At 36.4% G+C, this 72089-nt stretch overlaps 1 protein-coding gene and 1 long non-coding RNA gene across 3 annotated transcripts; both read left to right on the top strand.

Moving 5' to 3' along the window:
• The first annotated feature begins 13516 nt into the window (after window positions 1-13516).
• Window positions 13517-15653, top strand: LOC145801978 (uncharacterized). The gene is made up of 3 exons (XR_014343953.1): window positions 13517-13631; window positions 14560-14613; window positions 15379-15653. It is a non-coding gene; the product is annotated as an uncharacterized LOC145801978 (long non-coding RNA).
• Window positions 15654-37376: 21723 nt separating this feature from the next.
• LOC114271756 (ENTH/ANTH/VHS superfamily protein) lies at window positions 37377-50336 on the top strand. 2 transcript variants are annotated; one of them, XM_028213393.2, is made up of 15 exons: window positions 37377-37783; window positions 37856-37925; window positions 38021-38118; window positions 41251-41389; window positions 41523-41650; window positions 46378-46470; window positions 46596-46646; window positions 47237-47302; window positions 47396-47461; window positions 47645-47725; window positions 47835-47915; window positions 48130-48306; window positions 48379-48454; window positions 48531-48655; window positions 49793-50336. In XM_028213393.2, exons 1-15 carry the CDS (start codon window positions 37694-37696, stop codon window positions 50141-50143), a joined length of 1692 nt encoding a protein of 563 aa, XP_028069194.1. In that variant the 5' UTR covers window positions 37377-37693; the 3' UTR covers window positions 50144-50336. The 2 variants fall into 2 exon arrangements, with proteins under 2 accessions (XP_028069194.1, XP_028069195.1); XM_028213394.2 differs by having other exon boundaries at window positions 37415-37783; window positions 49759-50336.
• The last annotated feature ends 21753 nt before the right edge of the window (window positions 50337-72089 follow it).

The following is a 72089-nucleotide window of genomic DNA, read 5'->3' as shown; positions in this document are numbered from 1 at the left end:
TGTTCTAACACTCTAGTCAAGTTCCTAAGGCATTCCTCAAAAGACGGTCCAAACACCGAAAAGTCATCCATAAAAACCTCTAAAAATTTCTCCACCATGTCGGAGAAAATGGCCATCATACACCATTGAAAGGTCGCCGGTGCATTACATAGCCCGAAGGGCATGTGCCTGTAAGCAAAAGTGCCAAAAGGGCATGTGAATGTGGTCTTTTCCTGGTCAGCGGGGTACACCGAGACTTGATTATACCCCGAGTAGCCATCAAGAAAACAATAGAACCCCTGCCCCGCTAACCGCTCTAGGATTTGGTCAATGAAAGGTAAGGGAAAATGGTCCTTCCTAGTCGAGGAATTTAGTCTCCTATAATCAATGCACACTCGCCACCCAGTAGTGGTTCGTGTGGGGACTAACTCTCCTCCCTCATTCTCAACAACGGTGACGCCTGTCTTCTTGGGCACCACATGTGTGGGACTCACCCACTTGCTATCTGAGATGGGGTATATGATACCCGCATCCAATAATTTCAATTCCTCCTTCTTCACCACCTCTTTCATAATAGGATTCAGTCTCCGTTGCATTTCGCGAGAAGGTTTGGTGTCCTCCTCTAGGTGTATATAATGCACGCACACGAAGGGATCTATCCCTTTCAAATCAGCCACTGACCACCCTATAGCACTCCGATGTGCCACGAGAACACTCATTAACTGACTCTCCTGCTCTACAGTCAAGTCAGATGCAATGATGACCGGTAAAGTCTGCTGGGGCCCTAAAAATGCATACTTGAGTGTGGCCGGAAGTGGCTTCAACTCAAGTGTAGGTGGTGTAACCAAAGATGGTGCGGCAGGCTCTCTCGACAGAGGAGGAAGTGACTCAAACCGGGCTTTCCATGAAGGAAAATCCGGTGTAGAAGAAGAATTAAGCAAGACATTCACCTCCTCAACTGACCCATCTATATCAAAATTTTCAAACCCAAAATGAGCTAGACAAGCCTCTAAAGGGTCCTTTACAAGAATGGAGGGCAAAGCCTTATCGACAATCTCATCCACAACATCCACTAATAAGTACTCCTCTCTCTCGTGAGGTTGTTGTGATGCTTGGAAAACATTAAGTTTCACTTGCATGTTACCAAATGAAACTTCCATAACCCCGGTCCGACAATTAATGCATGCATTGGCCGTAGCCAAAAAAGGTCGACCCAAAATCTCACCTGGATGACCTATGCGAGTTGGTTAAAATCAGAGTTGCACTGTGGTTGAACCAGAGTTTCAAGGCCTTCAATTTCACTGTCCAGGACTTCCTGTCCAATTTAAGACAAATCAGGTACTGTTTGGGGAGTAAATCTGTCCTATGTGGCTAATTTAGATATCAGTTTCCTGGAGGGGTTGGTCTGTTTTTAAGTTTGTTGTGCTCTGCTCAATTCCCTTCGGGACTGTTTGACTGCTGTTTTGGCCTGTTGTTTTTCAGCTTCAGATTCTTCTCAGCTTTGGGTTAGGTTGAGGTTGGACTGCTGGTCTTGTTTTGCATTTTCATTTTTCTGCTTTGTTCTTTTTTTTCTGTTTCGGTTTGGTTCCTCTCCAAACCCCTTTCCTCTCCTTTTTTGATGTACTCTCATCCTGTATGGTTTGGTCATCAATAAAGGTTTCTTTGGCTGCTTCAAAAAAAAAAAAAAAGGTCGACCCAAAATCACCGGGATTTGTTTCCTCGAACTGGCTGTCGGTTCCATATCTAAAACCAAAAAGTCAACAGGGAAGTAGAACCTATCAACCTTAACTAGCACATCCTCAATCATGCCTCGTGGCACTTTGAGGGACCGGTCGGCCAACTGAAGAGTAACAGTAGTGGGCTTCAACTCGCCAAGCCCAAATTCCTCGTACACAAAGTACGGCAACAAATTTACACTAGCTCCTAAATCTAATAAGGCCCTATCAATGAAATGGTCCCCAATAATGCATGCAATGGTTGGGGCACCTGGGTCCTTAAGCTTAGGAGGTGTGTCATTCAACAAGATGGAGCTTACTTGCTCCCTGAGTAGGACCTTTTGGGACACATGTGTCCTAGATTTACGCTTTTGCGTACAAAGGTCCTTCAGAAATTTGGCATATGATGGTACTTGCTTAATAGCCTCCAACAGGGGGAGGTTGATTTTTACCTGTTTAAAGACCTCCATCATTGCCTCCAAAGATGTCGCCTTCTTATTAAAAGGGGACGGTGTATCAAGGCACTGGGGAAAAGGTGCCTTAGGCACATATGGTGCCTTAAGCTCAAATGAAGTGCTAGGGACTAAGTCATCCCTCTTAAGTGTTTCCCCCTCACCCTTACTCTCACTAGATGAACCACCGTGGTCACCCTTCCTAACTCTAGTTGCATCAGACGCAACTGACTGAGGCTCTAGCTCCCTACCACTTCTCAAAGCAACCACCGCCTGCACTTGCTCATGTTGCTTACCATTCCCACCCGAACTCTCTGCCCCGTATTGTCCCTTAGGGTTGGCCACAGTTTGACTTGGTAATTTTCCTTCCTCTCTCCGATTCATGTTGATAGCCATTTGACCCATTTGGGTCTCTATCTTGGCAATAGAGTGAGTGTGGGAGTGAACTATCGGTGCTAACCCCTTAAGTTCTGAGAGAACATCCAACACCTGAGTCTCAAAGGCAGAGTTGCCTTGAGGAATAGTTGCCGGTACAGTTGTGGGGGTCGATAAGGTTGTGGTGGTCGGTAGGATGATTGGTTGGCAAAATTATTGAAATTCTGCCTTGGTGGTGGAGGATTGTAAGAAGTGCCTTGTGAAGGGGGTCTCCATGAGAAATTAGGGTGATTCCTCCATCCCGGATTGTATGTGTTGGAGTATGGATCATTACCCGGGTTGGAGAATCCTTGAGCTGCATTTACATGCTCTTGGACTAACTTCGGAAATTGTGATGCCGAAGGGCACTCACTCAAGTCATGAGCAGGGCTCGCACAAATAACACATGCCTCGTGAAAGTGAGGCTGATCTTGTTGGGTAGGGGCATGTCCCGTAGCTAATAATTGGTCCATCTTGCGGGACAGTGCCTCTACTTGTTGGGCTAACTCTAGGTTTTGCCCGACCTCATAAATGCCTCCTCTTTTCGGGGCTCCAACTATGGGTTTCCGGACTTGCCGGGCTGCGGAGGCATAGTGAAGGGAATTATCACTTAAGTTCTCAAACAATTGCCATGCCTCAACATCATTTTTAGACATAAATGTCCCACCACAGGACGAATCCACCATTTGGCGGTGTGGCTCAGTTAAGCCATAATAAAATGTTTGAACAAGTTGCCAATCAGGTACTTGGTGGTGGGGACACTGTTGGAGAAGGTCTCTAAGTCTTTCCCACGTCTCATGGAATTGCTCGCCAACCATTTGAGCAAAGTTTGTGATGGCTCGCCTAAGTTGGTTGGTTTTACCTATGGGGAAGCACTTCTCCAAAAACCGTTGCTGTAATTGGTCCCAAGTTGTGATTGAGTTAGCAGGTAAAGAATTTAGCCAGTGTTTGGCTTTATCCTTTAATGAGAATGGAAACAATCGCAACATTAAGGCTTCATTTGTGAAATTCTGGATCCTCACTGTCGAGCAAATTTCCAGCAATTCATTCAAATGCTTATAAGGATCATCATGAGTTAGTCCATGGAATGATGGGAGCATTTGTATGGTGCTGGACTTAATCTCATAATGAGCAGCAATGGTATTGGGTAATTGGATGCATAATGGTGATGTATATGCAGTGGGTGTAAAATAATCCTTAAGTGTCCGGTTGGGCACATTCGGGACATTAGGATCTGCCATCTCTAATGGCTCAATGTATGAATATTCAAGCCTAGGAATACGGGCAGAGGTCCTAAGTCTCCTAAGGGTCCTTTCTAGTTCAAGGTCCAAATTCCACAATTCAGGGCGACAAGAACGACGCCCGTGCATACACTACCCAAACACACACAACAAGTACTGACTCTGTGCACTAAGTATGAAAGCAAAATACCAAAGGAAGAAATACTCACAGCGGTTTAACGAAAACTCTTTACTCGTCTTGTAGATGCTTGACATGTAGATGTTGTTTCCAACCTCTGTTTGAGCTTTGGCTTTCGTTTTAGCACTTTGGTGCTTTGCTTGTGAGTGTTTGCTTCTATTTACTCACTTTAGTTCTGCGGTTTTTATTTAAGCTCGGCAGCGCTCCGCTTGCACTTCAATGATAACTCCAATTTCAACCACTCTGCACACTTAGCAACACCAAAAGCATAAAATCCTAAACTAAAAATTAAAGTAAGAATGTAACTTTAAATTAACTAATTTCGCCAGAAGTCCCCGGCAACAGCGCCAAAATTTGATGGGTCGTTGAACACACCAAAATTAAATACTAAACTATACCAAATTCAATCAGAATAATGGCAAGTCCAGGTATCGATCCATAGGGACTATTGTGAAATTAAATTAATTCAATCGCAAAATTCCTAAATTAATTTTGATTAAAAAGATAAGATTGATTCTATACCTAAACAGCAATTAAATAAAATTGAAGAATATTAAAATCTAGGGTTTGAGATATTAATTTTCGGGAAAAAATTCCTAGGGTAGAGAATTCACCACTAACCATATGAGTGAGACTTAACATCAACCATCAATCGCAATTCGGTTTGAATTATCCAATATTTCATAACTACAAGTTTAAAATATTGATCAAGAGGGTTGTTGCATTCAATGTATAGACACGAATCATCCCAAGTAGTACGAGTCGTTTGCTCTAAACTATGTTAGCAAAACGACCCGTCTCTCATAGCATGACTCGTCTCGTACTTTGAATACAAACACAAAGAATACTAATGTATGGAAAACATTAAACAATCACAGAGAGTAAAATGCTTGAAGAGAAGATCGAAACAATTATTTATAAACTTCTAAAACATCCATACATTCATTCAAACCAAGTTACAATGAAAGCTCATGAAAAATTCCATTACATGACTAGGGTTTCATCAAAACCCTAGAAAAGACGACTAGCCACTCATGGAGGAGTGGAAAGAGGAAGAAGATGAAGAAGAAGCCCCCATGGAAGTGTTTTCCAAGCTTTGGTAGTGTCTCCCCCTTTGGAACCCTAGCCTCCCTCCTTTCTGTATTCAATTTTCGAACCCTAACTGTGACTGATTTTCTGTCTTTTATTCGGAGCAAAATAGACCAAAAAATCCGTGCACGCGTCCCTAGGTTGGCCGCTCGTGCGGTGGTGTTGGCCACTCGTGCGGTGGTGGACCGCACGTGCGGTGGAACTTGGCCGCACGTGCGGTGGTCTGGTGGACTCGAATTTTTCACGTCTCGCTCGGAGAATCTGATTTCGCGCCCCCCTTTTGATTGAATTTTCATATTTCCTGTCAAATCTGTACAAGTGCACGAAACACATAATCTCCACCAAATAAATAAAATTAAAAGACAAAAAAATGTAACCTAAGTGGCCTAAATGTGGTACCTTTCGGCCTACATCACAAACCTTGATTTTTTTTTTAATTTTTTAGTTTGCCTTTTTTTTTAAGTTTGCCTCTGAAAAATTATTCAATGGTGCTCCATTCTATTTACACCTAGGTTGGTTGGAAAGTGAATTTTTAAAATAATTTCTTAGTTAAAACATGAGATGACAAAAAAGAATAAAAATTAATTTGGTGAAATAAATACAAAAATAAAAAATACTTATCATTTTTACATTATTTTATTTTTTAGGAGGTCAGAAATAATTTTAAAATTTAAATTTTTTTTTAATATCTATTTTTATAGAATTAGTTTCTATTTTTTAAAATTATGAAAAAAAATTCTAAAAAAGAAACAAAACAAGGCCAAAAGTATTTGAGAATGACTTTTTGACTTTTTGTATATAAAAAACAAAAAAGTGCAAAACCAAAAAAAAAAAAAAAAAAAAGAATGAAAGAAATTTTTGACTTTTTTTTATAGAACTTCTTAACTTTTTTAATAGCTTTTCAATCTTTTGACTATTTTATTATCTTCTCAAACACCCCCTCATAGCTAGATTGCAAGTTCGAGTGAAAAGACAATTTGGTCTATACTTTTTAGCCATGTTTGTTTGTGCGGACATGCCCGTAAGATTGACTAATCACCTTATAAAATGTATTTATATAGTCCGATATTTAGAGAAGAAAATTGAGGTTAGGATTAATAATCTATCTGGACATAATATTCCCCCATATGAGAGAATATTAAATCCTAAGAGGGAGGTACAATACAAAATGAAGGATTAAAAAAAGTTTGGACTAATTAGTTAAGATGTAAAGTTGATATAATTTTATCAATCATTTCTTATAAGTCAATCCAAACATGGAATATGTTGTCCCCCTCTAAATATATATATATATATATATATAAACATGGGATATGTCATACAATTGAAATGAATTCAAAATTCTAAGACTAACAGTCCTAGGTATGTTAATCCCATTTAATTGAGTTCGTTCTATCAAACATGGCTTTTGTGGAATGATAGCCTCTTATACTCAAAGTCTATCATATATGTAATTTGACAACATTACTGTTTGTATCGAAAATGACTCATTAATGAGAGCGTGCCATGTGTGCCTTTGGTGACTCAAAGCTTGTAGTTTTATCGTCCCAAAATGGTGATAGATTTGGTGGTGGATTTGATACAATCATGATTTGATTTGGTGATCAAATCCCTAAGAAAGGGGATCACGTGCATCGATGGATATATATATATATATATATATTAATTATTATATATATTGAGATAATGCATCAGGTAGACACGTGGAAATCATCCGAAAGATCGAGTAGCCACTTCCTATTAAATCCAATGGTCAAAATTCAAATTGTCCAAAATCTACTAAAGGGATTTCTTTGACCAAGGACGCATGTCATCCATCAAAGATTCCCACCCACCATCCAATGGTCCATATTTGAAGGAGGTTATAACAGTCCCTAATCTTAGGGAACAATCAACCATTTGTTGAGAAGAATGAGGAAAATGGGACCGGTGCAACTCAAGAGGCTTTCCAACAATCCACCTTCAAAAGTTCATGGAGATTCTTCAGGAGGTTGCTACTAATTTTCTTGAGGCAACTTGTCATTCTCATAAGATCTTAGCATCTATAAATACCCCATTTGAAGATAGAACAAACTCCAATCAATCAATCATTCAACTCAATATAATACAAAGCACTATTGCTTTTTAGCCGTAGTTTTGCCCTAGTTCAACTTAGGAGTAGTCTTGAAAGGCATATTTGCCATAGATTTAGACTTACTTCTTGGCATCCGTGTCAAATTATTTGTTTTTGGTTTTCATTGGCATTGTTTTGGAACTTAGATTGTGCTTAGTAAGTACTTTTGAGTTCATTTCCTCCTATTTACCTCTCTTCTTGATTTTGCAAACTCTTTGGAGATTTTAAGTCATCTTTATTGAGGTAAAACAAGAACTAGGAGGCCTTTTATCCATTTGATCCTCACATAACCTCATGTTTTCAAAAGTCAGAAATTTTCATCCCTATTTTCATACAACTTAGGTACACGCCCACAATTCACCAATCCTTCTATGTTTTAATCAAAAGTATATTTTTGTATTTTTTACACAAACATCTTTTAGTACGCCTAGTGGGACCCATGGAGTTACCAAGGGAAAATGTGAGAAGAGGTAAAGGAGAGAATCCTGTAGGAGGTCAGTAACTTAGTAAGACATCAACATACAATCCTGCCTCGAATGCACATCACACTTCTGTAGCATAACATGTCCTATCCCAGGAGTTACAACATACCGTAGAAAAACTTAGAAATTATCTCATTAAAGGGAATCGTGAAGTTTCCTAAGAGATTTCATGATCTTTTAATGAGATGGAGTCTCAACAAGAGCTTACAAGGACTATTAACAAGATGGTGGCCATGTTTGGAGATAGAATGCATCCATTTGCTCAGTCCGCTGCCCCACAATTTGGAATCATTAGATAGTAATCAAAAGGCACCGTGCCTAAAGGTCCAGTGATCGACATTCTAACTCCTCCTGTGAATGGTCATGGTTCATCATCCACCACTCTTATTTCAAGAGGATGAGTTACAAACATCAGAGGGCATCATGTTCAGAGGACCCTAGAGAGAAGGACTGATCTTTCTATCCAACAATCAGGAGTTTAGAGGACTCTCAAAGAAGATTTTCTCACACCAATATGGAATCCTTTTAACCTATTGTATAATTCTCCTATAGTTGGTCTCGGTCGGCCCAAGGGGGGCAGGAAACATCTGTTTTTCTAACTCTCTACTAATGGATTAGATATTTATGGTTCAAAGTTACAGCAACCTTTTTCTGTGCAGCAGGAGTTCTCTCAGGAGTTACACCACGCAATAGAAGACATCAAGGATTGTTTTAAAAGAGCAGATTAAGAGATTTCTTGTTATGTCACTACACTCTTGAAGGCGCTCACAAGGGCCATCAATGAGATTGTGGCAATGTTTGAAGAAAAGAGGTAACCGTTTTCACAGTCGGCTATCTTAGAAGCAACATCCCGAAGGAATTTTCTCATTACACCAGTCACTACTCATTTACAACCTTATGGAGTCTATCTAAGAGGTCTTTGTTTAGACTCCAGGGGCCCTCTTCCTAGAAAAGCATCAGAAAGAAGATTTGGCTTTTCCAATTGGCAAGCAAGTGAGAAAAGACCCATCAACAATGCCTAAGGTCAACCCATTTTGAGGCACAATCCGTTGTTCAATCCTTCTATGGTTGACAGGGCAAAATTAGTTTGCTCAACACCACTTTCATCAACATTCACTAGTTCCTCCTTCTTCAACTCCCTTGGGATTTTATCAAGATTCATCATTCCATGGCCCAATCCTAGGGAGACAAGAAATAGAGCGCGGAGGGTGTCATCCTCACAGGTCGTTAGAACGTGGAAATGATCTTGCCAAAAATCCTTATCCTACAATCAAGTAAGAGATTGAGTTTCAACTCAACTCTAAAATCAAGTTAAAATTCAAGTAGCCGAAATATGGATTAGAAGATCCAACAAAATTTTCCTTTAAAAAGTGCACAATTGGGGCAAAATAATGTTAGAGAAATTGATGAAATTTTGGCTGGGGGGCATAAATTTTTTTCTTATGTCATAGAAGGTGATGAACAACCTCATGCTTCTTTATTTGATAAAGAACTTTTTGGCATCTCTCAAAAAACCAAAAAGCATTATATGTTATGCCAACTCTTGGCTTAGTACATGAAAACTTACATCCACATTGGGTTTTTGGGGCACATTAGAAAAGAATAGTATTCACATGGCTTACACAAAAACGAGAAGATGATTGCAAGAAGTCTTAAGTGATATAGAAAGTTTCATAGACCGAACTTGCATCTCTATTCTTCAAAATGATTCATCAAAAAGCTTAAAGGAGGTTTTGAAGGAAACAAACAGTATAAATCAAGTAAAAAGCTTAACCTATAATAAATTCGGCTTTTTAAAGAAAAATTGCAAGTTATTTCTCGTTTGAAACGCCGAATCAGAAGTTCTGGCCTTTCAAAAGATCTGAAAAGGCCTAACATCACTCAAGCCTAACATGTACTTTAGGCCTTTTAGGCCAAAGAATAGGCCTTAAGGTGTAGCAAGCCTCTCATGTAGAAGTTTTTAGGCCTTGCAGAATGTCTGAGAAGGCGTAATGGTAGTTTCAAGTCTGACCAACATTTTAGGCCTTCTAGCACACTAAACAAGCTTCCTTTATAGAATCCCAGAAGTTTCATGCAGTGGAACTAGTTATCCACTTCAATATTCTCTTATAAGAAACTTACTCAAGTCTGGTAGAGAGAAAGGGGGTCAAAACAAAAGTGTTCAGTTGCTAGTTCATAACTACCCGATCTTTGTTCATGAGATCTAAGATATTGGTGTATACTTGAGAGGTGTTCAAGATCTAGAAGGTCTTCATGAAGCCTTGTTAGATCTGTAGAATGTAGTTCAGAAGATCTTGATAAAGTCTTATCAAGTCTGCAACAACTAACTTAGAAGATCTAATAAGGATCTAGAAGATCTCAGAAGGTTTGTTAAGTCTCCAGAAAGTATCTAAGAGGCTTGATACATCTACAACAGTTAATCCATAAGGACACATAAGAATGCAAGGGTACTTGTTAAGTTTCACCTCTTAAAGGTCTGCTTATCAAGAGGATTCTAAAAGTGGCAATCAAATCAAGCCTCATTCTTTGCTCAAGAATAAGGCTTGAGGGAGGTAGTGTTTGTACCAAAAAAGACCCACCAATGAGAGGTGCCATGTGTGCCTTTGGTGACTCAAAGCTTGTAGTTTTATCATCCCAAAATGGTGATAGATTTGGTGGTGGATTTGATACAATCATGATTTGATTTGGTGATCAAATCCCTAGAAAAGGGGATCACGTGCATCCATGGATATATATATTCATTATTATATATATATATATATATATATTGAGATAATGCATCAAGTGGACAACTGGCAATCATCGAGAAGGTCCAGCAGCCACTTCTTATTAAATCCAATGGTCAGAATTCAAATTGTCCAACAACTACTATTTTAAAGGGATTTCTTGGTCCAAGTAAGGGCACATGTCATCCATCCAAGACCCCCACCCGACCTCCAAGGGTCCATATTTGAAGGAGGTTATAACAGCCCCTAATCTTGGGGAACAATCAACCATTTGCTGAGAAGGAGGAGGAAGATGAAAGAGGTTGCTTAGGAGGCTTTCCAACAATCCATTTTCAAAAGATCATAGAGATTCTTCAAGAGGTTACTGCTGATTTTTTGGAGGTAGTTTGTGATTCTCAGGAGGTCTTAGCATCTATAAATACCCATTTGAAGATAGAACAAACTCTAATCAATCAACCATTTAACTTAGTATAGTACAAAGCACCACTACTTTTTAGCCCTAGTTTAGTCCTAGTTCAACTTAAGAGTAGTCTTGAAAGGCATATTTGCCATAGATTTAGCCCTAATTCTTGGCATCCATGTTAAATTATTTGTTTTTGGCCTTCATTGGCATTGTTTTGGAACTTAGATTGTCCTTACATCTCATTTGTAACTTAATTTCATGTTTTTCAAACTTGTTAATGTTCAATCCGCTGAATTTATTAAAGTCAATGTTTTTGAGTTCATTTCCTCCTATTTATCTCTCTTCTTAATTTTTCAAACTCCTTGGAGATTATAAGTCATGTTTATTAAGGCAAAACAAAAACTAGGTGGTCTTTTTATCCATTTGAGTTTCACACAACCTCCTATTTTCAGAAGTCAGATATTTTCTACCCCTATTTTTATACAACTTAGGCATTGTTTTAGTCAAAAGTATATTTTTATATTTTTTGCACAAACAATTACTTATGTTTAGGGGAAATTATACTAACAGTCCCTATAGTTTGGAACTTGTGTCACTTTAGTCTCTGACTTTTTAATTGTGACACATTTGACCATGAATTTTGAATCTTGTTTCAAATAAGGACAATTAAACATACCATTGCTTAATTTCAAGGGAAAAATCATCAATTTGATAAAATATAAACTAATTTGACAAAAATAAATGTCAAAAAAATATTTTAAAATTTTTAAAAATTATTTCTACCCACCAAAGATAAAATTATGTAAAATTGATAAAAATTACATGATTAGTTTTTAGAAATTAATTTTACATGATCATCATTCAAATACATAATAAAAATTAATTTAGTAAAAAAAATAAATGTCTAACAGATTTATCAATTTTATATAATTTTATCTTTAGTAGGTAGAAATAATTTTTAAATATTCAAAAATAATTTTTTGACATTTATTTTTGTCAAATTAATTTATACTTTATCAAATTGATGAATTTACCCTTAAAAAATCCAATAGTATCTTCAATTGTCCTTATTTGGAACAAGATTTAAAATTTAGGGTCAAATGTGTCACAATTGAAAAGCCAGGGATCAAAGTAACACAAACCCCAAACTATAAGGACTGTCGGTGTAATTCACCCTTATGTTTATATAACTCACACTAGTTTTATTATATTGGGAAATAATTATGCTACAATTACATCTACTTACACACTCAACATATAGAAGAAGTGATTTCTAGAGTCTACACATCCACTCTCTAGTGTGAGTTTGGGTTGTTGTTGATAAATTAACCATGTCAGCACATTTTATTGCAGTACGGATGACCTATTCTCTAGCTCGATTTGCACAGTTGTATGTGAAGGAGATTGTTAGATTGCATGGTGCACCTGTGTCAATAGTGTCAGATCGGGACCCTCGTTTTGTGTCTAAGTTTTGGGGTGCGTTACAGTCAGTTATGGGTACTTGGTTAAATTTTAGTTCAGCTTATCACCCTTAGACAGATGGGGTATCGGAGAGGACTATTCAAATCCTTGAGGATATATTGAGGGCTTATGCTTTGGAGTGGAGAGGTAATTGGGATGATTATTTGCCGCTCATGGAGTTTGCGTATAATAATAGTTATCATTCTAGTTTGGGAGTAGCTCCTTATGAGGCTTTGTATGGGAGGAAGTGTAGGTCTCCTTTGTGTTGGTATGAGGTTGGTGAAAGACAAATGTTGGGACATGATTTGGTGGAGGATGCTACACAAAAAATTATCACCATTAGAGAGAGATTATTGACTGCTCAGAGTAAACAAAAAAGTTATGCTAATCATCGTAGGAGAGATTTAGAGTTTCATGTGGGGGATATGGTATTCTTGAAAGTATCACTATGGAAAGGAGTCATCAGGTTTGGAAGGAAAGGAAAGTTGAGTCCTAGATACATTGGTCCATTTGAGGTATTGGAGAAGGTTGGTGAGATTGCGTACCATGTTGCTCTACCCTGTAGGTTGGCAGGAGTGCATAATATGTTTCACGTGTCTATGCTGAGGAAATATGTGCACAGTCCGTCGCATGTGATAGATTATGAGCCGCTTCAGATTAGAGAGGATTTTTCGTATGAGGAGATACCAGTTCAAATTTTGGATTCGAAAGAGAAAATGTGCGTAGAAAGGTCATTAAATTGGTTAAGGTATTGTGGCGTAATCATTTAGTTGAAGAGGCGACTTGGGAACGCGAGGACGAGATGCGCGAGAAGTACCCATATCTATTCTCATGATTTACTCGGGTTAGTTTCAAGGACGAAACTTTTTTTTAGGAGGGGAGAATGTGAGAACCCGAATATAAAAATTAAGTAAATAATTAAATAATAATATTACAATCTCAAATATTTTGGTGGTGAATTTTAAGGTGCAAATTAAATATTATTGGAGGATTTTTTTAATTAATTTTGAAACCTAAAATAAATTCATGGTGAAAGTCTTCAATTTAAAGGCAAGATTTATTATTTAAAAAATAAATAAATAAATAAATAAAATAAAATTAAGTGTCAAATTAGTAAGCATATTTTGATCTAATAGTAGTTGTATTTTATTTAAATTTATGGAGAGATAAAATAAAATAAAATAAAACAAAGGACATTTTTGTCTAAAGTCATTTATGTTATGTATAACAAAGAAAAGAAAGGAAAAACCCTAGGTTCCTAATACATTCTATAGCAGCAGCCACAGCAGCCATGGGGAGAAAGAAGTTGAGAGAAAAGAAGAAAAAAAAAAGGTGGGGGGGGGGGGTTTGCAAACAAGGAATAACTTTTGGGTGTGTGGTATGTCTCTATCTTTCTTCTTCTCTTTGTTTTTGTTCTTTATCCTTATTCTATAATTATTTTATTCATTCATGGAGAGGTTGTAGGTTTATGTATTTTGTATATATATGTGTACACTGTTAAGATATCTGAGGAGCTAAATTTATGTGTAAAGAATGGGTGTAATTCTTAGTTCAAAAATTCTGCACAGAATCGCAAACTTTAAAAATCAAGAAACCATATCAAACGGATGAATTTTAATCTGAAATTTTTTACAGTAGATCAATTACATATTGAATTGCGTATCTGATTTTTTTCATAATTTTTGGGAGTCGAAATCCATATAAATTGAGGTATTCAAATCTGTCCAGGAAACCAGTCCAAAACAGTAAATTCGGGAGTGTTGTTCTCTTTGGGTATAAATCCAAAAATTATCAAATTAGTGTCATTAGAACCGGTTACGAGTCTAGTTTTGTACGTTTTTGGCCTTGCATTGATTGCTCGTGTATATTAAGAGAACCGTCAATTTCTTTAAAGTGCTGCAGAAAACAACCTGTTTGGATATAATAAATTGTAGATAATTATTTTGATAAGCAAATCAAGTGAAACCAATTGGGTTTGAAACTTAGGATATATTAGATCATATCTGGAGGTAATTGGAATTTTTCGAATAGCGTGGAGTGGGTTTTGTAATTTTCAAAGTTAGCGAATAAGTTGGGAAGGCTTGTATGAAATTCTGTTTTATCTTAAAGTCACATTTAATTAAGTTTTGACCGGAACCCATGTCTTGGGTGATTTTAAACCTTGAAGAACATGAACTTAGATAATATTTAAGAGTAACGGTGAGTTGGGTTGAGCTGTGTTAGTGCGCTTTAGATTGGGGTTACTTAGTTCGTATTCTTTAGTATTTTTAAATTAGTAGTGACGTGTAGTTTTCATATTGGTTCAGGGCACTAATTGGAATTTCATACTCTATTCGAGGATTATATTATTTCGTTTCCAGGTGAGTAGTTTCATGCTACATATTTTTATAAATGTTCCCCTACCCTAAACTGTTGGAAAATTAAATTGTTGTTTCATGATTAAACTGTTTTGATAAATTATTATATTATCAATTGAATCAAATTATTTCTGAAACATGTATGAACTTGGCATACTGTAAACTATTTGTTTTGGTCTCATGTTTATAATGATGAACTACCATGTTTTGCGAAACTGATGTGTATTGATTATTGGGACCATGTGTGTATTTAGTCCAGGGAAATTATTCCACTGTGTGTGGTGACTCTGGCCACTAGGGAACAGATCCGGGTTGGGCCGTGATGACTCTAGTGCTCAACGATTGTAAGGAAAAGACCTTTAAAAATAACTAGGTGACCTTCAATCGGATCGTCTTTGAGAAAAGGCCCAGGTGCCACCCTGAGGATGACTCTTAGTTCGGTATTGGATCCAACGAGGCTTATAGCCTGAGAAATGTGTGGCAGATTATTTGTTTTTATTGGTACCCAGAAAATTATTGGTGTTCATGTTATAATCTGTTTTAAGTGGAAAATGTCGTTTGTCATGTTCTTGCGAGACATGAGTATTTTAAGTGTTGAACTGTGGAACCTTCTTTTTGAAAAAGATTGTATTTACCAAACTGTATGCCAATCTAGTTTCTGTGATATATATTTTATTTTGGAATTGAACCCTGTTTTCAAAACTGTATTTACTATCCATGTTGCTACTCACTGAGCTATCAGCTGACTTAGTTGTTTACCATTTCCAGGTGTTAGAAGGACTTAGAGTGGACTCATGGCGTAGCGGGGACTCAATTGCATGGACCTCTAGGGCATTCCTTTAGTTTAGAGTGTTATGTCAAGTTTGTGCATATTTATATTTATTCTTATCGAAGTTCATTTAGGATTATTTTTGATATGTGGGTTGTTTATATCCCATAAGTTTGGCTGGTTTTTAATTACGGTTGATTTTGCCGTTTATAATTGTGACATGTCTGGATTGAGTTTTGGTTATTTATTATTGGACTATTGTTCAGTTGTTCAATGTGATTGAATGCGTGTTTAGGCTTACGTGTGCCTTGGGCTAAGGCCCTGTGGGCCACGACCGGTCATACCCAGGTTTGGGGTGTGACAATTGTGGTATCAGAGCTATAGTTATCGAGTTACATATCTTGCATTTCATCATTTAGACGAGGTCCAAGTCCCTATAGTCCTTAGTAGTGTTTGGCTTAGTTCGTTTTGTTTAAACTTGTGTTGAATCTTTCTTGATTTAATTTTGGAGATTAAGAGTTAGTACCTAGATATCTATTTGGATTGTCTATTCCTGGTGAGCCTTTGATGTTTGTATTACCTTGTCTACTCCATTAGGTGGAACAGTAGTATTAGGAGAAATAGTAGTATTGGGAGATGTTTGTAGATCTTGTGAGATAAAGATGGATGGTAGGATTTTTCCAGTGGATTTGATTTCTTTAGAGATGAAGGATTTTGACGTGATTTTGGGGATGGATTGGTTAACGAAGCATCATGCCTCTATTGATTGTTTTAGAAAGAGGGTAGTTTTTGCTATGCTAGGGCAACATGAGTTTTTCTTTCAGGGAGATGGAAAAGGGTCTTCTATTTGTTTTGTTTCTTCCCTTCAGGCTAACCGAATGTTGAGAAAAGGGTGTCGTGGTTATTTAGCTTGTGTGGTGAGTACTGAACAACCAGAGCAGAGGTTAGAGGACTTGCCTGTAGTGAGGGAATTTGTTGATGTTTTTCCAGAGGATCTACCTGGTCTTCCTCCAGACCGTGAGGTTGAATTTTCCATTGACTTGATCCCTAAAACAACACCTATCTCTAAAGCACCCTATAGAATGGCACCGTTGGAGTTGAGGGAGTTACAAACTCAGTTACAGGAGTTGCTAGACAAAGGTTTTATTAGGCCTAGTGTTTCACCTTGGGAAGCACCTGTGTTGTTTGTGAAGAAGAAGGATGGGTCTATGAGATTATGTATTGATTATAGAGAACTGAACAAAGTCAAAGTGAAGAATATGTATCCTTTGCCACGTATTGATGACCTATTTGACCAATTGTAGGGAGTTCAAGTATTCTCTAAGATTGACTTGAGGTAGGCTATCACCAGTTGAAAGTAAGGGATGAGGATTTTCCTAAGACTGCTTTTAGAACCCGTTATGGGCATTATGAGTTTTTGGCGATGCCTTTTGGTCTCACAAATGCAACAGCCGCATTCATGGATTTAATGAACATAGTATTTAAACCCCAACTACATAAATTTGTGGTAGTGTTTATTGATGACATCCTAATTTAATCGAGTAAGGAGGAGCATGAGCAGCATTTGAGGGTAGTACTGCAGATCCTTAGGGAGAAGAGATTGTGTGCAAAATTTAAGAAGTGTTAATTCTAGTTGAGCAGTGTATCCTTTTTGGGTCATGTAGTGAGTGAAGATGGGGTATTTGTGGATAGCATGAAAGTGGAAGCAATTATTGATTGGCCACGACCTACTTCTGTGACAGAGGTACGTAGCTTTCTAGGGCTTGCTGGATATTATAGACAGTTTGTGGAAGGATTCTCCCGTATGGCTTTGCCATTTATAAATCTCACTAGGAAAGAGGTAAGTTTGAGTTGAATGATGATTGTGAGTGTAGCTTCCAAGAGTTTAAACAAAGGTTGATATCAGCTCCAATCCTTGTCTTACTTACAGGTGGTGGTAGTTTTGTGATTTATAGTGATTCACGATAGGGTTTAGGATGTGTGCTCATGCAACATGGGAAGGTGATTGCTTATGCGTCATGATAGTGGAAAGTACATGAGAGAAATTATCCTATGCACGACTTGGAGTTAGTAGCAGTGATTTTCGCTCTTAAGATTTGGCGACATTATTTACGGAGAGTCATGTGAGATTTACATTGATCATAAGAGTTTAAAGTATATTTTCACACAGAAGGAACTAAATTTGAGGCAAAGAAGATGGCTTGAGTTACTAAAAGATTTCGATGTGAATGTTTTATATTATCCGAGGAAGGCAAATGTGGTAGCAGATGCCTTGAGTAGGAAGGTCGCAGTTGGAGATGTAGCAGCTTTTTCTATTGAGAGTTGTTTGGTGGAAGACATGAGACGTTTGAGGCTTGAGGTTGTTACGCCTGGTGATAGGGCTTATTGTAGTCAATTGATAGTTCAGCCAACCTTGAGAGAACGGATTCGTTTAGCACAGGAGATTGACCCCCAGTGTGAGCGTATTAAAAGAGAGATGGTAGAGGGTAAGAATGTAGACTTTGTGGTTAGTGATGGCGAGTTGCTTAGATTCCGTAGCTGAATTTGTGTTTTTGTTGGTGGTGATTTGAGGAAGGAGATTATGGTAGAGGTACATAGTTCTAGTTATAGTTATAGCATTCATCTTGGAAGTACTAAGATGTATCGGGATCTTTATGAACATTTTTGGTGGAATGGTATAAAGGGAGATATTGCAGAATTTGTGGCACAGTGTTTGGTGTGTGAACAGGTTAAAGTAGAACATCAGAAACCTGCGGGAAAACTACAACCCTTACTTATACTAGAGTGGAAGTGAGATCGTATTACCATGGATTTCGTGTGCGGATTACCTCGTACTAGTAGTAATCACAATGCAGTTTGGGTTGTTGTTGATAAATTAACCAAGTCAGCACATTTTATTGCAGTACGGATGACCTATTCTCCAACTCGATTTGCACAGTTGTATGTGAAGGAGATTGTTAGATTGCATGGTGCACCTGTGTCAATAGTGTCAGATCGGGACCCTCGTTTTGTGTCTAAGTTTTGGGGTGCGTTACAGTCAGTTATGGGTACTTGGTTAAATTTTAGTTCAGCTTATCACCCTTAGACAGATGGGGTATCGGAGATGACTATTCAAATCCTTGAGGATATATTGAGGGCTTATGCTTTGGAGTGGAGAGGTAATTGGGATGATTATTTGCCGCTCATGGAGTTTGCGTATAATAATAGTTATCATTCTAGTTTGGGAGTAGCTCCTTATGAGGCTTTGTATGGGAGGAAGTGTAGGTCTCCTTTGTGTTGGTATGAGGTTGGTGAAAGACAAATGTTGGGACTTGATTTGGTGGAGGATGCTACACAAAAAATTATCACCATTAGAGAGAGATTATTGACTGCTCAGAGTAAACAAAAAAGTTATGCTAATCATCGTAGGAGAGATTTAGAGTTTCATGTGGGGGATATGGTATTCTTGAAAGTATCACTATGGAAAGGAGTCATCAGGTTTGGAAGGAAAGGAAAGTTGAGTCCTAGATACATTGGTCCATTTGAGGTATTGGAGAAGGTTGGTGAGATTGCGTACCGTGTTGCTCTACCCCGTAGGTTGGCAGGAGTGCATAATATGTTTCACGTGTCTATGCTGAGGAAATATGTGCACAGTCCGTCGTATGTGATAGATTATGAGCTGCTTCAGATTAGAGAGGATTTTTCGTATGAGGAGATACCAGTTTAAATTTTGGATTCGAAAGAGAAAATGTGCGTAGAAAGGTCATTAAATTGGTTAAGGTATTGTGGCGTAATCATTTAGTTGAAAAGGCGACTTGGGAACGCGAGGACGAGATGCGCGAGAAGTACCCATATCTATTCTCATGATTTACTCGGGTTAGTTTCGAGGACGAAACTTTTTTTTAGGAGGGGAGAATGTGAGAACCCGAATATAAAAATTAAGTAAATAATTAAATAATAATATTACAATTTCAAATATTTTGGTGGTGAATTTTAAGGTGCAAATTAAATATTCTAAGGTGCAAATTAAATATTATTGGAGGATTTTTTAAATTAATTTTGAAACCTAAAATAAATTCATGGTGAAAGTCTTCAATTTAAAGGCAAGATTTATTATTTAAAAAATAAATAAATAAATAAATAAAATAAAATTAAGTGTCAAATTAGTAAGCATATTTTGATCTAATAGTAGTTGTATTTTATTTAAATTTATGGAGAGATAAAATAAAATAAAATAAAACAAAGGACATTTTTGTCTAAAGTCATTTATGTTATGTATAACAAAGAAAAGAAAGGAAAAACCCTAGGTTCCTAATACATTCTATAGCAGCAGCCACAGCAGCCATGGGGAGAAAGAAGTTGAGAGAAAAGAAGAAAAAAAAAAAGGGGAGGGGGGGGGGGTTTGCAAACAAGGAATAACTTTTGGGTGTGTGGTAGGTCTCTATCTTTCTTCTTCTCTTTGTTTTTGTTCTTTATCCTTATTCTATAATTATTTTATTCATTCATGGAGAGGTTGTAGGTTTATGTATTTTGTATATATATGTGTACACTGTTAAGATATCTGAGGAGCTAAATTTATGTGTAAAGAATGGGTGTAATTCTTAGTTCAAAAATTCTGCACAGAATCGCAAACTTTAAAAATCAAGAAACCATATCAAACGGATGAATTTTAATCTGAAATTTTTTACAGTAGATCAATTACATATTGAATTGCGTATCTGATTTTTTTCATAATTTTTGGGAGTCGAAATCCATATAAATTGAGGTATTCAAATCTGTCCAGGAAACCAGTCCGAAACAGTAAATTCGGGAGTGTTGTTCTCTTTGGGTATAAATCCAAAAATTATCAAATTAGTGTCATTAGAACCGGTTACGAGTCTAGTTTCGAACGTTTTTGGCCTTGCATTGATTGCTTGTGTATATTAAGAGAACCGTCAATTTCTTTAAAGTGCTGCTGAAAATAACCTGTTTGGATATAATAAATTGTAGATAATTATTTTGATAAGAAAATCAAGTGAAACCAATTGGGTTTGAAACTTAGGATATATTAGATCATATCTGGAGGTAATTGGAATTTTTCGAATAGCGTGGAGTGGGTTTTGTAATTTTCAAAGTTAGCGAATAAGTTGGGAAGGCTTGTATGAAATTCTGTTTTATCTTAAAGTCACATTTAATTAAGTTTTGACCGGAACCCATGTCTTGGGTGATTTTAAACCTTGAAGAACATGAACTTAGATAATATTTAAGAGTAACGGTGAGTTGGGTTGAGCTGTGTTAGTGCGCTTTAGATTGGGGTTACTTAGTTCGTATTCTTTAGTATTTTTAAATTAGTAGTGACGTGTAGTTTTCATATTGGTTCAGGGCACTAGTTGGAATTTCATACTCTATTCGAGGATTATATTATTTCGTTTCCAGGTGAGTAGTTTCATGCTACATATTTTTATAAATGTTCCCCTACCCTGAACTGTTGGAAAATTAAATTGTTGTTTCATGATTAAACTGTTTTGATAAATTATTATATTATCAATTGAATCAAATTATTTCTGAAACATGTGTGAACTTGGCATACTGTAAACTATTTGTTTTGGTCTCATGTTTATAATGATGAACTACCATGTTTTGCGAAACTGATGTGTATTGATTATTGGGACCATGTGTGTATTTAGTCCAGGGAAATTATTCCACTGTGTGTGGTGACTCTGGCCACTAGGGAACAGATCCGGGTTGGGCCGTGATGACTCTAGTGCTCAACGATTGTAAGGAAAAGACCTTTAAAAATAACTAGGTGACCTTCAATCGGATCGTCTTTGAGAAAAGGCCCAGGTGCCACCCTGAGGATAACTCTTAGTTCGGTATTGGATCCAACGGGGCTTATAGCCTGAGAAATGTGTGGCAGATTATTTGTTTTTATTGGTACCCAGAAAATTATTGGTGTTCATGTTATAATCTGTTTTAAGTGGAAAATGTCGTTTGTCATGTTCTTGCGAGACATGAGTATTTTAAGTGTTGAACTGTGGAACATTCTTTTTGAAAAAGATTGTATTTACCAAACTGTATGCCAATCTAGTTTCTGTGATATATATTTTATTTTGGAATTGAACCCTGTTTTCAAAACTGTATTTACTATCCATGTTGCTACTCACTGAGCTATCAGCTGACTTAGTTGTTTACCATTTCCAGGTGTTAGAAAAGGACTTAGAGTGGACTCATGGCGTAGCGGGGACTCAATTGCATGGACCTCTAGGGCATTCCTTTAGTTTAGAGTGTTATGTCAAGTTTGTGCATATTTATATTTATTCTTATCAAAGTTCATTTAGGATTATTTTTGATATGTGGGTTGTTTATATCCCATAAGTTTGGCTGGTTTTTAATTACTGTTGATTTTGCCATTTATAATTGTGACATGTCTGGATTGAGTTTTGGTTATTTATTATTGGACTATTGTTCAGTTGTTCAATGTGATTGAATGCGTGTTTAGACTTACGTGTGCCTTGGGCTAAGGCCCTGTGGGCCACGGCCGGTCATACCCAGGTTTGGGGTGTGACAGAAAAGAAGAGATTCCGGCGGTGGTTCATCCACCTGGGGGCACTCTGACGATCAAGTCAGTTATCTCTCAAAGATAACAAAAGTGCTTAACTCACTATTCAAAATACAAAAAGCATACCTTAGACCCATGGGGGTGCCTCTCTTTTACAGCCAACTCAATCCTAGTCCCAATAGAAACCTAGCTCTAATAGACTTTGGATTACTGCTAATCTTGGACTCCCAGTAGGATTAGGATAAACTCCCTAAGAGTCTTATTTTTATCCAAACTGAAGTCTTCTCTCATTCTAGGACTCTTGTCCCTTATCCGCTTATCCCAGATTCCGGTATCTTCGGAGATAACCTCGGCCTAACCGAGATCACCTCGGCGTTTTGATCAGGACACGTGGCACCTCGGCTGACACTTTGGCGCCACCTTGGCCACGTGTCGTCATTCAGAATTCATGTCCCCACAACTGCCCCCTAGGTTCTATTACCTCGGCATACTGAGGTGATGGAACCTATATCATTTTTTCCATCTAGCACGTCGGTTAAGCTCGTTGCAAGATTTATTGCCGAAGTCAGTAATTGTCGGCTCAATATGTCCAAGACCTATAGCCTACTTTCACAAATGCCTCAGAACCATTAACCAGGTTTGTTCAAGTTTCTCAGCCGAGATCATCCTCCAAGCCGAGGTACTGCCCCATTAAATCAAGAACTCCAAGGGCTCTTTCACGCGTATGAGCTGTCACGCATAATCAACTCAACCATTTTTGCCATGTGCCTTTCTCCTTCTGGGTTGTACCTGATACACGCTTGTAAGTCGCCTTGTGTCTGGGTGCACCATCTGACAAGCACGTCGCCCTAGACGCATTGATGGTATTTTGCCGCCATTCTCCGCGTTTGATCAAAATCAATTCTCTCTCTCTCTGTCTCTTCACTTTGGCATCCTCGTTCTCAAGATCCCAACTCTTTCTCTCTCTAACTTCTCTCTCTCAAATCCGCCATTGTCCCAGATCTTCAAGCTCTGTAACTACTTTTATTCCTCTCCTCCGGTGAAGCTTTCGCTGTCCTCTTCCGATTGTTACCGTGATCTGACTTCAACGTACTCAATCACCGGCTTCATTCCTCTGGTAAGCGGCTATTCCTCTTGTTTTAAATTTCTTGTTTTTGCTTCAAAGAACTCCACTGCTGTACTTGCTCATGTCTTTGATCATTTAATTTTGTGTCTTGATTTCCACCACGTATTGAGTATGTTCGTTTTATAACTATTTTGACCAATCCATTCTTGAACATCCACACATTGTTCACATATTCGTTGGATTTTGCCACTGTTCTTGGCCTTACACACCTGCACGGACTTTGTCACTGTGTTCTTGATGTTTCATCATTGTTCTCAATTCTGAATCACATTCCTGTTTATGTTTGCCGTGTTTTTTTCCAGATTCTTGCCTTTAATCTTCACTTGCCTAGACTTAGGTTTGAGATTTGTCTATAGAACTTACGAACTTTAGGAAGAATTGACACGAATTCCCTTTAGATCCATACAAACTCTTACCATAGTTCATTTTTAAGTTTTAGCTGAGGTCCCTCAAACCCTTACAAAACACTTCCTTTTGAAATCTAACTCCTCCAATTAAGCCGACATCATGGGTATGTAGAAGCATAGGGTAGACACCCCAACTATGTTAGAGTACTTTAGGTAGGCGTTTTCTATCCCTGCCGACGTCCACCTCAGGTTGGCAGGGGAGGAGGACTCCATTATGCCCGACGTGGACCTCATGCCTTTCCCAGTAGTGGCCTTTATCGAGTGTGGACTTAGGTTTCCACTTGACAACCTTTTCCGAGAAGTCCTCCACTACTACAAATTGAACCCAATGCAACTTACCATCAACTCTTATCGAGTTATCAATAGTATAATCGCCCTAGCCAAAAAAGAAAATACTAGGGTTACCCTTGCCGACATCCAGTACTGCTACACCATGTGTCACCTGAAATCGAAAAAAGGCCACGTTTATTACCTCAAGCCGAAGTCCACTGAGTACAAGCTCATTGCCGACCTCCCAGACTCAAACAACAGTGCTGGAGATGATTACTTTATCGTCTCGGGTAATTGGGAGTTTCAACCAAACGATGACCTCCACCTTTATCCCCTAAGCCAAACGGTTTTCAGGGAAGGAGATGGTAAGAGCCAAATGTCACATTTCCTTGCTTTTTTTTCTTCCAAGTTTTCAATACTTTGTTCTAACGTTTGTGCTCTTCTTTTTGTAGTTCTTCCACAGCCACCAAAGGGCTTTCGCAAGTCCTTTTTTCGGAGCAAAGGCTTGAGAAAGCTGTTAGACCTGCCAGTTCACAAGCGGAGAGCCCCCCTACTGCTCAACTTTATCCCGACTTACAAGTCGATTCTTCCCGACATTCCGAAGAAGAAGAAGAGCAAGTCTCTTCCGTCCGCCACATCACCTCCAACAACTCCATCATCTCGGCCAGATCAGGGATCTACCTCTGATTCAGCTGAGCTACCATCAACTTTGGCTCCATATCTGATCCCTCCATCTCAACGCCGACGAAGACACCGAACTGCAATCGCCGCTGAGATGGGCTGCAAAAAAGCAATCGCAGAGGATCTTTTGGCCAACATCCCTACCATCGTTGACGCTCAACCAGCACCATAAAGCCGAAGAAAAGACTGAAGAAAGCCCAACCCAAGGCAACGTTGACTCAGATTGATACTAAGGACACCTTGCTAATTTCAAAATTGGCTGAGAGTGAGAAGACCCCCTCTGCCGCCGAGAATCAGCCCGCTGAGGCCGAACCATCCCAATCAACTCGGTCAAAAAGGCCGAGGTCTGAGTCGGCCACAACCTCGAGGCCAATGAAACCAGATGCCTCCTGGGCCCCCTCGATCACCATCAAGGACAAGCCGGTCAGAGCTGGCGACAGTGCGACTGACCTCGAAGTTGGCGTCGCCCTCTCTACGACTTTGCTCCTTCCAAACGATCTCAACCGAAACACCGAGATTAGCAAGTATGAAAACTTCGCTCTGATGCTCCAGCATTCCGTTCAAGTAAGTCTTTCACACTTCGGTATTTTTCTTTCTCCATTCTTTCATACTCAGAGAATTTTACTAACTTTTGAAATGAGGAAGGAGTTGGCCGACAAGATCAGGGAAGTCGCCGCTTTACAGAAGTCCCTTAACAGGGCCAAGGACAAGATGAAGACCTTGGCATATCAAGCTGAGGCAGCTATAAAAGGTCAGGATGCGGCCGAGGAAAAAGCAGACGCTGCAGAGGTTGTTAAGAAGGTTCTTGAGGCCCAAAAGAAAGAGGCCGAGAAAAGATGGCCGAGGCCCAAAAAGAACTTCAGGATGCCTTGGCCACAAAAGAGGCCGAGATCAAGGCTGCTGATGAGAAGGCGTACGTTGAGGGGGTGGCCGATGTCACGGCGGACTACAAGAGTCAGGTGAAGTAGGCATGCAACAAGGGTTTCACCCTTGGTTGGATGGTTGCCCTCAAAAAGCTTGATGTCCTCGAGGACTCCCCCCTCAAGAATGCCGACGTCCTCTCTTTGTCATTCCCTCCTACTCCAAACCAATCTGAGGACGATTCTGAGTCTGAGGAGGAAGCTTTGGTGAGGAAGACCAAGGAGGCTGTTGGGGCTAAGTCCCCTACTTTGAATGAGCAAGTCATGGACTTGTCTTAAGATGATGATGAAATCTCCAAAGATGCCACCTCCCAGAAAACAGACTCCGAGGTGCCAATCGCCAAAAAGTGCCTCGATCAAACTCTTCAAGAGATTGATACCGAGCTTGCAGCTAAGAAAGCTGCTGAGAAGTCTTCCCAACTGTCTTCTCGGGTGAGACACAACCTACCGCTGGCGAGGCACAGACCGCTACCACTGCTGAATAGTTCAGTTTAAGATCTTTTTCTTTGTACCATAGACTTTTTCCTTTCTTTTAAGCTTCAATTTGGCCGATGTGCCACTTTTGTAATCTAAACAATTACTTTTCAATGTTAGACCGAAGTGCCTTCTTTCTTCTCTGAATGCATTCTCTAATCTCTTCTTTGAATGTTTGTCTTCTTTCTTCTGCTCTTGTATGACTCTTATACTTAGAATATTTTGCATGTCTTCAAAGTACACCTTGTGTAATCTTCTTGGGGTGATATACCTCGGTTATACAAACCAACGCTTTTATCTCGGCATGTATGCATGTACTTCTCCGGTTTCAACCTTGGCTTAACTCGTAAAATTTTTCAAAAATTTCAACAAATGTTTAAACCAATCCTCCTTTAACACAACCTCGGTTTAATTTCAACTTGTAGACTTAAAGTTTCAACAAGTGTTAAACATGACCTCGGTTTAACTTCATCTTGTAAACTTAAATTTCAATGAGCGTTAAACATGACCTCGGTTTAACTTCAACTTGTAAACTTAAATTTTAACGAGCGTTAAACCTGACATCGGTTTAACTTCAACTTGTAAACTTAAAATTTCAACAAGCGTTAAACGTGACCTCGGTTTAACTTGAACTTGTAAACTTAAATTTCAACAAGCGTTAAGCGTGACCTCGGTTTAACTTCAACTTGTAAACTTAAAATTTCAACAAGCGTTAAACGTGATCTCGGTTTAACTTCAACTTGTAAACTTAAATTTCAACAAGCGTTAAACGTGACCTCGGTTTAACTTCAACTTGTAAACTTAAATTTCAACAAGCGTTAAACTAATTTTAGCTTGTAAATTCAACCTTTCCAAGAACCACTTTCCAACTCTCTGCCCCTTAATGTGAACTTAAGTTTCACTTGGGTTCTCATTATGCATGTATTCCAGAAACATCGTCAAGTATTTTATCAGTCACAAGTGTAAAAAATCAAGCTAAAACTTTATTATTACTTCGACTAATAACAAAGAACAAGAAAGTCTAATGATAGAAAAATTTCAGATTGCAAGTATTCCAAGGTCTTGGCAACTCTTTGCCTTCACTATCTTCAAGCCGATATGCCCCATTGCCCAATACCAAGATGATTCTATAGGGTCCCTCCCAATTCGGGCCAAGCTTGCCCTTTCTGGGATCCTTCTTGTTGCCAACGGCCTTTCTCAGGACGAGGCCACTGACTTGAAACTCCCTTAGGTTGACCTTCTTATTATAAGCCCTGGCAAGCTGCTGTTGGTATGCCCCCAGCTGAATTGCTGCTTTCTCCCTTCTTTCTTCTAGCAGATCCAGATCTCGGGCTAAAAATACATCATTAGTCTCATTCTCTACTCCCTGGGTTCTGATTCCTGGGATGCCGACCTCTAGTGGAATTACTGCCTCTGTGCCATAAGATATGGCAAATGGGATTCCCTCGTTGACCTTCTCGGCGTAGTTCGATATGCCCAGAGTACACTGGGCAACTCATCCACCCACTTTCCCTTTGCTGCTTGCAGCCTCTTCTTTATCCCATCCAAGATAACTTTGTTGGATGCTTCTGCTTGTCCATTGCTTTGAGGAAAACTTGGGGTTGAATAATAATTCATGATTTTGAATTTTGCACAGAAGCTCTTAATTAGCTTACTGTCAAATTTCATTTCATTATCTGCAACTATTGCTCTTGGGATCCCAAACCTGGTGATGATGTTCTTCCATATGAAGTTCTTCACATCCACGTCCCGAATCTTGGCCAGGGGTTCAGTTTTTACCCACTTGGTGAAGTAATCTGTTGCTACCAGTAGGTACTTCCTTTGCCCAGTTGCTTGAGGCAGTTTTCCAACAAGATCCATGCCCCATTGGGCAAACGACCAAGGACTGGATACAGGGTTTAAGTCTGCTGCTGGTTGGTGTATCAAAGGTGCAAACGTTTGGCACTTTTCACACTTCTTGACATAGGTTTCTGTATCTTTTTACAAGTAGGGCCACCAGTACCCTTGTGTAATGGCCCTATGAGCAAGTGACCTGCCCCCAGCGTGGCTTCCACATATTCCTTCATGTATCTTGTACAGAAAATCTTCAACATGTGCAGGATGCACACACCTCAGAAGGGGTCCAGTAAAAGATCTTCTGTAGAGATGTCCTTTTGCTGTCAAACTGAATCTTGCCGACTTCAGTCTGATCTTGTGCACTTCTTTTCGGTCATCTGGCAGCTTCCCATCTCTAAGGAATGCTATTATTGCGTCCATCCAACTTGGTCTCATCTCCACACACATTCCTTCGCGCTCTGTGTTCAGTGGTTCTATGCTTGGACCTGGCAAGTAGTCAACCATTATCGTTCTTGCCCCTCTAGGCTTTATTGCACTTGCCAGGTTGGCCAGAGTGTCGGTGTGGCTGTTGTCATCTTGGCTTACCTGCTGTAATCGGCAATTTTGAAATAAGGCTACCAGTCTGCCCACTTCCTTTGCATAGGCCGACATCCTTTCATCTCGGGCTACATATTCGCTTATTGCCTGGTTGACTATGAGTTGGGAGTCATAGAAGACTATTACCTCGTTGGCTTCCATGGCTACTGCCAGCTTTAACCTTGCGATTGGTGCTTCATATTCTGCTTCATTGTTTGAGGCCTTGAACCTCAAACGAATGGATTGTTGCAGTATCTGCCCATCTGGTGATACTAGTACTACTCCTGCCCCTACTCCTTGTCGGTTTGAACTCCCATCAACAAAACAATCGGAAGGAGTCGCTGATGTAAATACTACAGGGCCTGAGTTTCTCTTTGTCCCTCTATTCGGCTATCCCCTGCTGGGTTCTTCCTTGCTTACTTAGACGTTGTATACCTCGGCTCAACAAAGCCCGATGTATGACGGTGTCTGGTGTGAACTTGGCCACGAAGTCGGCTAAGACTTGGCCTTTGATTGCTGTCCTGGGTCTGAATTCCAGGTCATATTGGCCCAAGGCCATTGCCCATCTAGCTATTCTGCCTGTCAGATCCCCTTGCTGTGATAGGGACTTTAATGGATGTTCAGTCAACACCACAACTTTGTGGGCTTGAAAGTAATGGTTCAGCTTCTTGGAAGCCATTACTAAAGCCAGTGTTAACTTCTCCAAGGGTAAGTACCTGGTCTCTGCATCTGCTAGGGTTTTACTCACGTAATAAACTGTCATTTGCTCTCCTTTTTCTTCTCTGACTACTACTGCACTTACTACATGCTCTGAAACTGCCAAGTATAAGAATAGCTCCTCTCCAGGTATTGGGTTTGAGAGAACTGGAGCTGTGGTTAAATACTTCTTCAAGTCGGTCAAGGTGGCTTCGCACTCTTCGTTCCATAAGAAGTCCGTGGCTTTTTTCACTAAGTTGAAGAAAGGTTTGCACTTGTCTGAGCTTCTGCTTATGAACCTATTCAGGGCTACAGCCTTTCCCGTCAACATCTGCACTTGTTTTGCTGACGTCGGGCTCTTTAGCTCTAAGATGGCCTTTATCTGATCTGAGCTAGCCTCAATGCCCCTTCTGGTCACCAAGTATCCCAAGAACTTACTAGATTCAACTCCAAATGCGCATTTTGACGCATTGAGTCAGAGCCGATATATTTTTAGGATGTCAAAGACTGCCTTTAAGTCTTCCAGATGATCCTTAGGTTCCTTGGTTTTCACGACCATGTCATCGATGTATACCTCCACTGTTCGGCTAATTAGGTGTTTGAACATCTTGGTTACCAATCTCTAGTAAGTTACTCCTGCATTCTTCAAACCAAAAGGCATCACTTTGTAGCAATACAGCCCCTTTGGAGTGATAAACACAGTCTTCTCCTCATCTGCGGGGTACATAGCTATCTGATGGTACCCCCTGTAGGCATCTAGGAAGCTCATCATTCCATGCCTTGAAGTGGCATCCACTAACTGGTCAATCTTGGGTAAAGGAAAACTGTCTTTGGGACATGCCTTGTTTAGGCTGGTAAAGTCCACGCAGACCCTCCATTTACCATCTTTTTTCTTCACCACCACTGTATTTGATAGCCATGTTGGGTAATTTACCTCTCGAATGGCTCTTGCCTCCAGAAGTCTGTCTACTTCCTCTTCCACTGCCTCAACATGCATCAATGTCGGCCTTCTTGCTCGTTGGATTACAGGTTTGGCCGACCTGTTTACGTTCAGTTTATGGCAACTGACCTCGGGGTCATTGCCTGGCATCTCGTAAGGCGTCCAGGCAAACATCTCAATGTTTGCTCTCAAGAACGCCTCTAGCTCTTTTTTCTCTTCCTCGACTAAGCCCGAGGCAAGACGGAAAAATCGTTCTTCATCTCCCTGCTGGATGAGGATTTTCTTCAGGGCTACTTCACTCTTCTCGGCTGGCTCCTTGCCGACGTCCTCTAGGACTTCCGCGTCCTCGTCTTCGATCTCTGCCTTTTATGGTTCTCGTATGCTGCAGGTGGATTTCATTGCTGTCATGGAGCAGTTCTTTGCCTGCAGCTGATCCCCTCTGACCTTCTCTATCCCATGCTGCGTTGGAAACTGCAATAGCTGATGCAATGTTGAGGGAACAACCCCCATTGTATGCAGTCATGGCCTTCCCAAGATAGCATTCTAGGGGGAGGGTGTGTCAATTATGGTGAATTCTGTTTTTATCTTTTTGGTGCCAGCCTGCACTTCCAAACTTGCTGCTCCCAGTGGCCACGTCGGCGTTCCATTGAACCCAACCATTAGGCCATTGGACGGCTCCATATTGTCTGGGTAAAGGCCAAACTCCTTGTAACATTTGACATACATGATGTCACAAGAGCTGCCTTGGTCAATTAGGATGCGCTTCACTTGGCACTTCGCAACCTGGAGGGATACTACCAAGGCATCGTTGTGTGGATGTTGCACTATCTCCAGGTCTTCTTCGGTAAAGGGTACTACTGGTCCCTGACTCTTGTCTGCCCTAGGCCTCTTCTTCCCGACCTGATACACATGTTGTAGGTGTTTTACCTTTTGGGTTTCCCCCCTAATCTCATTCACGTTTACCTTTGAGTGAATCACCTTGATCACTCGAGGGCTGCCTCCTTGTGGTTGCGGTACTGGGGGTGGCGGTGCTGCTGGTGCTTGGGATAATCTTGCTTGTTCTTCTCTTGTCCTGGTCTCGTCTACCAGGTCCCTTAGATGACCTTGTCTTACCAGGTCTTCTAGATGTGCTTTCAGGGCTCTGCACTCCTGAGTCAGATGACCAGCTTCATTGTGGTAAGTACAATGCTTACCAAGACTTCTTCCCATAAATTCTCTTGGTACCCTTGCTGGTGCTCTGTAATAAGGCTGGTTTCAGATTTTCTCCAAGACTTTATAAATCGGGATTCGGAAGACGGTTGTGACTGCCTGTGCAGCCCTTAGTCCTATCTCTAGTTTGTTGTGTCCACCATCACCTCGGCCTCGCTTCGGCGAGCCATTTTTCTTCTCTGGTTTCGGAGCCATTGTCCCCGGCGTGTCCTCCTCGGCCTTGGCATACTTTTCTATCCTAGCCATAAGTTTCTCCATGCTTTTTGGCAATGTCTTTGCTAGTGATTTTCGGAGCAGGCAATCATCTTTCAGGCTGTTTTTAAATGATACGACGACCACCTCTTGGTTGCATCGGTTGAATACCTCATAATACCTTTTGGCATAGGCCCTCAGGCTTTCGTCCTCGCCAATTTTTAGAGCCATCAGGGCGTCTACCCTCAATGGTTATAGTTTGTTTGTCACGCACCTGGCCACAAACATCTCGGTCAGGCCTTCCCAGGGTTTCACAGTTCCTTTCGGTAACTTGTGAAACCAGTCCGATGCGATTTCCCCGAAGGATAAGGGGAACACCTTGCAAAGCAACGGCTCGTTCCCAGTGTACAATGCCATTAAGTTCAGGTATAAACTGACGTGAAAGTTGGGGTCTGACTTACCGTCGTATATCTGTAACCTCGGCATACTGAATCTTTTCGGGGCCTCAAATTTGTCCAACTTTACCGAGAATGGAGTTCTCGGCTTAAGTGGGGAAGTTACCTCGGCATTTTGTTGCTTCCTCTTGAGATAATCCCTCAAGTCCTCTTTGGTCCGCCTAGGAACTCGGCTATCTCCGGATTTCAGCCTCTTCGGTGCACTACTGCCTGTGTCATTGTGAGTCCTCTTGGACCTTTCTCCATTAGTTGCGTCGAAGCATAACTCCTGCCTTTGAACATGCCGATGTTCTTTGGGGTTAGCTTCCTTGGTATGATGCGTTCTCCGTGAATCTCCCCTTCTTGACTCTCCTCGCCCGACCTCTCTTGAAGGCCGATGAGAATGTTTCTCGGTTCTAGTGTGCTGGAGGATTGTAGGGACTGTTTTTTGTCCATCTTTCTGGGCATCTTTATTGGTCGCTAGAATCGGCATATCTTGTAGTGGGTATGGTGGCTGCATGACGTTATTCTGCATCATGAAATTGACCATTGTTTGTAGGTTCGCCAATTTGTTCGCCATGGCCTTTACCTCATCGTCCCTCCGCAGGCATTTTTCTTTCCATACCTGCAGGTTGTCCTCGTTGTAATACCCGCTTCGGTCCGTTTCTTTGGTACGTCCCCTTGGCCGACGTCCTTTCCTTCGTGATTCTTATCGTGAGTCTCTTTGTTGCAGTTATCTTCTTCGACGTCAAGGTCTACAGGTTTCCCACTCTCAGTAGGAGTGTCGTTCCCAATCTTCTCTTTTTGTCCGTCGATGGCCATCTATTCTCTTTTCTTTTCCACAGATGCCGCCAAATTGTGCTATTGAATCAAGAGTATCCAAGAAGATTAAAGCCACCATTACAACATATAAGAGATTTAGAGATCAATTTTTTTGATATCTAAAAGTGAAAATTTTGTCACAGAAGACATTTATGGATCAATTTCTATAGTCGTGAGGATAATCGCTAAAAGGTCGTTTCAAAAAATCAAAAACAAGACTTTAAGCGACAAAATTTTAAAAATGTCACTAATAAATAGACTTTTAGAGATAAAATAATTTGATCTCATAATGATTTATTTTTTAACAAAAATTTGGTCCCAAAATGATAATAATTTATCACTAATGTCTAATTTTTGTTATTAAAAATATAATGACGATACTTTTTATAACAAAAATAATTAATTCCTATTAAATAATTTTGTTCTTAAATTTGATTTTTAAAATTTCAATTTTTTTTGGTAATCACATTGTAGTGTGTGATTAACAACAAATTTGGTTGTCATTATTTAGAGTGATTTTTTTTTATTTTTTTTTTCACGTAAATCATTGTTCCCATTTTCTCACTTTGATTTATGTGTAGGATTTTATTTTTTTTATTGGTAACGTGTCTTTAGAGTTTGATCCATTCACCCTTTTTAAAAGTACATGACAACAACCCTCTTATTTGAGCTTATACGGAATGAATTGTTCAACCCTCTTATTTGATACGGAATGAAATGTTCAATCAGACACTTCTTGAATGAAAATGACATTCACCACAACAACCCCCCCCCCCCCCCCCCCCCCCCCAAAAAAAAAAAAATTATAACATTACTCAAACCCAACAAATCCTTTTCCTAAGTATTTGAGATTTTTCTGCATGAATTTTTTTTTTGTTACTCTAATCGTTTAATAACCTTGATTTTAATTGTGTTACCAATTAACATGTAATTATTTACTATTTAATTCAATTTAATTCGGGTTTCTATCGCATCTTTTTTTCATCTTCAATGTCACTCTTGTTAAATGACGTTCGTAACGCAAACTTTCATCATTGTTATATTATTAGGAATTTTTTTTTTTTATAATGCTTACAAAATTTACTTAAGCCTATTTTGGAAAGTGATTTTTTTTGAGTTTATTACTGCCTCCGTCCCCAAATATTAATTCTTTATTTTATTTTTCATTATCGCAAAATATTCGGTATTTTTCAAAAATTAAGGATTAAAATAATATAAATTTCCTATTTTTTCATTCTTTTAAATTCATTAACAACACAAAAAATACAATTATGACAATTGATATTTCTTAAAAAATGTAATATCAAAAGATAATTTTTAAAAATTAATATTTTTAAAGTGCAATAATTGTACTACAAAAAAAGTTAGATTCTCCAAAAATGGACTGTTATTTTGAGACAGAGGGAATAGATTTTTTTGAAAAAATATACAAAAAAATAGAGAAGTAATACGACCCAAATAAGTTAATAAACTTACTTTTTTCTTAATTGTTAAAAGAGGTCTTAAACTAATACACCTTTATCAGACCTTAGGCCTCGTTGGGGGAAGAGTCCCGTTTAGTCAAAAAGTTAAAAAATCATTAAAAAAATCAAAAAAACAACAACTCATATAAAAAAGTCAAAAAGATTCTATTTTCTCTCTACTTTTTGCACATCTTTTCGTAAAAAGTCAAAAAGTCATTTTAAACATATTAATTTTTTTTAGCTCATATTTTAGCCAAATAGCCAAAAAGTTACTAAATTAGCCTGTTCCCAAACAAAGCCTTAAGCTTTGTTTAGGATGATAGATTTTAGTCAAAAAAATTAAAAAAACATTATAAACTATCATATTATTGTTTTTATTTTTTTACATTTTTTTTTATAAACAACTAAAAAATTAATTAAAATAGTGAATTTCTATATAAAACCTTAGAATCTATTATTCACTCTGTTTAGTTTCAATTTTCATAATTCACTTTTAAGAAAATTTTACTTTTTACTTTTTCGTTTTTCGTTTTTTTTTTCGTTTTCACTAAATTTTAAAAATATTTTAAGCAATTTTTTTTAAAAATTTTTTTAGACACACCTAACCTAAATATACTTAAAAAGTATAATAATTGTAAAAAGAATCTTTAAAAAATTCATTAAATACCAAAAATAGAAAAATTTAGTATATTTTTCATATTTTTGTGTATTTATTAATTTTTAAAATATTTTTTTCACAAATATTTTACTATTTAAATACACTTAAGTAAGGTGCATATTAAAAATAAAAAATTGCTTAAAATGTTAAAAATATTCACTATAAACAAAAAATATAAAAAATAAAAAAATTTAATTAAAAAAAAATTAAATTCAAAAAACTTAAACTAAGGGCTGGTTTGGGATACCCTAAATAAGTACACTTTTTGACTTTTTATAAAAAAATATGTAAAAAAGTAGAGAACAGATGTTGATTAATATGATCTAAAAAAGATAACAAGATAAAAAAATGGACTAAAATAAGTTATGCCAAACAAAATTTAAATACACTTATCATGCATATAAACATCTACACGTACACTTATACGCAGATGCTGACGCTAACGTTGGGCAAAGTTTGTCAGTGTTAGTAGGACAATGTATTAGTAAAGGGGTATTACTATATAAATCTAAAAACTAGATTTAATTTTTAAATTTAATGATATGATAATTAATTAAGATATTTAAAATAATAAATTTTTTTTATATTTTCTCTAATCATCAATCAATTAAATTACTTATATATCATTAAGTGTAGAAAATAAGTCTTAGAAAGTGAGTTTGTATATTATTTTTATTAATACAATAAAATTATACGTATCAATTGATGTAGTAATTTAACATATTAACGGATAATATAATATAATTTTAGAAATTTTAAAAATTTATAATTTATATAATAAGTAAAATTTATAATTTAAAAATAATAATTTTATAATATATGTTAATATATTAATTGATATACCAATTAATATGTATAAAATCACCATATTAATATCAATGTGTTTGGTTTGAGTTTTTTGAAATAAGTTTTTTGAAAATTGAGTTTTTTGGTTTTCGTGTTTTTTGTTTTTAATTAATATTTTTAATTTTTTTTTTACTTTTTAGATGCACCTTACTTAGATGTATCTAAAAAATAAAAAATTTCTGAAAAAATATTTTTAAAAATTAATAAATACATAAAAATATAAAAAATGTACTGAATTCTCATATTTTTTTTTATATTTTTGGTATTTAGTGAATTTTTAAAAGGTTTTTTTCAATTTTTTTTTTTACTTTTTAGGTAATTTGTGTTAGGTATGTCTAAAAATTAAAAAAAAATCTCAAAATATTGAAAAAATATTTAGTGAAAATAAAAAAATACGAAAAATAAAAAAATAAATTTTCTAAAAAGTATTTTTGAAAAACGATAACCAAGCATATGATTTTTGCAAAATAGATTACTTAGGGGTTGTTTGGGGTGTCATAAATAAGTGCACTTTTTGTCTTTTTGGACTAAAAAATTGAAAAAAAAAATATGAATGTTTTGGTTAACTATTTGACTTTTTATAAAAAAATGTGTATTAAAAAATTATAAAAATTAATTTATAGAGAAAAATTAGGATGAAGAGTTGTACAGTCGTAATTGTTGATTTTTATGAATAATGTTAATTTTTTAACTTTGTGACTTTTTCTCAGCTTCTCAAACTTGGCCTTATTCTGTTTTTCTGTCTCAAGCTAGTGTACAACAGAGGCTTCAGTGGACCTTCTCGTGGCTCGTGTGAGATCCACCTGTAAAAACATACAGCCACGTATTCAATTTTAGTTGGCTCATTTTATTAACAAATATTATGTTGAAGGATTAAAAGCACAACAATGGTTATTGTATCTTAATTTGAAGGGTATTATAGACTTATTTTTATGATTACAACCGTTCATTTTATAAGATTTGTAGAGTATTTTATCCCTCCAAAAATCATATTAATCGGATATCGATAATTATATGATCGATAATCAAAAAAAAAAAACAATAAGTTTTTCTTTTAAAAAATGACATAAAAAATATGTAATTCAATCATATAGTTATTGATATCTAATTAATATGATTTTCAGTAAGCACGAAATAGTCAATAAATCTTACAAATAAATAATTCAAATCATAAAAATATACCAGTCACTGCTCTTAATCGTATTTTGAAACTTTATTATAAATTACACAAATCCATATATACAAATATTAAAGTCAAACCTAATAGGGCTGAGCAAGCGATCCGTAAAATCCGTAATCCGATCCAGTTCAGTCCAATCCGATAGGTTTGGATTGGTTTTTTGAATCCGCGGTTCGGTTCCGGATTGAAAAATTAAAAATCCGTAGTCTACGGATTGGTTCCGGATTGAACCCCACGGTTCCGGATTAGAACCGATCCGAACCGTATACAAATAGTCTATATTTTTATTATACATCCTCCCCCATAGTATCTTCTCTTAATTCTATATAAAATCTAAACTCAAACCTAAAACCATATAATATCTTATTTTATTACTCTTGTTTGTTGGTTTTTAGTTTTAATTTGTAATGGTTTAAATACTTATAGTGAAACCAATTTTCTTATGGTTGTTTAAATTTTAGAACAGTATGTCGCTATTATAGAAAAATATGTTGCTATTGTGGAACTAATATAGCGCTGTTTATATTTTTATAAAATTAAAGTGTTATAAATATATTTTGGTTATTTAATTATGTGAATCCGTGGTCCTAAACCGATCCAATCCGTATTTAAATGGATTGGTTCGGATTGATTTCATGATTTAAACGGATTGAATTGGTTCCAATATTTTAGGAACCGTAAAAAACGAATTGGTCCTGATTTTATCCCAATCCAATCCAATCCGGACCATACTCACCCCTAAAACCTAACGCCATTTTTATGTCATCTATTTTCAAATAATAAAAAAAAGGGACCATTTTTATATACCATAAAATTAACAATGATGACATATCAATTACACCCAATTGAGGGACCGCCAAAAGCCAGCAAGGTCGGAAAAAAAGCTTCAACAAAGGCGAGCGAAGAGAGAGAGAGAGAGAGAGTAACAACCCATTTCTTCTGCAGTTGTAGTCTTCAAGGAGAGAGAGAGAAGAGAAAGGTCTGAAGAACACGTAGAGAGAGAGAGAGAGAGAGAGAGAGAGAGAGAGCGATCGATCTTAGCGGCAACGGAATAGTGTATTTGACAGATGGGAACGCTACAGACATGGCGCAAAGCCTACGGTGCCCTCAAAGATAGCACCAAAGTCGGACTCGCCCATGTCAATAGCGATTTCAAGGTCTTCTCTCTCTCTCTTTCTCTCTCTACATATATATTCAATTCTTGAATTTGATGGGGGTTCTATGATTAGGATGTGGACGTTGCGATCGTTAAAGCCACGAACCACGTTGAGTGTCCACCCAAAGAAAGACACCTCAGGAGTGAGTTTTTATTCGCAGATCCATTTTTCTGTTCTCGTGTTTTCCAATTTTGATTTTATTTTATTTATTTTTTGGGTTTTTTATTTTTTTTTCAGAGATTTTTTCTGCCACGTCAGCGATTCGATCTCGAGCCGATGTTGCATACTGCATTCATGCGCTTGCGAGGCGATTGGCCAAGACCCATAATTGGACGGTATGGATTTTGATGTTTTTGGATTCAATGTTGTAAAAATTTTGCCCCAATTGCGTAGATTCGATTTGGGTTTGGCTTGAATTTGGTGCTACCTCATATGTTTAGTGGTTTACTTTTCACTGTTGGTTACTTTACTGTTGATTATTACTATTTTTAAGGGCTCATTTGGGAATTGTCTATTTCAATTGGGGTTTTGATTTTTTACGAAAAGATAAATAGAGAAATTGATGTAACAATTTATAGTGATTTTTTTAGCTTTTTGGCTAAAATCCATGATTCCCAAATGAGGCCTAAATATGGTCATGGATCTAATCAGATGCCATTGTGGGAAACTGGGAGTTTAGTGTTTCTCAATTTACATGCCTGCATATGGATTACTTGAGAAAAATATGTTGCATTTTCTCTTAATCAGATGTCCTGTCTTTGAAAAGGTGAAACTAAAACACTAAGAATTGAGCTCTTGATTTGTACCCCAGGTTCATGTGATTGCTCTTGTATTGTTATTTACACTCTGCTATAGTCCAATACAAACTGCTTATTAAGTTATTACCCAACAGTGAATCCTTGCCTTCTTTTCTACTTGGACGATAACAATAATAATGCTCTTTTAGCTATATTATATTTCTTTTACCACCTCTGGGTCTAACTAATTGTCTGTGGGTGATTCCAAAATTTACAAACAATCCACATTCCAGTAACATAGCTTTATGTCTTTACCATTATCAAGTTGGTCGTTGTAGTTCCAATTGCGGCAAACTAGCCATTCATTTTGGACATGGTCTTCATTTGGTCCAATTGATAACATTTGTCAATAGCTTAAATGGAAAATGGTCACGTACACCTCATATGACCACTTTTTAAGCGTAAAAGGTGAACATCATCCAATATTTATGTACACCTCATAATACACATCAAACTAAGCATTGTGTCCTAATCAAGTGGGGTGGGCTATATGAATAATTTTTGTCATTCCACTTTGTCAAGGCTAATTAGTAAGTCAAATCAAATGAATTTATATCTTCCTAATAGTTGCATCTTCAGGTCTTCGTTATACATGACTAAACAATCTTTAAATAATTTTTCTCAACTTATCTTCAATTAGTGCTACTCTTATCATTTCATGAATATATTTATTTCTAAGTTTGCCTTTCTTAATCTTACCACACATCTATTTAAGCATCTACATCTTTGCAAGTTGCAACACACATTTTATGATCATGTTGTTTGTTATTAGCCAAACATTCTCTCTCTATCACTAACCGCATAACAGTTCTATAGAATTTTCTTCTCAATTTTGTTAATATTTGTTGATCACAAATATGATAGAAACACTCCTCCACTTGAACTAATCTACTACAATTTTATAGAAAACACCAGCTTCAACTTTTCAAAGCTAAAGTCTCGTTTGGGAACGGGCTTTTTTAGTAGTTTTTTGACTTTTTTGCTAAAATGTGATGTAAAAAAAAACTAGTATGTTTGGGATAACTTTTTGATTTTTATGAAAAGATGTGTAAAAAGTAGAGAAAAAATGGAATATTTGACTTTTTGGTATAGGATGTTGGTTTTTTGATTTTTTTAGGGACTTTTAGGCTTTTAGGGTAAAAAGTGATGTTGCCAAAATAGGCCTTAGTAACTAAAATGTTCACTATTTGTTATGCCATAATTTTAATCTTCACTTTTCCATTATTTCTATTTTTATTGTTACAAAAGTATTTTATTTATTATTTATTGTTTATACTAATTAGAACTCTTTTGACTCGAGTGCGTTGCTTCAGATTTTTAATTTAGTGTTAATTTCTTCCTTAGGTTCATCCACTAGAACAATATCATATATGGACAATATATGCCCATAGAATATCATCCTGAATGTATTTACTTATTTCATCCATGACTAAGACTCGGGGACGAATCTTGATGCATGGACTAAAGATGATTTGTAATTATTTATATGGTAGTCATGTATGTTACTAAATATGTAATGCATGGACTAGGTATATCTAGCTTTTTGTTTTTTTCGATAATATACTCCTCGAAGGAGACAACTTTTTGGTCAGGGTTCTATCTATACTTTAAGAGGGCATATTTATCTGTAGCAAAATGTTGAATGCTTGAAAGAAGACAATAATGATCGAATGTTAAATTTTCCCAAAAAAACAAAAGCAATGATAAGGAAATTTTCTTTTTATAAAAAATTCAATAATAAAGAATATTTTCATAAAACTTTAAACGCTATGTTTCTTATCAATGATATGAAAATTTGAAAATTTCAGGCAGTTGCCCTGTCCCTCCTCTCCCATCTGCGTTTACCCTTGCATGGAACTTTCTAATGTGAGAAGTATCAAGTATCCATGTCTGACATGTGAATGCTAGACATGGGTATGGCGTAGGTGGTTGAGACATCTGGTTTGATATGTAATCAACAAGCATATTTGATGACTTAAATTTAATGCATGTGTATTTGAAAACAAACTTATCACGTTTCTTTCCTACATTATTCCTTCTAAATGGCTGAGTTGTCTGTATTGAACGCATGGTGTTACATAAAATCACGATTTTTTCCTAAAGAGATAAGGGAAGCGTATTTTTATTATCCCCATGCCACTAAATTTGGAGTTCACATAATTCCAACACTAGGACACATACCTGAGACAAGTACATGAATCCTTGCTACCGACTAGGTGCTATAGTTTTAAATAAAGAGAAGGATTGTTTTTTGTTATTTATTTATTTATTTTAGTTACATTTTCTTATTACTGCAAAGTAATTTTTTTGTGTCTTCTATATTTTGACTGTTTTTTTAGTAATATTCATTGTTTGTGTGTGTTAGTTTCTCCATTTGTCATCAGAATTTCAGGATCAGCTTTATTATTATTATTATTTTAATCTATGTTCATCTTGTAAAGCTTCAACAAGATTTGAACCATTTTCTTATTTTTGTTTGTCTTTTCCTTATTGCTATGCCCTTTGTTACATTTAAATGTTCCTCTGAAAATGTTGGATCCATGCCAATCAATGTAGCTATCTATATTCTTGATTGACAATTGATGCTTAAAATATAGCCAAAAGTCTAGCTCATAATTATCTTGTTCATACGCTTCTATTTATGATTATTTTTTGTTTTTTGGTCAACAGGTGGCATTAAAGACACTGATAGTTGTCCATAGGGCTTTGAGGGAGGGAGACCCTACTTTTAGAGAAGAACTTCTGAATTTCCAACAAAGAGGACGCATTCTCCAATTGTCTAATTTCAAGGATGATTCAAGCCCTATTGGTTAATTAACACTATATTTTTCTAATTTATTTAAATTATTGTTGACTTGTATCTTGCTGACATGAATTATTTTGTTAATTTTGCTTTTGAACGTTTTATTCTTTTTGCTAACTTTTTTTTCCCCTCCCTGTAGCTTGGGATTGCTCTGCCTGGGTACGTACATATGCACTGTTTTTGGAGGAACGACTTGAATGCTTTAGGATTCTGAAATATGATATTGAAGCTGAGCGTCTCCCTAGACCTGGCCAAGCTCAGGAGAAGGTATGCACCAGATGAGTCAATAATAGTTCTACTGAGAGGTGAACAGAGATTTAAAGGGTTCACAGTTAAAATATGAGATGGAATTGATAAGTAATAGGATTACAATACTCAACGTTCCTTTTTCAATCAGGAGTTCTGTGGCTTTAGTTCTTTCTTCTTTGCATAACCATTAACTATTTGGTTTTCAATTAGAACTGCCGAGGTAAATATAGTTTGCTTTTTAAATTCTTCTTCTTTCCCATTTTATGTGTCACACTATTCATGTTTGGATGTCCCATTTTTTGTCCTGGTTTGAGAAGTCAAAAAGCCGACAGCCAACACATAAAAAAGCTACTCAGATCCCTTATAAACATAAATCTTATTTTGAATCGATTAAATGCTACATCGTTCCCATTAAGTGATGCGTTGCGCCTGCCTTCGGGTGTTTCGAAAAGTCTGGGTGCGGTGAAAAATAAGCCAAGGTTTTCGCTTTTTTTTGGACGAGCGCGGATAAAGAAGCAAGTCCAAGACTATAGGTTTAAGGTAGCTACATGGAATGTATGGACTTTAATTGGTAAAACTATGGAATTGGTAGATGTCATGAGGTAAGAATAAGACAAGGGTCTTGCAGAAAATGTAGTTGCAATCATTAGGAAAGGTGATAGGATTATGTTAGTTAAACTAATTATTGAAGAGAATATAGTAAACGTTATCAGTGCATTTGCTCTCCAAGTAGGATTAGATGATCAGATTAAGATTTTTGGGACCAAATAGATGAGGTATTAAAGGAGATACCCGTAGGAGAAAACCTAGTTATAGGTGGTGATTCAACGACCATGTATGAATAGATAAACTAGGTTATAAGAGGGTGTGCATGGTGGATATGGTTTTGGTGGAGAGAGTATTTTAGATTTTACGTTGGCTTCTGACCTGGTTGTGGCCAATACTATGTATAAGAAGAGAGGGGATCATTTGATAATCTTTAAGAGTGGGTCAATTAAGAGCTAAATAGATTCCTTTTTAGTAAGAAAAGGAGACCGTCTAAAATGTAGCGACTGTAAGGTCATTCCTGGAGAGAGCCTGAAGCCTCAACATAGGATTTTGGTACTAGATTTGTGCTTTAAAAGGCAATACCAAGGTAGGAAGGATAGTGGGTGTTGTAGGACGAGATGGTGGGACTGAAAAGGAGATAAACTAGAAATATTTAAGAATAGAATGGATAAAAAAGATATTTAACACTATACGGAACTCAATGTCCAATTGTATGAGGAGAATTTCAAGGGAAGTTCTTGGAGAGTCGAAAGGAAAGGGACTCAACTTTAGGGAAACTTGGTGGTGGAGAGAGGAGGTTCAAGCGGTAGTAAAGACGAAAAAAGAGTACTTTAAAAAGTGGCAAACTAATAGAACTGAGAAAAACCTTAAGAGCTACAGATTGGCTAATAAGGAGGTCAAAAAAATAGTGAAAAAGACTAAGTTGAAAGCCTATGATGACCTATACACCAGACTAGATAGTAAGAAGGGAGAGAAGAGGATATACAAACTTGCTAAGATAAGAGAGAAAAATAAGAGATTTCAATCAAGTTAAGTGCATCAAGAGTGAGGACTCGAAGGTGTTAGTAAAGGATGAAGAGATTAAGGAGAGGTGGAAGAACTATTTTGAGAAGTTGTTAAATGAGGAACATGGAGGTAGGTCAAAAGGGAGGGGAGGGAAGTAGGCATTAATAAGGAAAATCAGGACTACAGGTTCTATTGCACGATTAGGAACTTTGAAGTGGAGATTACACTTGAAAAAATGAAATCGAATAAGGTTTTAGGACCCAATACACTTAAGAAAATGAAATCGAATAAGGTTTTAGGATCCAATGATATCTCTACTGAAGCTTGGAAATGTTTGGGTAGAAAGGGAGTTGCTTGGTTGAATAAGTTATTTAGCAAGATTTTTTTGATGAGAAAAATGCCAAAGTAGTAGAGGAAGAGTATTTTAGTGCCAATCTATAATAATAAAGGAGATGTTTAGAATTGCAACAATTATAGAGGAATCAAGCTATGTGTCATATAATGAAAGTATGGGAGAGAGTGATGGAACGTCGACTGCGAGATATAACGGAGGGGTCAGAGAATCAATTTGGGTGTATACCTGGTAGGTTAACAATGGAAGCGATCTATCTTTTAAGGAGAGTTATAGAAAAGTATGGAGAAAATAAAAGTGACATTCATATGGTTTATCAATCTTGAGAAAGTGTATGATAGAGTGTCGCGGGATATAATTTGGTGGGTGTTAGAAAAGAAAGGGGTGACAAAAGGTTACATTGATGTGATTAGGGATATGTATGAAGGTGTGGTGACCATAATTAGATCGCTTGCTGGAGAGACAAGTGAATTTTTAATTACTATAGGGTTATATTAAGGATCAATCTTAAGTCTTTATCTTTTTCCTTTAATTATGGATGAGTTGATGAGAAATATTCAGGATAATGTGCCATGGTGTATGCTTTTTGCAGATGATATTGTATTAGTGGATGAGACTAGAGAATGAGTTAACACTAAATTGGAGATTTGGAGAGAAACTTTTGAATCAGAAGGATTTAGGATAAGAACTAAGACAGAGTACATGGAATGTAATTTTAGTAACAGTAATAATGGAAGCAGAAGAGAAGTGAAAATTGAGAACCAAAAACTACCTAAGAGTAAACATTTTCGTTATTTAGGATCGATTATCACAATGGCTGGGGAGATTGAAGCGGATGTAGTATATAGAATTAACACGGAGGTGGCTTAAGTGGAGGAGTGCGTTTGGGGTACTATACGATAAACGCGTACCCACTAGACTAAAAGGAAAGTTTTATAGAACAACTATTAGACCAGTGATGTTGTATGAGATGGAATGTTGGGCAACTAAGAAATAACATGTCGATAAGATGAGTGTTGTTGAGATGTAAATACTAAAGTGGATGTGTGACAAGACTAGAAAAGACAGAGTTAGAAATGAGTATATTCAATAGAAGATTAGTTGAGAAAGAATAGATTGAGATGGTTTGGTCATATACAATGGAGACCAATAAAAGTAGTAGTGAAGAGATGCGATAGAGTGACGATAAATGGAAGTGTTAGGGGAAGGGGCAGACCTAGATTGACGTGTGCTAGTATAGTAAATAAAGATATTAGTCTTCTTAATTTGACTAACGAAATGGCTTTGGATAGAGTCGAGTGGAGAAGAAGGATTCATGTAGCCGATCCCATTTGATGGGACTTAAGGCTTGGTTTGGTTTGATTTGAAAAATATTACCCTTCTTTAAACTTTTGTTTAAATACAATCATTGCCTACAACTTTTGTTTAAACTTTCTTAAATTGTGCATAGTCAACTGAGACGCATCAAGTGGGATGAAGGGAGTAATAAATAAGAAAGCTAATTGAATGTTGAATGCTTGAAAGAGCTTTAAAGATTCAATACATGGTGTGCATGTTTACTTTAGGGATATGAAGGCATTTACCAATATAAAATTTATCTTTTCTCTTTCTCTGTGTGTGTGTGTGTGTGTGTATTTGAACAATATTTTAAAACATGGAAGCCTTTGATCATTTGGTGACAAGCCTTGAGATCATTAGTGACAAATACTGTATAAAAAATATTTAAACATAATTAAAGAAGGGAAATAAAATAGATGAAAAGGCAAAGACAAAAATATATGTACCTTTCTTACACATTTTCAAATTTTCTACAATAATATTCTTAATGGGTTCCATAATTCCATTATTGTTGATTTCTAGAAATTCCTTATGGAATGGAATTGAGGGATTGTTGAAAACATGGCTCAATAAATAAACTTTATGTGGCAAATTGAGAAAACAGAAGTGTTTGAAAATTTTGTGCTTACCAAACAAAAAAAAGTCAATATTGGTCACCGAGAAGTTGAAAAGTTAGTAAATAGAAAGCTGATCAGTAAACAGAAAAGTGGATGTGATGAGCATAGTCCGCATGATTTGAGTCATAGAGCATGCAAAGGCACACTCTTATCAAGCCTTGATTTGTGAGCCATGATAAGATCCTTGCTAATTTTTTTGAGCCTTTAAGCCATGTTTGTTTTACTCCATATGTGTTGGGATTTGATTAGCAATCTGGTGGTCCTCACATAAATCGTGTTTGTGTTGCAAAAATGTTATGGGACAACCAATCCCTTGGGATTGGAGTTGAAAAATACAATTTACCCCCACTTTAGAAAAATAACAAAGCCACCTTTTATTTATTGAGGACTTTTATTTAATTTTCATAGATTTATTCCCAACCAACTTGTACAACCATACTAGTACACAAGCCAATTACAAACACAATTTAGCCTCCAACCTAATACCACCACCCTAGTAATTCAATCTCTCAATCCCACCTAACCTAATTGGCAAACAAACACAGCCTTAGGTGCTTAAGAACTGCGCAGGCCTGATGAATCCTTGAGTCAATCTATTAAAACTATGGTTGGAAACTTCTTAATGTACACACACCTTGCAGCACCCCTGATTAATGGGCGCTAACACTGGTTATCTATTGCCTTTTTTTTCCCCCCATCCCTTCTAAATTCTTTCAGATACTGCTTATGTTTTCATTAATTATGAATTGTAAAGTGAACTTGTATCTGGGATGATATTGAGTCATGGTGACTGGGGTGTCAATTATATTGAAACATTCTGGGTGCCATCTGTTTTTATTGGTCTGGGTCTGACATTTTCCAATATCATTTCTTTTTGCTCATAGGGCTACAGCAGAACTAGGGAGCTGGACAGTGAAGAACTGTTGGAGCAGTTACCCTCTTTGCAGCAGCTGCTGTATCGTCTCATTGGATGCAGGGTACGCTTTCTGAAAACTTAGGATTCATATGCATATAAGTTTCTATTTCTGAGATTGATCTTTGTGTGATTATCTAATATTTTTAAAAACTGTGAATGAAAATTGATTTTACATCTACTTCACAGCCTGAAGGAGCAGCGGTCGGCAATTACGTAATACAGTATGCCCTGGCTCTGGTATGTGTGGTGGTTTATATTTCATGCATGGTACCCAAGTTTAAAAAGAATTGTTACTAAAATGGTTTTCAATGATATTTTAAGGACCGTGTAAAGAAGATAAATTAAGCATCAGCCATCATCCCTGTAAATATAGAAAATGTTAGTTGCCAGTCATTATTCATGAAAAAAAAAAAAAAAAAGGCAAAAGAACTTGGTTTTACATAAAAGCACAAATAAAATTTGAATTGTAGTTTCTTTGCTTGGAATTGTAGCTGTCTTGAAACTTTGATTAATTTGTTCAATACAAAAGCCTTGTTGCCGACCCATTTATTTTGACATGTTTGTCTGAAATTTTGTAGCCCCCAACCTCTCTCCCTCGTGTTTGTATGTGAAAACGTATAGTGGGGGAGGAACTTGATCCATTAAATTTGATGCACGTGTTTTCCTTGTAACCAACATCTGCTACCACTGGTTGAGGAAGGAAAAGGAAAAAGAAAAAGAAAAAGAGAGAACATTTATTATGCATTTAACTATCCTATTTTCCTAGTTGATGTGGAATGTAATAATGTATAAATTGTCCCTGACCTTGTCAATGTATGTAATTTCAGGTACTCAAGGAGAGTTTTAAGATTTATTGTGCAATTAATGATGGAATCATCAATCTGGTTGATAAGGTGAATTGCCTTTATTTTCTTTCAAGATTACTTCAACGAGGTGCTATGTGGCAATTTTCACTTAGCCATTCTCTTTTTAATTTTTTGGTTCAGTTTTTTGAGATGCCAAGACATGAAGCAATCAAATCCCTAGATGTATATAAACGAGCTGGACAGCAGGTGATTGGTTCTTCTTTCTTTCTTTTTATTTTTTTGAATCACCTTGGTTGACTCTTGTTGCAATTTCCAAATTGACTTTTCGTAGTTTGTTAAATTTAATTGTGATGGACCTGAATATTAGATTTTAGGGTTAAATTATTCAAATTTCACATGTATTACTAAAAAGATTGGTGTTTTCTGCAGGCTCGGAGCCTTGCTGATTTTTATGAAGTTTGCAAAGGTTTGGAACTTGCTAGAAATTTCCAATTTCCTGCTTTGAGAGAGGTGATGATGCTTTGACTGAATATAATATTTAGTTGGTTATATTGTTTTTTTTTCTTTAATTCTACTGTTTCAACCGATACTAACTTGACATTTTGTTCGTCTTTTCCAGCCTCCAGAGTCCTTTCTTGTAACCATGGAAGAATATATTAGAGAGGCACCGCGGATGGTTTCCGCCCCTAGAGAGACATTGGTCAGTGTGATAAATTCATTTGCAATAACAAATTCTTGTTGCACAAAATATTTTCTGAATTGTACTGAACTTCCCTGCCATAGCTATTTTAGTAACCACATTGATTCTTTCTTGTGATTTGTATTTGTTTAACTCTATTACTTCTTGCCAATTCAACTCTGATTTTACAAGTTATTTGCTGTGGGATTAATATATGGTAGTCATTATGAATCAGGAATATCCAGAAAGGCTCCAATTGACGTATAAACCAGAAGAAGTTTCTCCTGAAGATGCAGCAGTATCCATTGATGAACCTATGCCACTTCCTTCAGAGGATGTTTCTATGTCGGATGGTGTGGTTTCTCCCCATCCCCCTCCTCCTCCAACCAACTTGGATACTGGAGATCTGCTGGTAAAATTCTCAACTCTTATTCTGTGTGTGTGTGTGTGTGAGATAAACCTTCTCAATTTTTGGGTTTTCCAGGGATTATCTGTCACCACACCTGATGCATCTGCAATTGAAGAAAGCAATGCTTTGTCTTTAGCCATTGTTCCGTCTGGTAATTAAGATATGCTAAACCTAATTCCGTTGCATATTATGTTTTATAAGAAAAGTAATAATCTGTATCTGTCCAGGTACTACTGCTTCATCATTTGATTCTGGTGCTGTTCAAGCAAGAGATCTGGATCCTACTGGATGGGAACTTGCCTTGGTCACCACATCTAGCAGCAACGCCTCTTCTGTTAGTGAGAGGCAACTGGTAGGATCTTATGTCTGCTCTTTTTTTTTTTTTCCCCATATTTATATTCATTGCTTTTAGCCACAGCATGGTTAGTGTTATTTGCCCCAGAAAATCAGCCTCCCTACATAAAAAGGGAAAAAAAAAAAAAAAAAAAAAAGAAAAGTTGGGGATAAGGTTGCCTACCTACTACCTTTCCCAGATCTTGCTGTAAGAGGGAGTTTTGTGCACTTGGTATGACTTCTACGACCTACAATCATGTCTCGATCAGTATGAATAAAATATGTTACCACTTCTAGTAGACTCTTAAAAATGATGGCCTAAGCATTGGTTATTTTCGTTGTATAGTAAACACATTATTGTGACCTATGTTACATGGATTCTTTTAAATCTGTATATGTAGTATCAGTGTCTAGCATTTGACACTGGACTCTTGAGTAAGGGTATGAGATATGGATTTGACATGCTTAGTTGGACATGCATTCATCAATTATGCCAAGTACTTGAGTTTATTATAATAATACTCCCATTTTATTCATAATGTTCCAAGTTAGTTCGAAAACGCCATTTTACCCTCTTGTTTAGAAAAAAACAAAATTGTAATTATACTTCATCTTTGTTGTTGATTAAAAAAAAATATTGAAGAAATATGAAAGTGTCCTAGTGTCTTGTACATGTTAGATATGAGATTTAGATGAATTTACTTAGCACATATTTGCTCCCAATTTCATGTAACATAGGTTATAAGTACATGGCCAAACACTGATAAACAAAATAATATTAACAATTTTTAAAAAATTTGTCACTTACTAAAAAAGTGTTAAAAAGAAAGTCAGAATTTAGGTAGAGAATTGAGGCGCCTGAGGGTGAGGAAACTAGTTGTTGACAGCTTACATCCAAGGTAAAGAAACTGTACCTATCGTTCCGGTTGTTCTGTACCCTTCAATTACCTGAATGAAATAGGCAAATCTCTATTAGAAAATTTCTTTCATGGCCGCTGAATTAAATTGGTAGTGTCGGGAATGTGTGCGCTATGCTGTGAAAATCATATACACGCCACTGGTATTATGGTTTCTACTGTTTTATTACTATTACACTTGCAAATGTTGCAAATTCCCTCTCAGATTTCACATATGCTCCTTGACCACTAAATGTCAGGCTGGTGGAATGGACTCGCTCACTCTGAATAGTTTGTACGACGAAGGTGCATACAGAGCCTCTCAGCAGCCCATGTACGGAAGACCAGCCCCAAATCCATTTGAAGTCTCAGATCCATTTGCTTTTTCTAACAATGTCGCCCATCCTCAAGCAATGCAAATGGCAACAATTGATCAGCAGCAGAACAATCCTTTTGGTCCATACCAACCTGCCTATCCGCAGCCACAGCAGCAACATTTGATGATGAGCCCACAAAATCCCTTTGGCGATGCTGGGTTTGGAGCATTTCCTGCTAATGCTGCTGCTCATCCACAAGCAAATAATCCATTCGGAAGCACAGGCCTTCTTTAACTACATGTTGGAACATCTAAAATAGCGTAATGTACCTGGGCATTGTTGATTTTGGTGTATTGAGAGGTGAGTTGAAGCAGCTTGTGGCGTTGTGTATTCCAATCTTTATAGCATAGATGATTTCAGAGCTTGAATCATATATTTTTTTGTACAAGATAGCGCTTTGATAATGAAGATGAAACAATTTCGGTTATGTGTAATTGTTGGTTATGTTTGGCTAAATACTAGGTTTGGTATGTGTGACGTGTGTTAGGTGAAGGGGTACAAACAAATTGGTCATATTAGCCTTAGTTGATTTAGGTGTCAAGGAAGAGATTTGGTGGCCTTTCTCACTAGTAAATGGATTAGAATCTGACTAACAAAAGACTGGACTTTGACATATGACATGTATAGATGGGCATCTCACTAGTAAATGATAGGATAGATTTCTTGATGAATTTTTTTACAGTAGGGATTTTATACATTGCTGCATATTCTCTTCGAGGGCCCCAAAACTCTTATTGTTACCCTGTGAAATGGAGTTTTGAGTTCTCTTAAGACACTGTTTTTTTTTTTTTTTTATATATATATACGTATATATAGTTTATTAAGACAGTTCAGTGTATGGGACACTTTTTTAATTAAAATATGATATGAAAAAGATAAAATTTATCAAAAATTAATATCAAAGAATCAAATTGTGTTTATGTCACTCATGAATGAGATTTTTAGAATTCTTTGAGAGCTAAGTGACTTCATGATCCAAATATGATCGAGTAATATAAGAGTTTTAATGTATAAAAGTTCTTCAAGTCTCCTTCATCAAAGTTCTCTTATTAAACTCTTTGGTTATAACTCGTCAAAACTTATTTTCTTTGGATTGGTATATTATTTAGGGCCAATACAATAGCATCATGCTTTGATATTGGCCAAAACTTAAATAATTTTGAGCCATTACTTTGAAGGACTCAACATCAATCTCAACTAGTAAAACTACATCATGCCCATGCCCATATAGTAAATCATAAGGAGTTGCTCTAATACTAGATCTTTTTGTAGTCTTGTAACACATCCAATAATGGGTTGTGTCAATGTATTATACCTCTTTGATAAATTTATTTAAAGCTTCTGCTTGTCTATTTGCTTGAGCATGGGGTAGAATTCATGATATATTTGTACCAAATTTTGCTATGAAAGTTCTTACTGAATTTCCATCTTACATAGTTCCATTGTACATAGTGATTGTTTGAGAAATCCCCAAGCCTAAGAGTAACATCTTTGACATACTAAGGGGTTGTTTGGAATGACCTAAATAAGTGTATTTTTTGTCTTTTTACGAAAAGATGTGCAGAAAAATAGAGAGATGATGTGATGAAAAAAAAATAAAAAGTGTATATTTATTTAGGATAACCAAACTTGGCCTAAATTTTGGTCAAGTGACTTGTAAGATTTTGCTTCTACTCCCGTACTAAAGTATTGCCACTAGAATGAAGCAATGTTTGCTTCAAAAAACGATGATGAATTTTTGTATTAAATCCGTGGCCTCAACCCTACTCTCTCTCTCTCTCTCTCTCTCTCTATATATATATATATATATATATATGTATATATATATTAGTTTAAAAATGCTCGTGCAAAGCACAGACTATTATTACAGTATGTTTAAGTTTCGTATTTTGATAATTTTTTAAAAATTAGAATATTGTTTTATGAAATTGAAAAGAATAAATCATTAGATATATAATATAATTATATGGTATGACATGCATCATTTTTTTGATTTGTTATATATCTAATGATGTAGACTCCAATTCTATTACCATATTTATGAGTCCTTAACATTTTTCTGAATTCATTAAAAAAAAGGGCAAATTACATATACCTCCCTCGAGATTTAGCTAAATTACAGATACCCCTGAGGTTTCAGAAATTACAGATACCTCCTGAGGTTTATATTTTCATAACAAATCGCTTTCTGAGGTTTATATTTTCTTAACAATTTGCTCCCTAATTTGTTATGCAAATAGTACCTTCAGCGGGGTATCTATAATTTCTCAAACCTCAGGAGGGTATCTGTAATTTTGCTAAACCTCGAGGGGGTATATGTAATTTGCCCTAAAAAAAATTGTGGATTGTAACTTTTTTCAACAGATAAATATAAAACAAATATTTAAATAATTCCCCTATTTAAAAAAAAAAAAACTACCAAGATAATTCATTGAACTGATAAAGAAGTCGAAGAAAATACATATACAAACAAATGACTAATTTTATTAATACATCAATCATACTTACATAACAAATGACTAATTTTATTAATGAGTAAATCATTAATTAAATTAACAATTTTTAATGATATGAAAACTATTTTTCAGTTAATCATTTTGTTAATAAATAAACATTAAGTCAATTAACCATTTTTAATTATATGAGAAATATTTTTTAATAAATAATTTTGATAATTTATTATTGTATAGATGAATATTTTGTTTTCCTAATTTTGTGTTAAACTAAAATTTATAACGATAGTTATAATTTCTAATATTATATGACTGATTCATATTTTAAACAAACCTTTTAGAGGTGTATGTAATTTGTTAAAAAATAAAAGATATTTGTTTCATAATTGACTAAGAATATTTGCGCAAAAAAAAAAAAAACTTCACTCAACATATACGTTACCATTAATAAAATATTCAAAATAAGAAGATAAAATCGAAAAAAAAAAAATTTAAACAACTGCTTCTTATATATATATATATATATATATAGGGTAGTGTTTGCGTGTGCAACTCTTAAGGGTTGCATACCATATGCAATTTAGGTATAAATTATTCAATCAAAACAAATTGATCTTGACCCTTCAATATTTTAATGATTTAAAAAGGGTTACCTGTATAACTAGTTACCCTCTGATGGATCTAATTTCTTTACTTCAGTGCAAGAGAGAGCTCTTTTGTATATACTATCCTTTTTTTTTGGCAATATGGTCCTTAAATTACTTTGTTATTTACACAAGTTTTTGGTTCACAATTTTATATTATTTTTTATTTTAGTTTAAATATTTATTTATTTTTTGTTTTTATTTTTATTATATATATTATTTTATTTATTTATTTATTATTTTTATGCTTGAGATAGTAAATCTAGCGGTTGTTGAAAATATATAATTTCTTGAATTATTCTATTAGTTCTCTTTTTAGTAAATTTTATGTCTCTAACAACACAATATTTAGTAAATTTTGTAAAAAATATGATGTTGATAATTTGTGATTAATACTACTAATTGATTACGATCTAAATAAGTTTATAAAATATGCTATGCAATTTTGAAGCAATAGCTACGTAATTATTATTTACAATATAATTATTCATAAGATAATAAATTAATTTGAAAGAATAGAAATTAAATTAAAATTTGAATCAAATTATAAAAGTGAAAAGTATAATTTATCTAAAATATTAAATGAAAATACAACAAAGCGATGTAATGGATGCGCAATTCAATTTGAATTGAATTTCATTAGAATTGACATTGGAATTGGAATCAAATGATTGATGAATTGGATGATTTGGACATCATTAATTGATTATTGATTGAATCACTTTGCTGCCGCTAATTGATTGGGTAATTGACTAATTGATTAGATTACTTGTACACCACCAAATGATTTCCCAATCAATTGCCTATGTGGCAATTGCTTAAAAAATTGATTGAGCAATCGATTAGCAGGGTTGGTCACCACCAATAGTTTTTAGAATCGATTGAGAAAGCAAAATTGATTTGCCTCTTTATGTAGGTGATTTTAAGATTGAGGAAAATTAATTTTGCTTCTCAAATTATCACTCATTTTGCAATCTATCTCATGTTGTTTTACACTTAAACTATTGGTTATGGTATCAATTTTACCTCTACCGTTATATGTTGTCTATAATCAGATGAAAATTGCTAACATGATACTGAAGTATAATATAATATAGTTAAATATAAATATAAATAATTAATAATTAAGAGTTGATCTAAAATATAATTAAATTAAAATTAGATTTGACATGTTAGGAATTACAATAAATAATTAAGAATTTAGAATTAATTGTGATCTAATATATAATTAAATTAAAATTAGATTAAAAAGTTAGAAATTATGAAAAATTATTAAATATTTAGGATTAATTGTGATATAAAATATAATTAAATTAAAATTAGAGCAAAAAGTCAATAATTACAATAAATAATTAAGAATTAATAATTAATTGTTATTTAATTAAATTAATATTAGACATTATAGATTATGTGTATGAGAGAGGAGAGAGAGAAAAAAGGTTTGAAAGTATTACGGTCATTTCACATCTATAGTTAATGGTATTAATGGTTGCATTTTGGTTCAAAATCACATGGGGCTTTCTGACTATATTTGAACCATAAAGGGGATAAAATACACTGACCTCAAACCACAAACAGTAAAATGACTTTTACTCAAAATATAAATAAATATATATATATATATATATAGGGTAAAATTCATTTTACCCCTTGTGGTATGACTTAATAGCACTTTACCTTCTTGTTTTTTATAAAAAATAGTCACATACCTCCCATGTGATTTTAAACTAAAATACTATAGTTACATCATAAAAATAGCCCACCTCCCCCCCCCCCTCCCCTCCTATATATAAAATTAAATCATAAATTAACTTAAGTAACTTAATTTATTACCATCAAATTAAATCATGAAAGTATCTTAGGCCTCGTTTGGAAACCATCCATTTTAGTCAAAAAGTTACTAAATTAGCCAAAAAATCAACAATCCATACAAAAAAGTCAAAGATTCTCTTTTCTCTCTACTTTTTACACATCTTTTCGTAAAAAGTCAAAAAGTCATCCCAAACATACTAGTTTTTTTAGCTCATATTTTAGCCAAATAGCCAAAAAGTTACTAAATTAGCTTATTTTCAAACGAGGCCTTAATCTAATTTTTAACTCAATTGATTATTTAATAACATTTTAAATTAAACATGTACATATATATATATATTTAAAAAATTAAATCATAAATTAATTAAAATTAAAAATTAAGTTTATTAAAAAAATAATTAGGAAACTATAGTTTCATAAATTAGTTTTTAATTTTTTTTACTTAGTCATGGAGATAAATTTATTTATTTATTTACAAAGAGAGCCAAAAATAGAAGAATACATAAAAAGGTATAATTGTCTTTTTATTATTAACATTAACGGTGCTAATGTTGCATTTTGGTCGAAAATCACATGATCGTATATGGATATTTTTAAAAGACAAAGAGGTAAAATGCTATCGAGTCATAACATAAGAAGGTAAAATGAATGTTACCCATATGTATTTATATATATGTACAACAAAAGATATGAAATTTTTGAAGTTTAATATACAAAAAAAATGAAAAAAAATTCAAATTAGCGTACATCATAAGGGCATACAAGATTGCTAGGGGTTCAAAAATGAAATGAGATTTTTTACTAAATTAAAGTTTATGAAATATTATTTTTTATTTTATTTTTTTATCCCGTGAATCAAATGGTTAACTGCTAATAATATGATAAAATAAATAAATAATGTAGTTATATCGTGGTCGTTAGGACTTTGATATGGAAACTCCAATTCTAAATGGATTTGGTTTCAGTGGCGGTCCAATTATAGATGCATGTTGTGTAGTATGAAACCAGATGAAATTGGGAATGAATTTAGTAGTATTAAAGTGGAGTTTGGATTTGTAAACCTCTCAATATATTTTGTATAAATAGATAGAGATACATAGACAGATATGCAATTCTAGAGTAGAAAGGTTGAGTGAGGATCCTCTCCTTATTCTCTAGAGTAGAAAGGTTGAGTGAGGATCCTCTCCTTATTCTCTCTCCTTACCTCTCTACTTGCTGAGTCACGGGGTTCACTTTTGGACTCAATTTTGATAATCAGAACCATTTATATTTTAAAATTTGTTGAGTATATCACACCTGTAAAAAATAAACTTGATTGAATATCAAAAATCATGTGTTCGGAAAATTGTTTATTAAATTTTTTTTAAAAATGGTTTTTAGTTCGATGATCAGAGCACATGGTTTCTGATATCTGATCATATTGATTTTTTACAGGTATGATATACTCAACAAATCTTAAAATGTGAACGGTTCGGATTATCAAAATTGAACCCAACAGTGGACCCAATAACCTAACAAGTAGGGAGGCAAGGAGAGGACCCTTGCTCAGGAAGATTAGTAGCAAGCGCAACCAGGACAGGAGGAAAATCGAGATCAGGATCAGATCATCAAAAGCTTTGACTTTCAAAGAAAATCACTCCCTTCTTTCTCTCTTTACTACTTCACAACCCAACCATGGTCATGGTGTCCTTCAACCCAGAAGAACCAGATAAGAAGAGATGAAGATTCGGAGCGAGCATCGTGATCACAACAGGCTCCTCATTGGAATACTCTTTAGATTGGGCTGAGCTGCCAAATGACATTCTCGATTTCATATTGGAAAAATTAATCCCATTGGCCGACTACGACAGGTTTGGTGCTGTTAGCGTAAGATGGCATAATGCTTCCCTTGATCTTTGCAATCGTAATCGTCGATTCGAAACCCAACTCAGAAAAAAAAGTTCCACTGCTTCTATTACCTCTTCCTCCTTCTCCTTCTTCTTCTTGTGCTTCTTCTTCTTCTTCTTCTTCTTCTTCTTGTTGTGCTTCTTCTTCCGATTCCCTATAACAACAACAATGGAAATGCCACTTATATGACCTTGTCCAAGGGAAGATTGTAACGCCCCCAATTTCTAGCCCAAATGATAATACAACAATCATGGCTCTTTCAAGGAAAACCGAATATAAATCTCCAAACTTACATTATGTGATACAATAATTCTTCATGCAACAATACATTAATCCAACAACAAGTAAATAAACAAATAAATACCCCCAAGGGTTTATAAGTTTCCAAGGCTTAAGCCTGGTTACATAAAACGGTTATTCAAACTCACACAAACACAGCCCTTGGCTTACACACAGAGTCACAGCAAAATGAGAGTCTTGTACTCCCAACACACATACTTCCACTCCCCTAGTTGGATGCGATCACTACATCTTTTCCTGCACAAAAATCCCGTAGGGTGAGCATAAAGCCCAGTAGGAAATTCTTAACAAAGTATATACATTTTATACAAGTCTCAAGAGATGAAATGCACATGCTATGCTATGCCATTTTTGAAGATAAATCACATTTTCTTCTTTTGAAAACCATCATACTCAATGATATCATGCAATTTCAATTGTTCAAAACTTAACAATTTATTTCAAGGGCAGTAAATACGACTCTAGTAATCTCTATACAAGTACTACCAAATTGTCATTTTTACCAGTATTAACCGGAAGGCTCAACACCTATCCGTGCGGGTTTTCGGTCTTTCACCTCAGACTCTCAGGCCAACTTATTCAATATTATCTACACCATCTATCAAGACTTACCAACGTATTTACCCCAAAACCATTTCATGAAAACTTGTTTCTCAACATTCTTTTCTCAATGCAAGTTTTCAACTTAACTTTCAAAGTTTAATGTAATCAAATGAATTGATATGCCAATTTCACAAGATGAACATAAATATTTTTATTCCAATTCATCATCCAAGGAATAACACAATTTCCTCTTCTCAAGTATCCTCTACAATTAGTTATTTCAAGGCTATTTCAACGTTTTGAATAATAATTTCCAAAATGAACAACAACTCTTATATTCCCCGAAAGTCATCATTTATATAAATATAAATAAGAAATTTTCCAAACATCTATTTATTTTGACATACAAAATAAATATAACAATATTATTCTTGGATTTTCAGTCTCTTTTTTAAAAAAAAATCCTAAATTCTTGGTTTTCTCACCAAAACTATGCAACTCAAATATTTTGAAAGAAAACTTTTCAAAATCATCTTTTCTTCAATCAACGAAGATCAAAACCCATAAGATCATTTTAAAAGAACAAGAGACAAACCGACTTTCAAAGTTGCTTAACTTCTTGAATCAACAATCAATTTTCAAAGCTATCGAAAGATGATTTCGAAAATCATATAGATCTTGCAAAAATTTATATATAACTCTAAGAAAATACCTACCTCAAGTTTTGAAGAAGAAATGAGATGAAACCCCCAAAATCAACGGTGTCGAAACTCGATCTTCACCTCACACAATAAATCCCTCGAGAAGTTAACCAACTTTGATGAAAAACCTATGGCAGAACTCTAATGGATCTTGAGAAATCAAGATTTTGATCCAATTTGGCGTAGGGAAATGTAGAGAGAAGGGAGAGGAAATGACTTTTAGAGAGAGGGATATACAAAAGTGATCTGAAATATCAGATTCATGAACTGATATAACATGGTTCGCTCGAACGTGGAAAGCCCCGTTCGAGCGTCAAATACACTTTCCCAGTACTTTTGTAGACAGGTCAAACTTCTGGAACCAAATATTCTCCGCTCGAGCGGACAAACAACTTCTAATGCATTTTGCATTTTTGCTTCGGGGCGCTGCCCCCTGGACCCCCGCGAGCTAACCGGGCAGCTTGATCTCCGACATACTCAGCGAAGTGGCAAAACTGGGATCGCTAAAACCTTCCCCCCTTAAAGAATTTCATTCCTGAAATTTCAAATCAAACTACCCAAACAAAGGGTTTCTAGCGATCAAAACCACGCTATTTCATTTTCAAATCACAATACTAACTCTCAACCAAATTCCACCATTTCCACCATGGTTTTCTCGTTAACAACAACCTCCCAAATACACATAAACATGAAATTTTTCAAAAAGTAATGGCAACTCTCAACAACCTTATGCTTAAAACAACAACGCACATATCAACATGTGGTTAACAACTTTAAATACGTTTCCCTCAACACTAAGGAATATTACAAAGAAAAGCAACTTAAGCATTTTCAAACAAATCCAGATATTTGGAGCAGACTTCCGCCTCCCGTTCCCACGTCACTTCTTCAATCCCATGGTGTCTCCACAACACTTTTACCAGTGGTATAGTTTTGCCCCGTAACACTTGCTCCCGGGTATCTAATATTTGAACCGGTCGTTCTTCGTAAAAGGCATCCTCATCTACCTCCAAGTCAGCCCAATCAAGCACATGAGAAGGGTCGGGTTCATACTTCCTAAGCATAGCTACATGAAATATGTTGTGAACTCCTGAAAGTTGTGGCGGTAAAGCTAACCGGTATGCCACTTCCCCAATTCGTTCTAAGATCTCAAAAGGCCCAATGAATCTTGGAGATAATTTACCACTCTTACCAAATCTCATCAAACCCCGCCTTGGTGAGATTTTTAGAAACACATGGTCACCAACTTCAAAAGATAAAGGTTGTGTCCTCTTATCGGCATAACTCTTTTGTCGGCTTTGGGCCGTAGTTAATCTCTTCCGAATGAGAACAACTTTATTGGTTGTCTCTCTAACAATTTCCGGACCAAGTAATGGTGCATCACCTACTTCTGCCCAAAAAATCGGTGATCTACAAGGTTGGCCATACAAGGCCTCAAGTGGTTCCATCCCAATACTAGCTTGGTAACTATTGTTGTAAACAAACTTAATCAATGGTAAGTGCCTTTCCCAAGGCCCCTTAAAATCAAGGACACCAGCTCTAAGCATGTCGTCCAAAATTTGAATGGTACGTTCCGACTGTCCATCGATTTAAGGAAGATAAGCGATGCTAAGAGTCAATTTAGTTCCCAACGCTTCTTGAAGGCTTTGCCATAACCGGGCAGTAAAACGAGGATCCCTATCCGACACAATAGTCACAGGGACTCCATGAAGTCGAACTTTCTCTCTAATGTACAACTTTGCCAAGCGTTCAACTGAGTCACTGGTGCACATCAGAATGAAATGGGTAGACTTAGTCAACCTATCAACAATCACCCAAACGGCGTCATTGCCTTGTTGTGTTCTAGGAAGCCCAACTACAAAATCCATGGTAACACACTCTCATTTCCACTCGGCTATCGGTAAGGGTTGTAACAAACCCGCCGGTCTTTGGTGTTCGGCCTTCATTTGTTGACAAGTAAGGCACTTCGATACAAATAAAGCGACATCCCATTTCATACCCCTCCACCAAAACTGACGACTAAGATCATGATATATTTTAGTGCCTCCCGGGTGTACCACAAGACGTGAGTGATGGAACTCCCGAAGTACTTCTTCTCTACAAGATTCTGGTACAAAAAAATGGTCTAGGTAACGTACACTCAGATTCGAGTGAACGTTCAAACCTTTCTCTTCCTTTCCATTGGAAATCTTAACACGGATTGATTCCACATCACGGTCTCCTTGTTGCGCCTCTATGACTTTACTAACCAAGGTAGGGTGAGCATTCAAAGTAAACAAGATAGCACTCTCTCCGGACTCACCTAAGTTCAAATCAAACTTGCCAATAACATCTAGCATATCCCATTCTCGAATGGCCACACTTGCCAAACTACTCACAGATTTTTTACTCAAAGCATCGGCCACCACATTGGCCTTTCTTGGATGATAGTGTAACTCAAAGTCATAATCCTCCATAAATTCCATCCATCTCCGTTGTCGTAAATTCAAGTCTTTTTGAGAAAACAAATACTTTAAACTCTTATGATCGGAGAAGACTTCAAACTTCTCACCGACAAGTAATGCCTCCAAATTTTCAAAGGAAAAATCACCATTGCTAATTCTAGATCATGGGTGGAGTAATTTTTCTCATAAGTTTTCAATTGTCATGAACTGTAGGCCACAACTTTTCCCTCTTGCATCAAGACACAACCAAGTCCATCCCTGGACGCATCACAATAGACAGTGTAATTCAAACCCCTTTCCGGAATTATCAAAACCGGTGCGGTAGTCAATTTAGTCTTAAGCTCTTGGAATGCCTTTTCAAAAGCCTCATTCCACACAAATTTGATACCCTTTCTAGTCAACCTAGTCAAAGGTGCAGCTAGTCTAGAAAAGTCCCTTACAAAACGTCGATAATACCCCGTTAATCCCAAGAAACTCCGGATTTCAAAAGTATTCTTGGGTTGTTCCCAATCCTGTACGACATCTATCTTTGAGGAGTCCACAGTCACTCCCTCTCTAGACACTACATGCCCCGAAAACTTCACCTCTGTTAACCAAAACTCGCATTTTTCAAATTTGACATACAATTGGTGCTCACTAAGTAAACCCAACACTACCCGCAAGTGAGTCTCGTGTTCCTCTCCAGAGGTTGAATAAATCAAGATGTTATCCACAAAGACGACCACAAAACAGTCCAAGTATTCCAGAAAAATTATGTTCATCAAATCCATAAAGGAAGCCGGTGTATTGGTCAACCCAAAAGGCATTACAAGGAATTTATAGTGGCCATAACGAGTACGAAAGGCTGTCTTTTGAATGTCCCCCTCCCGGACTCTCAACTGATGGTACCTCGACCTCAAATCTATTTTTGAGAAGTAATGAGACCCTCTAAGTGGGCAAACAAATCATCTATTCTGGGTAGAGGATATTTGTTCTTAACTGTAACTCTATTCAACTTGCGGTAATCAATACACAATTGCAATAACCCATCATTGTTCTTCGCAAAGAGAGTCGGCACTCCCAAGGCGATGTACTAGGGTGAATGAAGCCCTTGTCTAAAAGTTCTTGGAGTTGAATCTTTAACTCATGCAATTCGGCGGGTACAAATCTATACGATGACACTACTAGGCACTAATTCAATGGAGAACTCGATCTCCCGGTGAGGTGGTAAACTAGTAAGATCTTCTAGAAAGACATTTGGGTATTCACAAACTACCCTTGGTAACTCAACACAAGCCCCGTCACTCTCACTATCCAAGAGAGTTGCAAGAAGGCCACTAAGCTTGCTCCTACTACGAGGGTCAACAACTGGCGACAAGGCTCTATCAACTCAGTTCCCTAGAAAATAGAAACGATCACCATCCAAAGTGCACACTGTAACTCTCTGACGGTAACAATCAATCACAGCTTGATAAGAACACAGCCAGTCCATGCCTAAAATGACATCAAAACTCGACATATTTAGCAACACAAAAGAAACGGAAGTCGACGCCCGGCAACTTCTATTTCACAATCACGAAAACCCCAATAGGTGACTCTACTCTGAGTGGAGGCACTAACCGTGCTACCTCTAACCCCAATGCAGAAGCAAATGTAGTAGATATAAATGAATGAAACGCACCCGTGTCTATCAATACATTAGCCAAAGAATTACACACAACAAAAATACCTCTCACAACTGAGGATTCTGGCAACTGCTCTGGCATGATAATAGCATACACGCACCCTTGTGGCCCCTGATTGACTTGCTCCCCTCTTGGAGCATAGGCCTGTTGTACTGACTGAGCCGAAACGGCTCCCTGATTGACTTATAAAGCTTGGACTGATTGAGCCTGCTGGTGGCTCTGAGTCTACCTCGGCCCTGGTGCGCCAGATACACCTCCCAACTATGGACAAGTTCTCTTCATATGCCCCGGCTGACCACACTGATAACAATTAAACCCTTGACCTTTATTCTAAGATTGAGACTGACTTTGAGATCGGTTAGGTGGTGGTACTATTAACTGCCCTCCACCCACAAAAGCAAACGGAAGTCGACGCCCGGCGAACCCTACCACGCCTCTTGCCTCTACTACCACAAGTTTGACCTCTTCTTGACATCCTATAAATGACAATAGAATTAATTTATCACAGTAACCCACACTTGCCCTCAGCTTGCCTTACATGTTTGATCACAATAATGCTATATATTCCTCTACCATATAACAATTAAATGCCACCCCACATAAGCACTTAGTCATGTAAACACATACGAATTATACTCTTATGATGAGATTCGTCCCACGAAAAGTCAAGAATTCTTAGTAGAATGAGTATTGATCAAGTACCCTTGTAATAAGACCTCAAGGAATTTAACAGGTGCAAACAACATCCCAAAAGTCCAATCCCATACCCATTTAGTGACATAAGCATGTTATCACATAGTCACAAAATGCATAACACTTCCTAAGCATGCTAAATGAACCCATTGTGGTTAAATAACCACTTCCCACGAGCTCCAAGTATTCAAACCCAGTAGTTCTGATACCAAGTTGTAACGCTCCAAATTTATAGCCCAAATGAAAATACAACAATCATGGCTCTTTTAAGAAAAACCGAATATAAATATCCAAACTTACATTACATGATACAATAGTTCTTTATGCAACAATATATTAATCCAAAAACAAGTAAATAAACAAATAAATACCCCCAAGGGTTTACAAGTTTCCAAGGCTTAAGCCTAGTTACACAAAACAGTTATTCAAACCCACACAAACACAGCCCTTGGCTTACACACAGAGTCACAGCAAAATAAAAGCATTGTACTCCCAACACACATACTTCCACGCCCCTAGTTGGGTGGGATCACCACATCTTTTCCTGCACAAAAATCCCGTAGGGTGAGCATAAAGCCCAATAAGAAATTCTTAAAAAAGTATATACATTTTATACAAGTCTCAAGAGATGAAATGCACATGCTATGCTATGCCCTTTTTGAAGATAAATCACATTTTCATCTTTTGAAAACCATCATGCTCAATGATATCATGCAATTTCAATTGTTCAAAACTTAACAATTTATTTCAAGGGCGGTAAATACGACTCTAGTAATCCCTAGGTCGGTGTCTTTAAGTAGACTATACAAGTACTACCAAATTGTCATTTTTACCGGTATTAACTAGAAGGCTCAACACCTATCCGTGCGGGTTTTCGCTCTTTCACCCCAGACTCTCAGGCCAACTTATTCAATATCATCTATATCACCTATCAAGACTTACCAACGTATTTACCACAAAACCATTCTATGAAAACTTGTTTCTCAACATTCTTTTCTCAATGCAAGTTTTCAACTCAACTTTCAAAGTTTAATGTAATCAAATGAATTGATATGCCAATTTCACAAGATGAATATAAATATTTTTATTCCAATTCATCATCCAAGGAATAACACGATTCCCTCTTCTCAAGTATCCTCGACAATTAGTTATTTCAAGGCTATTTCAACGTTTTGAACAATAATTTTGAAAATGAACAACAATTCTTATATTCCCCGAAAGTCATCATTTATATAAATATAAATAAAAAATTTTCCAAACATCTATTTATTTTGACATACAAAATAAATATAACAATATCATTCTTGGATTTTCAGTCTCGTTTTAAAAAAAAATCCCAAATTCTAGGTTTTCTCACCAAAACTATGCAACTCAAATCTTTTGAAAGAAAACTTTTTAAAATCATCTTTTCTTCAATCAACGAAGATCAAAACCCATAAGATCATTTTAAAAGAACAAGAGACAAACCCACTTTCAAAGTTGCTCAACTTCTTGAATCAACAATCAATTTTCAAAGCTATCGAAAGATGATTTCGAAAATCATATAGATCTTGCAAAAATATATATATAACTCTAAGAAAATCCCTACCTCAAGTTTTGAAGAAGAAATGAGATGAAACCCCCAAAATCAACGGTGTCGAAACTCGATCTTCACCGCACACAATGAATCCCTCAAGAAGTTAACCAACTTTGATGAAGAACCTATGGCAGAACTCTAATGGATCTTGAGAAATCAAGGTTTTGATCCAATTTGGTGTAGGGAAATGTAGAGAGAAGGGAGAGGAAATGGTTTTTAGAGAGAGGGATATACAAAAGTGATTTGACATATCAGATTCACGAACTGATATAACACGGTCCGCTCGAGCGTGGAAAGCCCCGTTCGAGCGTCAAATACACTTTCCCAGTACTTTTGCTGACAGGTCAAACTTCTGGAACCAAATATTCTCTGCTCGAGCGCATAAACGGCCGCTCGAGCGGACAAACAACTTTTAATGCATTTTACATTTTTGTTTCGGGGCGCTGCCCCCTAGACCCCCGCGAGCTGACCGGGCAGCTCGATCTCCGACATACTCAGCGAAGTGGCAAAACTGGGATCGCTATGAAGATTGTGGTACATGACTTGAATTTACCAGTTTTGCATAATTCTTAGGGAAGGTGTTGTGGTTCATCCCATGGTTGGTTGATCATGGCTGATGATTCTCTATCTATAACGCTTGTAAATCCTTTCTACATCAAAGGAACAATATCAGGAGTTAGTATTATTCATCTTCCATCTATTAAGACGTATCGTCCAGAACATTGTTTTCTTACTGTAAGTGTATCAAAAATAGGTATTTTGACCGGCCTTAAGAGTTGGGCGCTTCCTTCCAAACATTTGATGATGAAAGTTGAAATGTACTATCTTATAATTTCCTCAGCAGGAGAGCTGGGTTCAAGTTTTAATTCCAACCTAGTACCTGTTTTGGCCAAACTACCTTAGATTTATTCAAAACCCTTTTCCAGAATGTTTTGGTCTTGTAGTTCTAAACATCTTCTCATTGTTTTGAAGCTCACATTTCAAACTTCAAGTGTCATACTTTTTTAGTAAATCAAGCAAAGACAAAGTGGGCATGAATGGAAGGAGGGAGAACTATCTGAAGGGGAAAAAAAAAAAACCGTTGTTTTCCCCTTCAAAAAATTGATATGGCCACATAGTTTTCATCTGGCCGTACAAAAAAAGTGCTAGCCAAATGAATAATTTGCTAGTCGAATGAGTTGTCCACGAAACAGAGCAGTTTCAGAAAAATTAGCTTATTATGTAAGTTTTACACAAATATTTCAGATATTTTGCTTCAAAAGTCTATAAATACACCTCTCCACCCCATTCTTAAGGGTGGAGAATTTTTGGCTTCATTTGAAAGGGAGGAGAATTGTTTTTGAGAAGCTAGATCTCTATCCCACTTGTCTTGGCCAATACACCACCTCAACTCGAAGCCTTTTATCTCTTCCGCTTCTCTCTTGATTGATACACAGCCCAAACACCATTATAGCTTGTTCTTGGAGCTTGTTGTTGAGGGTTCAACTATCTCTAAGAGCCTTGAGGGTGTTAAGTAGAGAATTTGATAATCAAAAACTCTTCACTCCTTTGAAAGGTAAACTTTGAAACTTTCTCATCTTATTCTCTCTTCTTTCTTTTCTTTTCCATAGTTTTGTTGCTCTAACATGTGATTTTCCTTGGGTTATAGAGGGTTTGGCCACCCACCCATAGAATTGTAGTGTAATCTCTCCTTGTTTTCATGTAACTCTTCTGGCATGCAATTATCTTAGCTTTAGGATGTGGAGGGCTTTGCCACCCATCCACAGAATGGTAGTGTAATCTCTTTACTTTCATGTAATTCTCTTAGCTTTGGGATGTTAAGAGCTTTGCCAACTGTCCGTAGAATTGTAGTGTAACTTCTTTTTACTATCATGCAATTTTCTCATCTCTTCTTCATCATCCAAGTGTTTTGGTTCATGTGATTCAATCCATAATCAATCCTAATGGGTTTTTGTGGTTGTTTCACGGAATCCCTTGGATCATCCTTTGTTATCTCTCTCTCTCTCTCTCTCTCTCTCTCTCTCTCTCTCTCTCTCTCTCTCTCTCTCCTTGCATTCTTTGAAGTCTGAGTGAAAGATTCCTTATCAAAAGTGTTAGAAACTTTCTTCTCAATCAACTTTGAGCATGGAAATGGATGTTGAATCTATATTCCATGGGTAAGAGAATAAGTTTCCAATTACTATTGATGATGTAATCTCTCACTTAAGTTTTTCCCTTAGAAATGGTGGCACTCTCCAATTAATAGCATGGACTTGGGTATTAATTTACCTTGCCCACAAAGAGATGAATGTAGGTTTCCATCTATTTCTTTGGGCTTGACTTTCTTTTAGTTTCAATTCATGCACATATTAGTTTTTGTTCATTTAATAGCTTTTGTACATATTATGTGGCATTTTTTGTTGCGGTGTGATGGATGAAACTATCTACATCTTCCTTGATCATCTCCATGATAAGCATCCTTTGGAAATGTTTTCTTTGCTCTATTTTGGCTCTGCTGCACAAGAATAGGGTTTTCCAGATCTTCTATCTAGTCGGCTAGATAAAGGGTACGGTCCACATATCTTTCGTATGGTCAGACCATTTATTTGTTCGGCCAGATGACTTTTCTAAGAAAAATAGAGCAGAACAGAGCAATTTTCGGTAGATGATCTCATGGGCACTTGCGGCTTCTGTTATACTTTTCTCCCTATCTTCTCATGATTTGTTAGATTCAGCTTCTATTTAATTAAATAAATTCATTGTTATAATAATTTTCAGCCCCACTTCTTTCTATTCATTTCATTGATGTAATAATTTCTAACCCTACGTCTTTTATTTCTTTCATTGTAAAGGCATGTTATAATAACTTCTAACCTCCATTTCTTTCTATCCCTTTGCTATGTATGTCTTCCAGTCATCATTTCTTTCTATCTCTTTTATTTCTATGCTTTCCCTATCTGTTGATAGCATAACGTTTTCTTTTTCATCATATCCATGCCTTGCATCCATATTTCATGCATCTGGATTCAGATCATTTGTATTTGTGGGCTTACCATTTCCTATGTGATTTTGTGCGCTACCTCATACTTTGAGATGATCCACATGTCATGTGTCAGTAGTCGAGTCCTAAGTAGCATTCTTGTGTATGTATTACATTAGTATTTTGCATTTAGGATCATGCATATTTTGCTAACATTTTTCTTCATCTTTTTGTCGGATGTGAGTAATTATTAGGTGAGTATTTGTAGCTCTTGCATCTCACATGTGCATTATTTTCTTATTATGTCTAGTATGATCTATCTATATGATTGTAGGTAGATGGAGGTCGTGTTGCTTAGATTAGAACAGTATTGATTACTATGCTTGTGAGCTCAGTTTAATTTGAGTTGTACATTTTTCAAAAACTCTTCTAAAATGCATGAGATCGATACATTCTAAAGTGAATGACACAGTCTATACTTGATTGCTCTACATAGTAATTTAGCATTAATAATACTGAGAACATGAGCATATATTGTCCATAAAACTCGTATCATGGTTTAGTAGAGGCCAATCCTTTGATCAGGTGAGTGGGGGTGCTTGAGCGGGAGTGCTTAATTAATGACTTTCCCCCCTCATACCTAAGGTTTCAAACCCATGCATTTTTGGTTGTGTCGAACAGTGGCCTTTGGTACAAGTCATGGGTTTCCTAGTTTTCCCAAAAGATTAGATAGCGACTCTGAGATTTGGTGATGCGGTTCATTTCTAGCAAATCTTGCGATTGGTGGATTTTCTAGGGATCTATCGGATCTGAACTCTCATTTGTGTTTCATATTACAATCGTAAAACTAGATCGAAGATTGAGAGTTCGAACTGTCGGGCGTGCTCAGATGCCCTTAGAGCATCCCACAACACCCAACTAGTTCAAGTAAGGCAAGAGAGAGAGTTAGTTAGGATTGAAGTGGTTGCTGTTATGAGTGAGGTCAGCATGATTGGTTCTATTGAGAACACAGTTATAACAAATACATCTTGTATAAAAGTATGAGCTAAGTTTCATACTCTTTAGTAATGAGAATCGTATTGTTTACTTCTACATGGTATCAGAGCGGTGAGCTCTCACGAGCGACGATCTTGGTCTGCCATGGCTTCTTCTTGATCTACTAGAGTTTTTTTTTTTTTTGGTTTTGGTCTTCTTAATTTGCTAGGGTTCCATAAATTGAACATAATTTCTTCAAATTGATTGTAATCTACCATGACTTCTTCTTTTTCTCATTCAATTCCTTCGAATCTGTCTTTACTCATCTCGAATTTGTTCTCCTTTGTTACTGTAAAGCTAGATGCTTTAAATTTTGTGATCTGGAGGAGTCAATTCCAAAATATTTTGTGAGCAATAGAGCTTCTTCGATTCGTTGATGGATCATCATCTCCTCCTCTTGCATTCATCAAGAATGCCAGTGGTTCTGAGATTCCAACTCCAGAACGCACGACACGGGACATTATAGATGCATATTTACTCAGTTGTCTTACAGTAACTCTGTCTCCTCTAGTTTATTCAACTGTGTTGCATTTGGAACATTATTTTGAGGTTTGGAGTGCTTTGATTAAGCGATTCACAACTCTTTCCTGATCACACATCTATTAGCTCAAAAATTATTTGAATACTGTTTCCAAACAGTTAGATTCTATGGAAGTTTATTTGGTTCAAATCAAGGATATCTCCAATCAACTGGCTCTTGCATCTATGATCATTGCTGATGAAAATCTTGTACTGATCACCTTGAATGGCCTTTCTAATGAATATGATTCATTTAAGACTACTATTAGGGCTCAAGCTGAAAGTATTACCATGGATGACTTGTGTTCTTTACTGTATTCAAAGGAAATTGATGTTGAATTTTCTGCAACTCGAGGCCCTAACTCCAGTTCTTCTAATGCTTCTTCTCGATGACAATCTAATAGTTATAGAGGAAAGTACTCATCTAGAAAGGGCAGAGGTCAAAATTCTAATCACTATAGAGGTAATGGTAGATCTGGTTCAAGGGAAAGAATAAGATTTGGTCTTACTTGCCAAATTTGTGGTCTATTTGATCACTTAGCTTTTAATTGCTGGCATCAATTGGATCCTCCATATCAGCCTCAGGTTCAGTCTTCTCCACAAAATCCAAAATCTTTTGCTTCTTCCACTCCTCTTCCTAGCACGTATTCTCAAATTTCCACCTCCATACCTTGGTATCTTGACTCTACTGCTACTGATCATATGACCAATGATTTACACAATCTGAGTCTGTATCAGCCTTATTTTAGATCTGATAATATCAGCATTGGCAATGGTTAGTCTATTCCTATACATCACATAGGTAAAGGTATCTTGTCTACTCCTCAGTTTTCCTTTTCTCTCAACCAGGAGTCACACCCTCTTTCTATTGTTTCTAATCTTCTCTCTGTTCAAAACCTTGCTAATGATAATAATTGTACAATCACTTTTGACGCTTCTCACTTGTGATTTAGGACAAAGTCACCAAGAAAATTCTTCACCAGGGTACTAACACTCATGGATTCTATCATTTTTAGTCTCGTCTCTAGCTGTTTTATTTCAAGCATTAGATTTGTCTCAAGCTTACTTTCATAATATCTCTAATAAGTTTGTATCTGCTGAAGTTTGGCATCATAGGCTAGGACATCCTTCTTCTCATAAATTTGATATTCAAAAGAAGAAGTTGCCTTGTACTTTGCATAAGCATGATGCTTTTACTTCTTGTACAGATTGTTGTGTGTCCAAAAGTCGTAGATTGCCATTTCACCTGTCAAATTCTACTGTTCATCAGCCATTCTCTTTGATTCATAGTGATGTAAGGGGACAATTTACTAAATCTACTTTTGGATTCAAGTTTTATGTGATTTTTGTGGATGATTGTAGTAGATTTACTTAGTTATAACCTTTAGTTTATAAGAGTGAAGTGTTTTCTAAATTCCTAGAGTTTAAAGCCTATGTTGAAAGGCAATTTTCCACTTCTATTAAAGTGTTTCGAACTGAAGGTGGTACTGAGTATTTTAGCAATAAAATGCAGCATTATCTTCAATCTCATTGTATTGTCCATCAACATTCATGTCCATATACTTCCTCTCAAAATGGTATTGCTAAGAGAAAGCATAAGCACATTATTGAAACTTCTGTTGCACTAATTTATCATTCTTCTCTTCCTCTTCATTCCTAGTTTGATACTGTTACCACTTCCACTTTTGTTATTAATAGAATGCCTTCAGATGTGCTTGCTAACAAATCCCTATTTGAGGTCCTCCCAGATTCTTCTATTTTAGGGTTTTTGGATGCCAATGCTTTCCTTGGTTAAGACATATGCTTAATCCAAGCTTCATCCCAGATCAGTGGCTTGTGTGTTTTTAGGTTACCATCATTTTACTAAGGATACATGTGTTTCGATCCTAAAACTAGGAAAACATATCTCTTTAGGCATGTTATTTTTCATGAGACTATCTTTCAATTTTCATCTCATATCTCTTTTGTTTTTACTCTTTCATTGGAGGCTATAAATACCTTATTCTGAACCTCTCTTTAGTCCACTACTTAGCCTCTTACACAGATTGCAGTCCCAACTGTTATACAGATTGCTACACAACCTGCCACACAACCTGCCACACAAACTGCAACATCATCTGTTCCTCAGACTGTCTTACCAGTAGCACAAGCTTCTGCACCTATTCAGCATGTCTTTCATCCATTTGCTAAAACTCTTCCGTTGTCTAATCCACCTCATTCTTCTTCAACTGGTCTTTTTCAGTCATATTCCTCTACTTCTTCGTCTATACCCATTCATTCTCTTTATTAACTTACCTCTTGTACCTCATCCTCCTTCTTTTTTACCTATTCTTATCTCTAACTCCCACTTTGTGATTACTAGATCTAAATCCCATCATCCTTCTACACCTATTAGCATTTCTTCTTCTTCTTTGTATACAAATGTAGAACCACCAACCTATAAGGCTATTTTTCAATCTCCTATTTAGTATAAAGCCAGGGAAGAGGCATATAGTGCTTTACAAAAACATCAAACATGGTCTTTGGTCTCTTTACCTTCATGTAAGAAAGCTATAGGCTGCAAGTGGGTGTTTAAGATAAAGAGAAACTCAGATGGTACCATTGCCAGACACAAAGGAAGACTAGTTGCTAAAGGGTATTTTTAAGAAGAGGGTGTGGATTTTCAAAAGACCTTCAGTCCTGTGGCCAAGTTAGCCACCATCAGAGTTCTTTTATGTCTTGCTTTACATCATAATTGGACTCTCAAGCAATTGGACATCTCCAATGCTTTTCTACATGGCAAGCTTGAAGAGGAGGTGGTCATGATTTAACCTCATGGGTTTGTGGATCCTTCCTCTCCCTATCATGTTTGCAAGTTACATAAAGCTTTATATGGGCTTAAACAAGCTCCAAGAGCTTGGTATTCTACTTTTTCAGCTTTTCTTCTCTTTCAAGGTTTTCATAACAGTCA

This window comes from Camellia sinensis, chromosome 11, assembly GCF_055761805.1.
Source record: "Camellia sinensis isolate YWXY chromosome 11, ASM5576180v1, whole genome shotgun sequence".
NCBI classification, from domain to species: Eukaryota; Viridiplantae; Streptophyta; class Magnoliopsida; order Ericales; family Theaceae; genus Camellia; species Camellia sinensis.
The sequence above is the reverse complement of the archived record's forward strand: the minus strand, read 5'-3'. Positions and strand labels throughout refer to the sequence as shown.

Coding starts and splice junctions, on each gene's coding strand:
- LOC114271756 (XM_028213393.2), top strand. CDS start 37,694: ATGGGAACGCTACAGACATGGCGCAAAGCCTACGGTGCCCTCAAAGAT. Junction 38,119..41,250: donor CCAAGACCCATAATTGGACG/GTATGGATTTTG, acceptor TTTGGTCAACAG/GTGGCATTAAAGACACTGAT. Junction 48,656..49,792: donor CTGTTAGTGAGAGGCAACTG/GTAGGATCTTAT, acceptor ACTAAATGTCAG/GCTGGTGGAATGGACTCGCT.